Raw genomic sequence first — 72,089 nt, 5'->3', positions numbered from 1 at the left:
TTCTGAGAACCGGGCCAGACTCGATAGGCAGTGAGCACTACTGAGGAGTTGCATAAGTGGATGGACAGGGTGTACACAGCTAAGACAACACCCTAACAAATGCTGTCAGTCTAGTCAGGGATATAGGGAGGGCTGCTGAATGCCAGAGGCAGTGAAGGGGGGTGAGCACAGAAACGCTGAGTGCGTGTGCAGAAGAAGGGTGGTGGTTAGGAAAACCTTCCTACTCAACAAACTAAGCTGATGTCACATGCCTGTTACTAGTCACTCCCAAGAGCATGCCAGGTGTTTGAATCAGCTCCTGGTCTAGGTGTCATTGTGGATGGCAATACTCAAGAGGGCCATTTAGTATATACTGATTAGCAGATGATCAAGTGTATTTAAAGAAATAGAAAGATACCAGACTGAGAGTGCTATGCATTAAATGCAGCATTTATATATTCGACACCGGACTTTGCACAAACAGCAAACTCTGGAGAAAATCTTATCTTCTTGCCTATCTGCAAAGTATCTTACAGACAAAAGGGGCAAATTAACAGACACGGGCAAATTGGGAAAAATGCTCTCATGTTTCCCAGAGTCAATCAAGTCATTCAGCACAGGAAGGTTTGGGTTTCTCAAGAAATGGCTTCTAAGAAAGAATTGTCACTGTCTTGGCAATCTTGGGATCAGGCTGCACAGACTGTCAGCAGAAAAAGAAATAGGAAGAAATATAAAGGGCCATGAGTCAAGCACTGCCACCATCAGTCACTTAATCACCTCTGGACCATTGGCTTCTCAGGGAGGCTTGGAGCAAGCTGGGGAAAGGCACAGGCTTGTTTTAGAAAGAATAGATTCCTCTCATGTTGCCCTGGACGAAGCACGGTGGTCTGGGAGTCTGGAGTGCTCCCAATTAGGAGGGCTGTTTCCAGCTCCAGCACTGACCAGCTCTCTGACCTTGAGTCTCTCAAATTACGCACATGCCTAGTCTTTCTTGGGGAAACAACACAGAACAAAATTAATATCATGGAATTGAAAACATTGAGACTGTTTAGAACACATTGCCCTCAATTTGAAAGGAAAAGGTACCAAGGAAAATAAAGGAAATGAAAGTCTGCAGAGCTCTCTCCATCAACAACAAAGGTATGCTTAAGTGTTTGTATACTTTGGGCATTTAAATCATCAGAGTATGATGAGATGTATATTCTTACCTGCATCTTGATGAAAAAGGACCAGAGGCTCAGCTCATTTACAAATACGTCTTCCTGGTCAGACCATCAGAGTCCAAATTAGACCTCCTAGAACCTAAAAATCCACAGGATTGGCACATATTTTACACACTTGAAAGGCACAGTGCTGAGTACTGGTGTGGAAGGAGTCCTCAAAATAGAAAATCAGAGAGAAAAAAGGAACCATGAAGAGAGCACTGAATTTAGAATCAGAGACATGGGTGTGGGGGGAGTTGTTGCCTTTTTTTTTTTTTTTTCTTTTGGCCATGTGGTATGCTGTATCTTAGTTCCCCAACCAGATCAAACTTGTGCCCCCCTGCGCTGAAAAGGTGGAGTTTTAAACACTGCACCATGAAGGAAGTCCTAGAGACATGGTTCTGAACTCAGTTGTGAGTTACTGGTGGGTAATTCACAGACCTGCTCTAAAACTATATTCTCAAGGGAAAAAATAGAGAGGTAATAGTAGTCCTTTTTATATTGTGAGCATCCACATCCAAAACTAACTATAATGTTCTTTAAAGGTTAAAACTAATATGTGAATAGCAGTTATTTTAATATAAGAAATAAACATTGACATAATAATGAATCAATATTTGTTATGCTTCTCTTGTATTAATGATCATGCTAAATTTATAACATGTTTTTAGCTCTTATTTTCATCCTATCCAAGAGGACATGGAGAATCAAAATTGTAATTTTTTTTGGCTAAGATGTTAACACAAAACCCAGCAAACAACATATGCTAGTAAATATTTGTTGAATGTGTGACAAATGTCAGGGGAAAAAAAAAAAAAAACTTGCAGAGAGCAGAGAGAGGCCAAAATAATTTTTGAGAGGTGCTGTAAAGGCTGCCTGGAAGAAGGTCAGCATTCAATTACCAGGAGAGGACCAACAGGCAGAGAAGGGCTGATGACATCCAGGTCACACTGGTTTCTGAGGAAACTGCAATTCCTACCTGCACAGGGGTTGTTGTGGCGTTCTTGGCTTAGCTTGGAGGACACTGGAACCATCCCACATGTCTGAGCATGTTGATCCAGATTATACTGGATCTGTGAGCTTTAGCAAAAAATTTTTAATAGCAGGGAAATCATGAGAGGGCAGTTTCCAGCTGGGAGCAAAATGGGGATGGGTGTAACCTGGACTCTGCCCAAGTGAGCACCAGGCCTGCATAAGGAGGCCAAAGAAAATTAGAGAGAGAAGGTCACATGCTAATTTACAGGGAATATGCAAAGTCAAGAGGTCTACTCAATCTCGTCCTAATCAAACCTTTTCCCCTTTCGACAGCATGAACATAAATAGCTGTCTCAGAATAACTTCAGTTAATTCAGACCCTTTTCCCCTACTTTGTCGTCCAACCACCTGTCCTCATTTTTGTACTGATTCATTTATTTACAAAATGGGTAATTTAAACTTGCTGGGTTAAACTCTGGAAATAAAAAAAGATGAGAAACAAGTGCAAAAAGACAAATGAAAGAATCATGTACCTTCTTCTCAGTCCTCTGAAAGTGGCCGGTATCTCTCTGTTCAACTGAAGGCTTTGTATGTATTGTCAAATGTAACTCTCAGACCTGAGTGGATTAAGCTTCTGAATTCAGACTGGAATTTCCCAAAGCAGACAAATTTGAAAGCTAATATGTTCTTAAAGGACAAACTCATCTTAATCTAGAGTTGAATAAAATCAAATGTCTCTGCTTCTGTGCAATCTCTCTGTTCTACACTCAGTCCTCTGTTGCCCATAGCTCATAGATGCATGTGTTAATCTTAATGTTTTAGATAACAGAGCAAGTGCAAGGACCATGGAAACACTAGCTGATCTGGAGAAACCTTAGACACCCTATGGACTTCCCTGATAGCTCAGTTGGTAAAGAATCTGCCTGCAATGCAGGAGACCCTAGTTAGATTCCTGGATCAGGAAGATCTGCTGGAGAGGGATGGGCTACCCACTCCAGTATTCTTGGGCTTCCCCTGTAGCTCAGTTGGTAAAGAATGCACTTGTAATGTGGGAGACCTGGGTTTGATCTCTGGGTTGGGAAGATCCCCTGGAGAAGGGAAAGGCTACCCACTCCAATATTCCGGCCTGGAGAATTCCATGGACTACACATGGGATCGCAAAGAGATGAACATGACTGAGTCACCTTCATTTCACTTCACTAGACATCCTAAACTGGTTCTCCTGAATCATGGAGTGCTCTTCACTTCATTTACTCAATTACATGATAGACTATGAAGATTAAAGAGATGAACAGAATGACTACAGAGTTTGTGTCTTTAACTTATTATTTATTTAGCCAACTTGGGCAGAAACTCATAGATATAGGGATTAGCTGAGTTCTGTGGAGCTGTACTGCTGAAGAAGATTATAAAACTGTGTTTTGAGTGAGAAAATAGAGGAAGTTGCCAACAATAAATGAAAACCCAGTGAGTTTTATGATCATTTAGCAAAGAACCGTCAGTTTGTGTTTGCAGGCAGGTAAAACAATAACAGATACTGCGGGAATAAAGCTAACCTGTATTCAGAGCATTTTATTAAACAAAAAACAAGAGAAAAATAATACTGCAAGTTCTGTTAGTTACAGCCAAGTTGTGTGTATGGTGGCCGTTATTTTGCTATGTTTTATTTTAAGATGCCTTAATAAATGAACGAGAAATGTTTATGGCAGGGAAACAGTGGTGCTGCTAAGTTTTAAGGACGAGTGAAACTCTGAATGAGAAAGGTGGGAGAAACTTCCAGAAAGTACTCTATGATTCTGAATATATTCTGATGGCTTTTTTGTAAAAACTACTGAGTTAAGAATCAAAATCATAAATTTTATTTGTATGGGTGAACTGCAATGGCAGTGAATGAACTTCCTTATACTAATTTACCAATTCATTTCATTTAGCAAGTAGTACTGAGCTTTTTTTCCAGCTTGGCACCATACTAGCTATTACAGTTACAGCAATGAACACCATACAAACGAAGTCTCCTCCAGGGCCCCAACAGCCCTCCTTCACTTTGCTAATAGTATGATCTTTAATGGACATAAATCCTGTATATTTAAAGCATAATCCAAGTTCCTTCCTTGGATTTGAAGATCTTGGCTTGGTTTTCACTTATTGCCTTGAACCAGGAGCATTTTGTCCCTTTGCAGAGACTCACTTCCCCAGATGCTCCATGATTTACTTCTTAGCTACTTCTCTGGTGGTCCACCAGATGTTTCATAATTTTATTCCCCTTCCATAATTGCTCACTTTCTAAACTGAAGTTTATTTTTCATTTTGAACAAGTTCTATTGCTCCCTGATGAAAAGAAGGCTCCCAAACACCTTCTCTGTTTTCTCACTGCTGTTATCTTCTGCACCACCTTAAATATTTGATAAATGAATGATTTCTAGTTTCAGTAGGGTTTCTAACCACTCAAACTAGTAAATACCATTAGATGTAGGGAGTGGTATTAAAGAGACAGTGGTGTATTAAAGTGATGAGACTATAAAATATAAAATGGCAGGTTGGGCAATTTGGTTAAATGAAAGCTAAGAAGGTGGTCCTGAGAAGAGCTGTAGCAGAGAGCTGTGTGCCAACAATGATGGACAGAGGCTGAAGACGTATTGATATCTAAATAAATATCTGAGTAATACTTAATACTAATATAGTTAAATATAAATCAAATCACTCACTAATCAATCAATGAAACCACAAATACTTGGGTGTCTACTTTGGGTAGTGACAAAACTCAGACATAAGAATGTGGTGTAAACAGGATCTCTAGAAATTTTTCATCCAGAGCTCTCTGCTGGTCACACAGCCATAACAATGTTCAGGGCAAATTCTCAAGAAAAATGACCCCAAACTCCAAGGACACTGTTGTTCAAAGACTCTATGATAAAGCATAGCAAGTTTGAGAAGCCGAAAGAAGAGAGAAGAAGGTAATGAAAACTATAGCATAAAGATGATCCAGCAAAGCAGATCTCCCTGGGCAACAAGGAGATCAAACCAGTCAATCCTAAAGGGAATATTCATGGAAGTTTCATGCTGAAGCTGAAACTCCAATACTTTGGCCACCTGAAGTGAAGAGCCACCTCATTGGAAAAGACCCTGATGCTGGGAAAGATTGAGGGCAGGAGGAGAAGGGGGTGACAGAGGATGAGATGGTTGGATGGTTTCACCGACTCAATGGACATGAGTTTGAGCAAACTCAGGGAGACAGTGAAAGAAGGGAAGCCTGGCGTGCTGAATTTCATGGGGTCACAGAGTTGGACATGACATAGTGACTGAACAACAATGAACAATAGCAAAGCAGAAACATTTACCTACAGCAGGAAACTGCCCATCATATCCAGGACAGCAAGTGTGCTCAATCGCTAAGTCTTGTCTGACTCTTTTGCGACCCCATGGACTGTAGCCTCCAGGCTTCTCTGTCCATGGGATTATCCCAGCAAGAATACCAGAGTAGGTTCCCATTTCCTCCTCCATGGGTTATTCCCACATGAGAATGTCTCCTGCAGCTCCTATATTGGGCAGGCAGATTCTTTACCACTGAGCCATCTGGGAAACCCATATCCAGTACTGGCAGAGAGCAAAGAGCAGAAGCTCAACGTTTGGCCTTGCTACTTCCTAGCTCAACATCAATAAGAAAGACAGTGAATTGTTCTGAATCTCACTTTCGTCATCTGTAATGTGGAAACAGTAATCTTTGTCTTACCACATTGTTATGCTGATTAAATAAGATAAAAATGCATGTTGATTTCCTATCCCGGTGCTGAAAATCAGTTCCTATCCCATGTTCTGTTTTAGAACATGACATAGGAGTCTATTTTATTCTGTGAGTGAATAAGCTCAGACCTTGCCTGAAATATATTTGTTATTTGACTTGTCCTGTTGCATCTCTATGAAAATGTGGCAAGTCACATTATTGTGATTTTCTATAAAAGAACAGAGTCTATATTTTAACACACATTGGTTATAGTACAACCAATCTGGCACTGGTGAAAATCAAAGGTTTTTGTGGCCAGTGGTCTGTGTCATGTTAGATTACATTCATATGTGCATTACTTTCCTTCTCAGATCTAATACTGTAATTTATTAATCAAGTTGCAGTGAGCCGCGTACTAGAAGCCCTGTATTCAATAACATACTTTGTGTCTTACGAACATCTGACTGAAGGCTGGAATGTCTAAGCTCCTTCTCTAGTAACCGGGAGAGGCCACCTCCCCAAATCCGCTTCTGACAGCTCAGGCAGTTGATTAAATCGCACACATTTCCTCCTCCTTGCCGTCCGAGAAATGTTGAATTCTCAAACTGAAGAGATGTTGATTAAGATGATGTCGGACAATTAATTATGTGCCACGATAACCTCTGACCTGTGCAAGTTCTTTCTATTTTAATCAGTTGAGACTCCAAATTAGCAGATAATTACATTCTTGTGTTTTAATCAAGTCGTGGGCAGCAGGGAAATATGGTAAAGTACAGCTCATGTAGAGAATTCATTTTGTAGTAAAGTCTTTTTTAACTGAAGGTTTAAAAAGGATAATTATTTCAATTATTTTACTTCTGTTAACTTGAAATTCTCTTTAAACAGGAGTTTTTGTGAAGAACAGCTTGAGATAGGACATGTGTTTGGGTATAAAAAAGTGTTAGTACTCAGTCCTGTCTGACTCTTTGTGACCCCCATTGACTGTAGCACGCTAGGCTCCTCTGTCCATGGGATTCTCCATGCACTAATACTAGAGTGGGTAGCCATTCGCTTCTCCAGGGGACCTTTCTGACCCAGGGATCAAACCCTGGTCACCTGCATTGCAGGCAGTCTGAACCACTAGGGAAGCCCATGTTTGGGTATAAAAACTACCAATTGTGAACCAGAGGGGAGGAAGTGAATATTGTGTATGCCGCCTGAACAATGGAAATATATATGATCTTATATTTATAGAAAATGCAGATCTCCAAGGGAGTTGATACTACTCTTGAAGCACAAACTAAAAGAACAGAGTGAGTGACTTTAGAATTTTCTAATCAATAACCTGGCATGATATTGACACACAGACACACACAAAAAAGCCTAGCACAAATATGTTGTTCCAAGTATTATTAATAAGAGTATAAAAGTAATTAATAGTAAAATTTGGAGGGCAAAGCTCACTTAGAAAATGTTTATATAAATTATTATATATATGCTTTATTAAGTAGTATGCATTCATTTCAAAAAGGCAAATAATGTAATTTGTCAGAACACAAAAGTTTCAGTATTACCTAATCAAATTTATGCAAAGATAAGATAATGTCCCTATCAAGATAAATGACTGACAGGAAAAATGGATGAAGTCTTTGGGTATGAAATTATGGATATATTTTTCCTTTTTTATGCATTAGTAAAATAACTTATGCTTCTAATGGAATTCATTTTAGCATAATTTTAGAAACAATTGAATTTACAGTTTTTCAAGGAAGACTGACATGTGTCTTGGTCAAAATAGAAACCATAGTACCATGACAGCGTAAACTTCATTCACAAACTAAACCTGATGGATTGAATGGCAGTGAAGTTTCTAAAGCTTTGAATTGAGAAGAAATGTGCATGCCTGCCAAACTGGACAGAAAAGAATGCTGGAGTGTCCACTGTAAATAAGAAAGGAATCCTGGCTGAGTGTGATGGTGGTCAAAGGTAACATGATCTGGAGCCACACATGCCAACCTAGACTGTCAACTAACTAGGAGGCCAGATGTCTCAAAGTTCCTGTTACTCCAAGTGTTTGTCATCGACAACACCAAGGAGCCTGTTGGAAGTGCTGAATTTCAGGCTTTACACCAGGCATGTAAGTCAGAACTGGCATTTTCCTAAGACCTCCAGGTGATTTGTAGGCATATCAATGTTTAAGAGGATCTGCTCTAACTCAGCAGTCCGTCATCTGTAAAAGGGACTCACAGCATCAACTTCCCAGGGTGGTTTTCAGGAATAAATGAGCTAATGCAAGTTGAATGCATGTTACAATGCCTGAAATATATTACACCATGGTAACAACACACATTATATTATCTCATTTCTTCAATATGTTCTGATACCTCAGCTATTATGTAAGTATATTGGGATTTTATCAAAACCATACAGATTTGTGCATTATATACTCAGAAGAGAACAACTCAACTTCTTAAAACATTTATATTAACATCAGATTCCACATGGTGAACACTGATGAATCTCAGATCTGGAAGAACTTGAAGTCATTAAGCAAAGATGCAATCACGTTAGACTGAGGAAGGAAATCTGGGGACTTAAATATTCGCAATCATTTTGATAACAGCTGAAATAAAAGGTTCACCTACAGAAAATCCAACTCTCCAGAGTCCCGATTCCAGTAGATTCGAGTTCTTATTCAGATACGCAGGCTTCCCCCCACCGTCGACCCCTTCCAGCCATTTCCACTTCATCTTTTTGTTCATAGACAAAGCCTTTTAAACTGTAGAAATTTTGACAACTTTTAAGTCAGTGTCTTAACAGAGATGAATAACACAGGGCAAAAATAAGATAGGCCTGGTTATAACAGTGCTTATTTATACATGTACTTCTTAATTTCTCTTGCACTTATTTCATATATAGTATTTCTATTTTTAAAAATATATTAATGCTCCTCTAGGATGAGAAACATTTAAAAAATTTTTTTAAGATGAGCTATCTGATGGTGAAGAAGCTGAGGAAAATTGGGAAAACAGTCATAACTGAAATGCATAAAGGCACTTCACGGTTTGCTCAGTCTAGTCAGGGAGTACCAACTGGTAAATCAAAATATACAAACAAATATTTAAACCCTTTGTTTATTTTATTGATTCCTTTCATCTGTTTCTTCATCCTTGTAACAGTTCGTGCCTGCACTTATTCACTGCAAAAACTTAAGTGGACTTTGACAAAACCTTGCAGTCAAAATACTTGCGCACATTGTCACAGGTGTGTTTGTGTGTATTGGGACAGGGAGGCATGGTATCACATGTAAGCCAGCAGACAAGATGCTCTGTCATAAACAATTTTTCCTTTGAGCTTTACTTTGCTCTCTAACCTTCCATTAAAAAAAAAAGCCAAAGAATGATGCTTTTGAACTGAGGTGTTGGAGAAAACTCTTGAGAGTCCCTTGGACTGCAAGGAGATTCAACAAGTTCATCCTAAAGGAAATCAGTCCTATATATTCACTGGAAGGACTGATGCTGAAGTTGAAACTCCAATACTTTGGCCACCTCATGCAAAGAACTAACTCATTTGAAAAGACCCTGATGATGGGAAAGATTGAAGGCAGGAGGAGAAGGGGACATCAGAGGATGAGATGGTTGGATGGCATCACCAACTCAATGGACATGAGTTTGAGCAAGCTCTGGGAATTGGTGATGGACAGAGAAGCCTGGCATATTACTGTCCATGGGGTTGCAAAAATTTGGACACGACTGGGTGACTGAATTGAACTGAACTTTCCACAATGCAGTTGCACAGATAGTTTATGCCTTTCCTAAGACACATATGGTTTTAAAGGAAACATTCCCTTCTATAAAGACAGATTATTGTCTACTGAAATAGGAATGCAGGTTGCAGGGGGAGGGGACTGGATTAATCAATAGGTCCTATGCAATATCCTCAGTGATTTTTTAAAAGAAGTATGAAGAATGAAGTAGCTAAAAGTATCCTTCCAAGAGAAAGCTTCTGAAATATGGGCAACATTAAGATCATAAATTTTCAGTAAATTAATTGAAGCTTCAGGAAGATTCACCTGCTGAATGTACTCTCTTCTTACACACATCACACAAAGTCAGCTCTTTCCTCATCTGTGTGTGCGTCAGTCACTCAGTCATGTCTGACTCTTGGCAACCCCATGGACTGTATCACCCCAGGCTCCTCTGTCCATGGGATTCTCCACGCAAGAAAACTAGAGTGGGTTGACATTTCCTTCTCCAGCGGATCTTCCTGACCATGGGATCAAAGCTGGGTCTCCTGCATTGCAGGCAGATTCTTTACCATCTGAGCCTCCAGGGAAGCCCCAACACCCAGTACATGCCAAATTGCCAGTAATGTTTCTTTGTGACCCTGTAGGTTGTAGCCCGCCAGGACCCACTGTCCATGGGGGCTTCTCCAGGCAAGAATACTGGAGTGGGTTGTCATTTCCTTCTCCAGGGGGTCTTCCCCACCCAGGGACTAAAACCAGGTGGGTCTTCTGCATTGGCAAGCAGATTCTTTACCATCTGAGCCACCAGGGAAGCCCTTCCTCATCTGTGGTTATCTGATCATATTTCGTTTCCAGGTTGCTCTACGTGAGGGCCATTTTCCCCTCTGCATGAAAGTGGGATGCTGGCCTAATCCATTCAGAAGGGGCTGGAGGGGCTGCCAGGAGATGCATTGCTGTCCAGCAGTAACGTCCTGCCTGAATGCACACCATTAGGTATGTAGGCAGTCACATGGTTTGGTTGATAGAGTCGCCTGTGACCCATGTGACAGGGATTAATGGGCATCTATTCTCGGCACCATCCTTTACTGAACCTGAGGTCACCTTTGTTGTTTGCAGACACTCCCAGATTCCCCCCCACCAGCCCGCCCTTGACGACACCAGACTCTGCCTTTGGAGCCATCGATTCACCCTCACTGTCCTTCATTTGAAGTGAACAGTCAGAGAGAGGAGGGAGCAATGATGAATATGGAGCTGTTGATTTCTAAGAAGCAGGAAACCTCATGCTTGCCTTAAATATGACTCAAGGTCTTTATTGTGAAAGCTAGTGCTCTTGTAGTCCCCATGTAAATGCTGCTTTCTCTCTGGCCTCTGGTTTTCTCTTCCACAAAGAGAGGGAACTGAAATAATCACTTATGTGAATAAATGCTTTTCTAATCAAACTCAAGGGCCTCTTTGTGACATCTGTGTTACATCCCGGAAGGTGTTTTGATTCGATTGTGGCTTATTTCTGCTGTTGTTTCTCAGGTACTTTGGTTCTCTATGGTAAATTAAAGAGCTTATACCTTGTTTTCTAAAGATAACCCCAAGCCAGCAATACTCCGAGGGAATGATCAAGTTGTACATTAAGTGCTCAGGTCCTGCAGACTTATTGATGCCATCGTTTCTTGTTTGTGCTTCCATTTCAGGACTCAAAGTCCTTGTTAGAAATCCCATTCTTGCCTTTTGGTGACCTTATAATGTGGCATTAAATAATCGGAATTCTGTCAGCCAGGCCATTTTTTTTGTTACAAATAGAAGATCTGGTCAAAACTGTCATATATGAAGCAAAATGTAATGTATTTTTCTCATTATTGAGGAGTGACTAAGTAGGCTTAGTTTCAGGCATGATTGGTCCAGGTGCTCAAAAGATGTTCTGAGGATTTTATTCATTTTCTCTGTCTTGAATCATGCCCTTTCAAAATTCAAATTAAAGCCCTAACCCCCAATGTGACTGGATTTGGCTTTCAGGAGGTAATTGAGGTTAAACGAGGTCCTAAGGCTTGGGTCCTAATCTGATACAACTTCTGAGAAGAGGAAGAGAGGTCCCTCTCACTCAGCCCCCTCCCCTGCCTCGGGAAAGGCTATGTGAGGTCACATGGGAGGGTAGCCTCTGAACCAGGAAGAGAGTTCTCACTAGAACCTGACTGTTCCGGCGCCTTGACTTCAGGTCTCCAAGCATCCACAACTGTGAAAAAATTAATTTCTGTTGTTTAAGTCAAGCAGGATATGGTATTGTATTTTTTATGGCAGCCTGAACTGGTTAACAGAGCTTTTCATTATGTGTTTTTTCCTTGTGATAGTTTGAAGATCATTACAAATCATTAGCCACCACTCCTACTGATAACTGGAGTAGAGTTTCCATCCTCTTGAGCCTGAGCTTGCCTCAGTGACTTGTTTGGTCAGTGAGATGCAAAAGAAGTGCTGTTCTGGAAATTTCCAAGCTTGACCATAAGAAGAAGCCTTGTAGTTTTCTCCCCGTTTCTCCTGGAATACTCACTCTGGGGGAACCTAGCCACCATGTAACAAGGTAAACTAGCCTGGCTTAGGGAAAAACATATGGATTTAAAGATGTAGACAGTGGAAGGAATTAGGTTAGATTTTGTGAGCAAGTATCAGGTATTACGTGTTACTTAAATAATAACATTGATGGTAGGGTCTAACAGAGAGGGTGAATGTGTGTCAGAGATTAATTAGGCCTTTTAGATTACATAGGCCTTTGTAAAATAAATACACAGGTTTTACATACATATATATATACACACACTGAATTGACCACAATTTTCATTTGTAACATCTTACAGAAAAAGCTGAATAAATGTTTAGGCCAAACCAATGCTTTCTTAAAATCTATGGGATAAGAATTATTACTGTGGCCAGTTCGAAGACAGAGAAACTGAAGATTAAAAGCTAAATGGCCTGACTGAACTTATTCAGCTGTTAATGGCAAGAATTAAGACTTGGCTGACTCGAGTCCTAGCTCTCTGCCACCATGCAATTCTCGTCCTTGCTTTTCCCTGCTTCGTGGTTCTGTTGGTACACTATCACCCACCACGTTGGACTTGGTACAGGGTTTTGTCTGGTGCTTCTCAAGTGGGACTAATGGTAAAGAATCATCTGTTAATGCAGGAGACACAAGAGACAGGTGTTTGATCCCTGGGTCCAGGAAATTCCCTGGAGTATAAAATGGCACCCTATTCTAGTATTCTTGCTTGGAGAATCCCATGGACAGAGGAGCCTGGCAGGCTGCAGCCCATGGGGTCACAAATAGTTGGACATGACTGAGTAACTGAGCACACATGCCTTATGGTATCTACTATGATTTTGTTTATTGAATTGAACCTTTAAAACCATTTTTTTCCATCTGATCCCAGTGATTCTCAGAGGCAGATATTTCAGTCTTCACTGAGCAGAGAAGAAAGCTGAGTCTCAGGAAAGCACTGACTGGTGGACATCCTGTGTAAAGTCTGCACAGCTGTGTAGCCAGGCATCACTTGTCTCTTAGAGCTTTGGTTCTAAAACTCCTTCCTTTGGTTAATCTCAGAGCCTTCTCCTCTTTCATCACTACATGGAGTTGCTGAAGTCTCAGGAAGCCATGAATGAGCTAAAGCCATCCCTCCTACAGCTGCTCTGCAAGTTTGGATGGGAGTTCCCTCAAAGAGTGGAGTGTTTCATTTGTTCAATTCATCAAAGATCTGCCATCATTCATATCATGCACTGAGATACCCACACCTTGACCTTATTCTCCCAGAGTGGTCTCCAGTTAAATTGAGTTGGGAATTTTCAGCTGAAGGGGAATGGGAAAGATAGAAGACAGAAAGAAGGGGAATTGAATGTCTGCTTGCTTCATTGCTCAAGTCCAGATCAGACAGATATATCAGGATTTATTAATACCATCTTCCTGTGGTCTGAAAATCTGAGAGCTTATGAGCTGGAAAGTGGGTTGAGAGAGTATAGATTCATACAGAAAACACTTTTAAAGCCACACTAGAAAATCTCTATTTCTATAGTCATATCTTTCTTTGGGACTGGCTTGACCAAGCTTGTTTATAAATAGACCGGTCTCCCAATGGCACCTGGACATTACAAACAACAAATCTATGTCATAGAATGGACGTTTACCTTCCTGAGGAGACAGATCAGCATTGATGTAGGCAATGTGTGTACTGAAGTGGAAGTATGATATCTTTGGATTTAAAGATAAAATTCTGAAAGTTTTAAACTGTGAGAGTTGAGTAAATGGGCCAAGGATGGTGAACCTCAGTTTCCTTTCTATAAAACAGAGATGAAGACATGCTTCATAATGTCATTCATATATAAATTATCCCTAGCTATGCATGACTTTCATGTTGCTTGAGTGAATGATGGCTATTACAAATTGTTAATGTAAAATTATTCTTATTATAACCCTTAAGTGTGTTTGAAATTGTATTTTTCTACTCAAAATTATGTGAACAATAAGTTATTATGACAGTTCATTGACATTATACATAAAACAGACAGGTTTTCCTAGTTATGTCAAAGTCTAGAATATTTGCCAAAAGTTATCATTGGTATATTTACAAAAATGTATTTATGCATATTTATACATGTGTATCTATACATATAGTGTGTGCCTTTTTATACATATAGTATGTACAAATTTTTATGTTTCGTATATATAGTCCATCCATGTATCCAATAAATTATTCTTTATTCATATGTTAGATTCTGTTATTTCACGGAAATTCTAGGCCCAAAGAAATATAAAATCAAGTCCTAGATTTATGACTAACACTGTAAGTTTTAGATTTATATTCAATTCTAAATCCTGCCCCATTATTTACTAGTTTTGTGTCAAGGATACTTTTAATATGACTAAAAGACCACAGAATTTACAGTAGGACAGATGTGGAAATTTAAATTAATGACTTAAAATTTAATGTGGAATTTTAAGTTAATTCATTCTGGTTCTCAATTTCCTCATGTATAAAACTAAGAAAGAAAAAAGAAAAAAAAACTAGAACCACACACTTATTTTGATCAAATAATAAGGTCTATGAAATACTTAGCAGCTCTGACTTTATTAATAAAATATTCCAATAAATACTGACCATTATTTGAACTGTGGTGTTAGAGAAGAGTCTTGGGAGTCCCTTGGACTGTAAGGACATCAAGCCAGTCCATCCTAAAGGAAATCAGTCCTGGATATTCATTGGAAGGACTGAGCTGAAGCTGAAACTCCAATGCTTTGGCCACCTGATGCGAAGAACTGACTCATTGAAAAAGACCCTGATGCTGGGAAAGATTGAAGGCGGGAGGAGAAGGGGACAACAGAGGATGAGATGGTTGGATGGCATCACCGACTCAATGGAAATGAGTTTGGGTGAACTCTGGGAGTTGGTGATAGACAGGGAAGCCTGGCATGCTGCAGTCCATGGGGTCACAAACAGTTGGACATGACTGAGAGACTGAAATAAGCTGAACTGAGGCCCAAGGACAGTGAAATATATGTGACCTTTATCACAATTTAACTACAATATGTGATCGTACATAGATATAAATATGTATGATATATACAATATATATATGAGACATCTACATGGATTGATGAGCACTGTTCATGTTTAAATCTGAGAAAATTTCTTACTTTAACAAAAAATGTACATGATGCTTTTTTTTTCCCCCAAATATCAAGCACATCCAGAAATTTCTCCTCACCACCCCACATTTAATGGAGGATTGAGTTCAGCACCAACTTCTCTGAAATTGTAACTCCAAATTAAGAAAATTGACAGTGCTTCAGTGATGACAAGTGCTGCTTGACTTTTGACTTGAGCAGGAGTTTCCAGCAGGAAGTGTGGGGGAGGGGAGGGGGTTGTGGCAAACTGAGTGTCTCTGCTCTGTCTACACTGTCTGTGACACCTCAGGCCTTCCTACTGTGGCCTAGACAGCATCTGCTTCCATCTTATTAGGAATTTACCCAAGACAGGCCTACTCGCAGGCTGTTTGTGTTAACTCTCCAAGTTTTTAAGTCTTGGGAAATGATTTTATAAACTGTAGAGTTAATGCAAAGTTGCATTAACTTCTTTGCAATTTTGCAGCCTCTATGTGGAGTGATTTATTCTTTTTTTTTTTTTTTTTTTTTGACCTCTAAGATCATGGAAAATAAACTCTGGTCTCAGTACCTAGCAATTTGTTCAATACATTCTCATTGTCCATGGCCACGTCATGGCTGTCCAGTAGGTTAAGCTCAAACCAGGTCAAGGAAGGGATGTGAAAAAACTAATTGAACACACTTACAGAAAAGTCTTCATTGACCAGAAACTCTATTTAGAAACTTGAGTGTTTTTATTAGTTGTACCTACAAGCATGAGGGATTCAACCTTTCACCTGAAAGCAGAAAATAAATGCATTCTTTCTCATTGGTGTATATTGTAACTCTTTTACGAATTGTTCAAACCCCTTTATGATCTGTAGCCTATCTACTTCCCACAATTAAATCCCCTTGTCTGCATGTCCTCTATACTCTGACTAGAGTATATCCCCTATACTCTGACTCCAGTTCTTCAAACTTCCAAAACACACATGCTTTTCTTATCCTTGAACCAGAAAACATTCACTTCTCTTCTTGCAACATCTTGGTGGTTTAGTTCGCTAAGTCCTGTCTGACTCTTGAGACCCCATGGACTATAGCCTGCCAGACACCTCTGTCCATGGAATTCTCCAGGGAAGAATACTGGAGTGGGTTGCCATTTCCTTCTTCAGGGGATCTTCCTGATCCAGGGATTGAACCTGGATCTCCTTAATTGCAGGCAGATTCTTTGCCAACTGAGCTACGAGGAAAGCCCTAGGCTCTCTGTACACTTGAAAACCATCTTATGATTCTAAAGTCTCAGCCGCTTCTCCTCTGTGAAGCCTTATTGGCCTTCAGTCCCCTGAGCATAGCTGCTCAAAGACTTCATGTGATCCTTGGGTCTTACATAGTCAGTAACCAAAGCTTTTATTCACATTCCTTTGCAATCACTGTTTTAAACATATGTCTTCCCAATTAGCTGGTAAGCTCCTCTAAGGCAGAAGCTATATCTTATTGATCTCAGAATCTTCAGGGTAGTGCTTTGTCCAACATTTAATACATACTCTTCTTAACAGTAAAATAAAGTTTACATATGTTCATACATGTATCTCCCTTCTGTGACCCCTAATTAAGCATTTCATAACTGCCAAAATGAGAGTGTTTTATGATTTTGACAGAGCCAATTGGTTATGCAAAAATCAAGCTGCTGCTGCTGCTGCTAAGTCACTTTAGTCGTGTCCGACTCTGTGTGACCCCATAAATGGCAGCCCACCAGGCTGTGGCAAGATTCTCTGTGGGCAAGATTCTCCAGGCAAGAACACTGGAGTGGGTTGCCATTTCCTTCTCCAATGCATGTAAGTGATAAATGAAAGAGAAGTCGCTCAGTCGTGTCCGACTCTTAGCGACCCCATAGACTGCAGCCTACCAGGCTCCTCCATCCATGGGATTTTCCAGGCAAGAGTGGGGTGCCATTTCCTTCTCCAAAAAATCAAGCTAGCCCTCTTCTATCACTGGCTTCATCAGTGGCAATTAAGATGAAGTACTGAGACCTTGATAGAAATAAAAATTGAAGTTGATGATAAACACTATGAAGGGTAAGCAGATCATCTCTTTTCCATATTAAATAAGAGCTGCGTGTTTCAGGAAGCAAATTGCCATCGTGTTGAAAAATCAACCCCATTAGTGCTACTACTTAATAACCATGTCTGTGTTCATGACTAACTCTGAACTGTGCTGGTGCCTCAAATGTCACAGAACAGAACAGCTTTCTACATTTTTTCCCGATTGAGATGAGACTGCTACATTTGTCTAACCATATTTCACCCTTTACTTGATAAATAACGTTGGGAGTTATATGAAATTCTTCTCTTTTTGAAGATCCGTGAAAGAACTTGCAAAGAGCTATTTCCTGAGGGTGCTGGAGTGGTGAGAGGGAAGAACATATTCAATAAAATTGAGGCATGGGATCGATAGCTTTCTAATGTATTTGAGACTGAATGGGAGGAACAGGATACGAAGATTTGTTCATTTATGAAGCATACATCTTGTGGACATTTCCGGGCAGGCTTTGGGTTGAGTGATAGTTAACAAAATGAATAGGACACCATCCTTCTCCTTAGAAAGACCACAGTCTAGTGGACAAGGCAGACACAGCCCAAAACTGAAAAGGCAGCAGAGGAAGATGAAAGCAAGAACAGGGTGCTATAAAAACAAGAAGGTTAATTTGCCTAATTAAACAGCAAGTTGAGATTCAAACCCACGACTGTCTGATTGATTAGGGGGAAGAGTGAAAACTCATATTCATCAGGCTGCTTAAAAATTCTCATTTGATTCCAACTCATATCCTGTACTGTTTCTCATTATTTTTATAACAATTTCCTGTATTTTTTTTCCTTTTTGCACAAAGCATTATCAAATCCATTAAAAAGAGAACACAGAATCTTCCAAAATGCAATATACTACAATTAGGGAATCCAACTTTCTGAAGGAAAAATGATTCAAGACACAGATACTTCGGCAAGATATTCACTCTTCTCAGAGACAAATTTAACCACTGAACACAGACAAGTTTTTGTCAGGCTGTGGAATACAGATAGAGATAAAAACTTGACCATAGACAGACTGTCAGGGTTAGAGACAGCAGGGCTTGATCAGAGAAAGGCAATTAGTGCCAAAGTGAACTTGCAGCTGTCACTTTCTTAAAATGAGATTATACGATACGAAGAATGGAATCAGTCCCTGTACTGCTTTCCTTTTAACAAACTGAATCTTTAAATGCCTGCTGGCTTTCACTTTCAAACTCTGAAATTCCTAGGACTGAGAAAATTATGTTTCATTATCTCCCTTCCACAGTTTTTCCCTGTCCCTCCAATCTCCCCCCTAGAGTGGTACATTGGAATTGCTTTGTCAAGAACCTGTAGTTTTTGTTAGAGGTTGCACTTCAATTTCGTGGTATTCAGGGAAGGGGTAATTATTCACTTGGCTAGCAATACAACAGAAAGAGGAAAGCAGAGCCTTTGAATATTAAATATGTATGGATTATTACATATAAACCGGAGTTTAAAAATCAGCGGTGCTCAGAACCAAATAAGTTCCTGATGATGCTTGGGTTGTAGGGTCCTAAAGCTATGCTACCAGACAGTTTACAAAAGCAACTGAAATTAGAAGAGGTTAACATTTCAAATCCGAGAAGGCAATGGCACCCCACTCCAGTACTCTTGCCTGGAAAATCCCATGGACGGAGGAGCCTGGTGGGCTGCAGTCCATGGGGTCGGTCAGAGTCGGACACGACTGAGTGACTTCACTTTCACTTTTCACTTGCGTGCATTGGAGAAGGAAATGGCAACCCACTGCAGTGTTCTTGCCTGGAGAATCCCAGGGACGGCGGAGCCTGGTGGGCTGCCATCTATGGAGTCGCACAGAGTCGGACATGACTGGAGTGACTTAGCAGCAGCAGCAGCAACATTTCAAATGAAGGGGGGAAACAGGTGAAAAGGAGAAAGTCCCTGACCAGCACTTGTTCTTCACCCATTCATCCCTTCTCTGCTTTACTTGACCCTGACTACCCATAATCCCTGAGGTCACTTGACCCTGACTACCCATAATCCCTGAGGTCACTTGATCCTGACTACCCATAATCCCTGGTATGACACAGAGTCTCACCAATGCTCCCCTTTCCACACTCTTGCCGTCATTCAGACAAGACTTCTTCCACACCCTGCCAGCCGGACGACTTCTCCCCACCTTCAAATACAACCCAGAATCAGTACCTTGAGAATCCCTGTCTGCTCACCAGGACAGGGGCCCCTCCCTCCCCCCCGGCTGCCTCCATGCTCTGCTTCTGGGTATTTGGCCAGAATACAACCTCATCCTAGCTTCCTTCCTACATCCAGAAAGAACTTTAGGCAGAAGCTATACCTTTGTGTTCCAAGAAATTCAACCCAGATAGAACTTTCCAGGGGTCAAGGAGGCGACAAGAAGCAGATATGTCAGCCGTGAACAGTTGAGAAGAAAAGAATTGCTGCTTTTGGCTTTAATTTAGGAAAGGATGGGGCTTCCCACGTGGCATTAATGGTAAAGAATCCACCTGCCCATGCAGGAGACGCAGGTTTGATCCCTGGGTCGGGAAGATCACCTGGAGGAAGAAATGGTCACCCTCTCCAGTATTCCTGCCTGGGAGAATCCCACAGACAGAGGAGCCAGGCAGGCTACAGTCCATGAGGTCAAAAGAGTCGGACACGACTGAGCTTCTGAGCACTAGGGAAGAAAACACAACACAGCTTGGAAGCACAGGAAAGCCGTGTGTTCAGTCATTTGTTTAGCCGCACTGAGCCAGGAGAGCGTCTGTCACAGGAGCAGTTATATCTTCGGCACACTCTCCGGAAGGGATCGTTTTTTTCAACTTAAAAAATAGTAATATGTTGACCTGTTGATGAGAGGGTAGTGCAAAAATATTAAAAGCTTAACCCATCTTGTATCTCCAAGTATAATGGACTGATGTTAAAAACCTAACAGAATGTTTGAGTACAGTCATGGGAAAACAGTTTTTTTTTTTTTTTAAAACTAAACTACTTTTTCTTTCATCCCAGTCAATCTCTCTTTTTCTCCCACCCCCTTTCTTTAAAGCATTACCTTAGGATCCTTGATTCCTTCAGGACTTATCTGTGTCACAGTGGGCAATTCTTTAAGCTATCTATGCATTCATTCTTGACCTGCCAATGGGAAGCCAACGCCATCCACATTGGGCACCCTCTGCCCTCATCTGTATCCTGCTTCCATGAACCTCACCAACCAATTTTATTTGAATGGTGGTTCTACAGACCAAGAGTTTACGACATCAGAATAACAAGATCTAATCTAAGGGGAATCACAAATAGAATTTTTTTTATTATTATATAGAACATTAGAGAAAAACAAGTAACTACATTGAATGTATAAAACCACAGCTATCCATTAATTTCCTATAGCCATTTATGACGACAAATGAATTTTTAAAATTACAAGATATCCCCTTGGTAACAAAAGATTTTACTTCCACTGAATCCAACTGGTATTTTCAGAAAAAGGTGCTTTTTCTTCCAATATCTTTTACCTGAGGATTTGTCACCAGGGAACAAGGCTACATGGGGAGAGAAGAGGATTGTGGAGATTTGCAGTGAGATTGCACAATTTAGAGATTAATACATTTTTCTCTCCATCACAGAGTGTTAAGTTAGAGGGCCAAGAATAACAGAAGTCATACTATTTTCAAATCAATTACTGGTTACATTTTAACCTGATAAACTTTTACAGGCTTTTATCTTAAAGAGAAAAAATAAAAGGGGAAGAGTGATATATTTAAAATATTTACTCTTTTCTGATTATTTTATTAACATCAGAAAGACAAAAAATATGTCTACCAATAAGGGCTTGGCTAAGTAAGCACTGGTTTTCAATTGAATGAAAGATTACTCAGCTACCAGAATTACAATTTTGTGAATGCTTTCTGCTTAGAATCTCTACAAACATATGTTTGTCTATCTCTTATGAAAAGATTAAGGATAATTATACTATTGCATATTGTTTTGCTAATATGGTATTTTGATAAAGAAGCACAGAAGAAATCTGGTGTTGCAGAGGTCTACTGTCAAATACTCACTTCCATGTTATATTTGACATATTCATTCAAATGCATGAGACACAGGTTTGGAATCTGTAAAATGGGAATAATATTCTCCATTTTGATCAGGGTTTAGAGCAAGAAAGAAAAAAAATGCTCTAGATCTTTTAAGCAGGAAGCAATTTAACACAGGGAATTAGGGTTGAAAGAATAGGCCACAGGCTTCCTGGCCTAGAATTAGTGAGTTAAGCATTAGTTGCTCAGTTGTTGCAACCCCGTGGACTGAAGCTCACTAGGCTCCTCTGTCCATGGGGTTTTACAGGTAAGAATACTGGAATAGGTTGTCATTTCCTTTCCCGGGGGATCTTCCTGACTCAGGGATCCAACTCAGGTGTCCTGCATTTCAGGCTACCATCTGAGCCACCCAAACCAAAACTGAAGTGACCCACGAGGGGTCACTATCTCTGAGGCAATCACTGGACTCATGCCAACAGCTCAAGCTGAGCATCAAGAAGACACTGTTGTCACTGAAGTCTTTACAATGTTCCCCTATGCCAAGAAGGTGAATAATCAATACTAGTGAAGAGGCCACTCAAAAACCTCACATTTCTGTGTTTAAGCTTGGCATTAAAAAAAAAAAAAATTACATTGAAATATGGTCTTTGATTGGGTTTCCTATGTGGCATTAGTGGTAAAGAAATTGCCTGCCAGTGCAAGAGAAGTAAGAGACACAGGTTTGATCCCTGGGTCAGGAAGATCCCCTGGAGGAGGAAATGGAAATCCACTCCGGGATTCTTGCCTGGAGGATCCCATGGACAGAGAAGGCTGGCGGGCTACAGTCCGTGGGGTCGCAAAGCGTTGGACACGACTGAGAGACTGAGCAGGCTCGCATGCGTGATTTTTGATCTACTCTTTTCACCAAATATCACACAAGTGTATTTTGTTGATAAAATGTGTTTTATATCCAGAATCCATTTTGAAAGAAGTCAGTAATATGTCATTTAAAATTTTTTAACTTGTGTGGCTATAAAGAGACTGAAAAGAAGGTGAAGGCAACCAGTCCACAGTACTCAGAATACTAGCTTCTCTATCAGTAAACAAATGGAAAACAATGTAGCACATGGCTGCACAGAGTAGCATCTCAACAAATATTTGTTTTCATTGAGAAATGTAAATTAGTAACTACCATGAGTGGCAAAAAAATAAAATAAAAAAGGAGAAGCAAGGTACACATGATGCTCCCTCAAGGCAGAATACAAATTAGAAAGGTGAGTAAGTGGTATAAAATGAGAGTAAGTGGTGTAAGTTTTATTTAAAGAGAGTAACTAATCAGCTGTAATTAATATTTTTAATAACTAGAGAGATCAAACTTATAGGTCAACCCTGAATTGATTTATCTTGTCTTCCATTCAGTAAGCCATTCATTTATTCATTCGTTCATTGATAGACTTTTACAATCATAACAGTTTCTTTAGAAAACCTAATCATGATATCAAGAGTATAAATCTTTAGTTATGTGCTTCTTAGATGCTAGCCACAGCCAAGTTCATTATATATGCTCTTTGAAATACATCTAATAATGCAGCAAAGTAGCTTTATTATTTTCCTTGTACACAATGTATAATCAGAAGCTTAGAACAATCCATTTAGTTATTCTATTTAAATTACTCAGTTCTTACCATGTGTAAGACTATGAGCCAGAACCTGGGGACTTAAGAATAAAATGTGCAGAATACCTCCCCTTACAGGGCTTGCCTGGTGGCTCAGTGGTAAAGAATCTGCCTGACAAAGAAAGAGACACAGGAGATCCAGGTTCAATCCCTGAGTTAGGAAGATTCCCCTGGAGGAGAAATGACAACCCACTCTAGTGTTCGTCCCTGGGAAATCCCATGGACAGAGGAGCCTGGAAGGCTGTGGTCCACGGGGTCGCAGAAGAGCCAGACATGATTTAGCAAATAAACAACAGCAACATGCCGCCCTTATAACACTAACCCTCTAGTGGCAGATATTATTAAGTGAATCTACAAGCGACTGCCATAGACTGAGAGTTTAAGAGTTTGAATGGGGAGCTTCACCCAACAAACATTTTGGTGGAAAGTGAGGAGTATTTTCGCCAGTAAAATATATCCAATTTCCATCCTCTAGCCAGAAGCATTAGTGAACCCTTGATTAAAGATACTGTGATTTCATTAGTCAGATCAGCCTAAATAGGGCCTACGGCATTTCCCAATTAATAGATCAGCAGTAATCAGTGGCTAATTATTCCCTTGACTACAGTTGATTTCCTCTTTAGGTGGGGAATGAGCAGGAGGAGCCAGAACCTCAGTCACGTAGCACAGGAGTCTGAACCCAGTGGGACCAGAGTCCATGATGGTAAGTGTGACTGTGGGAAGGAAGGCAGGAGATGGGGTGGGGGGGGTGCCCAGAAGAGAAATAGAGTCAGAGATAAGGAATAAAGGACAGAATCATAGAATCAAAGTCAGACTGTATCTTAGAGATGAGAGTTCAACTTCCTCACTGGAGAAAACAGACCAAGAAATACAGATATACATACCGAGCACTACATCTGCCCTTGGACAATTTGGGATCCTCAGAGAACTGAGGTGAGGATATAAATCTGCCTTGACTTTTGAAGGGGTCATGTTCCAAGAAACCCATCACAAGTTGAAAACAGTGTAAAGAGAAAATGCATTTAACACAGCTAGCCTACAGAACAACAGCTAAACCTAGCCTACCTTAAATGTGCTCAGAACACTAACATTAGCCGACGGCAGGCAGTCATCTAACACAATGTCTGTTTTATAATAAAGAGCTGAACATCTCATGTAATGTATTGAATATTTCACTGAGGGTGAAGGACAGAATGGTGGTCTGGGTACAGGAAGGTTGTAAGTATATCAGTTGCTTACCCTGCTGGTCTAGTGACTGATGGGGACGCTGTTCAGAGTCAGGAGAGTGCATGGCCATTTGTTTAAATTCAAAACTTTAAATACAGTTTCTAATGAATGTGCATGGTTTTTACACCATCTTAAAGTCTCAAAATCATAAGTCAAACCGTCCTACAATGGGGGCCGTCTGAGTTTGATCCCAACTTTTCCACTCTCCAGCTGTGTCACCCCAGGCAGACTTATAAAGTTTCCTTTGTTACCATATTCCTTATCTATGAAATTAAAAACAAAGGTAAATACCTCACAGAGTTGTTGTAATTGAGACATGATTAAATAAATATGAAGCCCTTAGAATAAATTTCAAGTGTTTAACATTAATTAAATGTTAATTGTTTTAGTAAACATTATTATTATTACTATGATTTATCCTCCTATCACTACAGTAACTGCTTTGCTTATCTTTACTGTTTTCAAGTGTAAGGCACATTCATTCCCTCAATAATTATTTACCAAGCACCTTCTCTGTGGCAAACTGGAAGATGTCATTCATCCCTTTGGGGACCTTCTTGCCTACTGCAGAAATAGAAACAAAAATAAAATCCTGTTTCCTACACAAAGCACATGTTATAATACTTCCAAAATTATTTATAGAGAGGAAAATGTGTACAGAAATATGGCATCTAATTCAAGCCATGGGAGGGGAGGACTCAAAAGTCTGTTTAGAAAAACATGTTTAGTTTGCTCACGATTACAGAAACATTAAGTAGGGATGCTGGAATGTGAATGCACGAAGTCTACTGACAGGATCCCTTCTCACGATCACCACACTCAAGAGTCTCCCAGTCTGTGATGAATTGACTTTACCAGAAGCAAAAATTGAAGTACATACTGATAAACATGGGGATGGGGATCAGGAATCAACTCACCTTAATATGTCTCTTAGTTAAAGTCAGAATTTAATTCCCACCAAAGAAAATATTTTTACCAACCTTATGCTGCATCGTTCTGAATTAAATCATGATTCATGAAATAATTTATGAAGGCTCATAAAGGCAGGCTCATTTAAAATAACATCATTAACAAGTTGTTTGGCCATTGTTAAAGGAAAGTATAGAACTTGAAATTTCTTAATCAACCTTTGGGAAGGTAGCACCCTAAGATCATGCAAATCAATTGAATCAAAGTAAGTGAGAAAATTAGAGAGATCAGCTCAATGCCTCCCTGTCATTTAGATTTATACACAACATTCATTTATATAGAAACAGCTATATGCCAGCCGCTGTACTGCACTCTCAAAATTAGTCACCCTGATGAAGTGGTGAAGTAATATTGTCCTCACTGTACTGATTAAATAAATCTGTTCAGAGGAGTTAGTAATTTGTTTAGAGTCACAGGGACAGGAGATAGGTGATCCAGGATTAAGACTAGAATATATGATTCTCGATGTGATAACTGTTATTCTACTCCACTTAAAATTTTTCAGCACAAAATAATTTGAACATATATTGATAGAAAAAGGAACTAGTGTGAATCTAACTTGTGTGAGTACAACAGGCCTAATACACTGGCCTAGTTCACACAGCTTTCTGTCTTAGCCAGTTCTGAAAGTCAGTTTGCACTAGGGAAGAACAAATTTGACTCCATATTGGGTATGTTGCATTAACCTTTGCATTCTATTACTTTTACTTTGAGTTAAGAATATTGGCTATAGCCTGAAATATACAGGATAACCCTTCTCAAGGCCCTGACCTTTAAGGGTAGGACACTTTTCCATTCATACAGAGATAAAAGAAAAAGTTGCAGAACAGAGAATAGCCTTGTTGCCTTTTTGGAGATTTACAGGAACATCACGACCTGACCTATGTAGATGATTGCAAGATCAAAGGATTCCAATGCCAAGAAGTTGGCAACAACCAACAATTCTCCTCTTTCACCCTTGCCTTTAAAAATGTTTTGTTGAAATTCTTAAGAGAGTTTGAGACTTTGAGGGACATGAGCCATTCTCCTTGCATGACCCTTCAATAAATCTTTCCCTGCCTCACACTCTGATGACTGGGGGTATTATTTGGCTTCTCTGTGCATCAGGCACATGGATTTACTTTCAGTAACATAGTGGCCATTTCTTATTATCCATTTTTATAGTATCTCTTACATCTGCAACAGAAAGGTACTGGGCTATGAATAAATGTTATTTTGATTCCTGAACAGGTATTCATGGAATTTAGATTCAGCTAGCCAGTATTCACAGGCTTCCCTGGTGGCTCAGATGATAAAGCGTCTTCCTGCCTGCAATGTGGGAGATCCGGGTTAGGTCCCTGGGTTGGGAAGATCCCCTGGAAAAGGAAATGGCAACCCACTCCAGTACTCTTGCCTGGAAAATTCTATGGACGGAGGAGCCTGGTAGGCTACAGTCCATGGGGTCACAAAGAATCGGACACAACTGAGCAAATTCATGTCACTTCACTTCAGGCAATATTCACAGAGCATCTACTATATGCTGGCATTAACACACTAGTTAGTTTTCCATGCATGGGTTTCTTCTGGGTGTGTAACAATCTTGCAATAGTATTAATGGTATTGATTTATTGATACTTCAAATTTATCAATTTACTGACTGATTTACTATAGACAGATTGCCTAGTGTTTTAGACTCAAGAATCTCTTTATATCTCTCTGTCTCTCTATTTCTCCTCTTTTACTTAGTTTTATTTTTTATCCAAATTAATCTTTGAAGTCTGCCCCAAGGACTCACCTTAACATGAGGTGAAAACAGAAGAAATCATAGAGAGAGAGACACAAAGAGAAGAAAGTTGAATCCTGATGTTTTTGCCTGAGCTGCTACACTCACTTGTTTATTCCTGAACACTCTGAGTACCCATGGCCTTGGGATGCTATTTTTTTTCTATCTGGAAGAATACAGCAGGTGTTGCCTAAATCTAATGTCCCACCTCAGTTTGCATCCTGATTCTACCTGGAATTCCAGGAAACACATCAGTGATGTGGATAGTGGACGAGAGGCTGGACATGTTAGTAGCTGATGTATTGGCTATACCTTTAAAAGAAAAGTCAAGAAGGATCAGCCGGAGCCTGATTGCATCACCTCCAACCCTTCTTACCCTCTGTCACACACATGAATACCAGTACCACTAAATCCCGCCCCAGCCCAGTCTCCTGCTCCTACTAGATGCCTGGTCATATTTTACAGTCTCTGACATTTTAAAGTCATTTTTGGAACTTGCAATAATCAAGAGAACTCTGGGACTCTTGACTACAGTGTATTTTCTTCTCAGGCTCTTAGAACAAAACAGAATGATTTCTTTCATAGAAAGGTTAGTGAGAAAATAGAGAGGAATTATAGTTCTAGGCTCTGTTCTTAAATTTTACCATAAACCACTATTTAGCTCAAGAGAAGGATTTTTCTTGTTTATATAATTTGTTTATACATTTTTAGTGAACTGGGTGGGGAACGGGTCATGACTCCATCAACCAGTTTTTCATTCCTTATCTGTATTTATTTGTGTGTGCTATCTATGTGTAGCATCTTTACTAGGGTATCAGTTTCAAGGCAACAGGGACCATTTCTGTTCCACTCATCACTCAAAACAACAGAAAGCTAGACACTTGCTTTTGTAGTCATTAGAATGCATTTTTCAAAACATAATATTATTATTCAAATAGCAGTAAATAAATCAAGTCCTTTCTACCACTAAAATTCTGTATTGTTTTACTTGTACTTCTTTGGTAATAAGCATCCCCTCTTTTCCTTCATTTTATGTTTGTAATATTATCCTGATATACTAGGCTTTTTGTTGCCTATGTCACCAGATAACTCAGTGCAGAACTTTCTGCCCAGCCATATTTGATTAATTTGTTCTAGGAGGAGAGCCCAGGACTCATGCTTGATCATCCCTGTGACGACTGACTGTGCTGCTTCCTTTGAAAGAAGCCCTGGCAGAGAATATCATCAGAAAATGACTTTGAGAGTGTGACACAATGAAAGAAGGCCCTCAGAGGGCGGTGGCACTTGTAATGAGATGAAACAGTTGTCGACAAACTTACAAATCTTTTCAGGACGTTCTGACATCCTTTGTTTCATTCAGGTGATGCTGCCTGTCAGCGCCCTTGACAACTGCATAATAAAAGCAGAAAGTCCTCTGCTCAGGGGCAGAGGCAGAACTGGAGATGGAACTTGGAGGGATATCATCCGTGATGACAGCCTTCTGGGTGGTGGGGAGACTCGGAGCTGCAGTGATATCTCAGACAGTAGCCGGAGCCTTTCCCTTCTTGTCGGTTTCCAGCCTGACCTCAGGTCAAGCCGTGTGTCAGGATGGCCCTTATGGCTAAAGGACACAGTCAATCAAATGCTGTGAAACCCTTCTCAGTGGAACCAAAGATACCTGACTCAGAAAGAGTGGATGCAAAATAAAGCCAACCACCCAGATGACTACTCTAGGACTCAATAGCCTTGCATTGATGATTTCCTGGCAGTATCCATGGTTATTTGCAAACGACTTTCACATATGTTATCCTACTTTTTCCTCAAAACAACACTTATTTTCATTCTTTTACAAGCGGTTGACCAGTTTTCCCAGCACCACTTGTTAAAGAGGTTGTCTTTTTTCCATTGTATAATCTTGCCTCCTTTGTCAAAGATAAGGTGTCCATAGGTATGTGGATTTCTCTCTGGGCATTCTATTTTGTTCCATTGATCTATATTTCTGTATTTGTGCCAGTACCATACTGTCTTGATGACTGTGGCTTTGTAGTAGAACCTGAAGTCAGGCAGCTTGATTCCTCCAGTTCCATGCTTCTTTCTCAAGATTGCTTTGGCTATTTGAGGTTTTTTGTATTTCCATACAAATTGTGAAATTATTTGTTCTAGTTCTGTGAAGAATACCTTTGATAGCTTGATAGGGATTGCAATGAATCTATAGATTGCTTTGGGTCATATACTCATTTTCACAATATTGATTCTTCCAATCCATGAACACGGTATATTTTGCCATCTATTTGTTTCCTCTTTGATTTCTTTCATCACTGTTTTATAGCTTTCTAGAACACTTTCTAACACCATATACAAAAATTAACTCAAAATGGATTAAAGATCTAAATGTAAGACCAGAAACTATAAAACTCCTAGAGGAGAACATAGGCAAAACACTCTCTGGCATAAATCACAGCAAGATCCTCTATGATCCACCTCCAAGAATATTGGAAATAAAAGCAAAAATAAACAAATGGGACCTAATGAAACTTAAAAACTTTTGCACAACAAAGGAAATTATAAGCAAGGTGAAAAGATAGCCTTCAGAATGGGAGAAAATAATAGCAAATGAAGCAACAGACAAAGGATTCATCCCAAAAATATACAAGCAACTCCTGCAGCTCAATTCCAGAAAAATAAATGACCCAATCAAAAAATGGGCCAAAGACCTAAACAGACATTTCTCCAAAGAAGACATACAGATGGCTAACGAACACATGAAAAGATGCTCAACATCACTCATCAGAGAAATGCAAATGAAAACCACAATGAGGTACCATTACATGCCAGTCAGAATGGCTGCTAGCCAAAAGTCTACAAGAAATAAATGCTGGAGAGGGTGTGGAGGAAAGGGAACCCTCTTACACTGCTGGTGGGAATGCAATCTAGTACAGCCACTATGGAGAACAGTGTGGAGATTTCTTAAAAAACTGGAAATAGAACTGCCATATGACCCAGCAATCCCACTCCTGGGCATACACACCGAGGAAACCAGATCTGAAAAGACAACGTGTACCCCAATGTTCATTGCAGCACTGTTTATAATAGCCAGGACATGGAAGCAACCTAGATGCCCCTCAGCAGATGAACGGATAAGAAAGCTGTGGTACATATACACAATGGAATATTACTCAGCCATTAAAAAGAATTCATTTGAATCAGTTCTAATGAGATGGATGAAACTGGAGCCCATTATACAGAGTGAAGTAAGCCAGAAAGAAAACCACCAATACAGTACACTAACGCATATATACGGAATTTAGAAAGATGGTAATGATAACTCTATATGCAAGACAGAAAAAGAGACACAGATATATAGAATAGACTTTTGGACTCTATGGGAGGAGGCTAGGGTAGGATGATCTGAGAGAATATAAACATTGAAACATGTATATTATCTAGGGTGAAACAGATCACCAGTCCAGGTGGGATGCACGAGACAAGTGCTCGGGGCTGGTGCACTGGGATGACCCAGAGGGATGGGATGGGGAGGGAAATGGGAGGGGGATTCAGGATGGGGAACACATGTAAATCCATGGTTGATTCATGTCAATGTATGGCAAAAACCACTACAATATTGTAAAGTAATTAGCCTCCAACTAATAAAAATAAATGGAAAACAACAACAACAAAACTGAGAGATAAGACAACTAGGTAAATTAACATCATTTTATAAGTAAGTCCATCTAGATTGATATAAACTGAATAGCCTGCCCAAGGCTGAATAGTTAGCCATTGATTTCTGCTGACTTGAACATAGCTTTCTTGCTTCTAGGTTCATAATAATGTAGATTTTTCCAAAGTCAAAAGCACTGACTAAAGGTGTCAAGCTTCAAGTGCTGTCTGATATTACATCTGGCTCCTGGTGTCCTATTAGTGTTTTCAGATGTAAGTGCCCAGAATCCATTTAACGGTTAATTGGCTATACTCATACTTAGTCATCAAAGACAATATACAAAACACATGCTTGATGATTATGTGTACTTCCTATTTTTATTCAATCTTCACACTCGCCCTGTGAATTGGCAACTGGAATTCTGAAAAAAAAAACAGATGAGATCATATAGTAAGAAATGTTAGAAGAGGGCTGAACCCTTGCATTTTGACGTTGTTCAGGATGACCCTCTCCACACCAGTGTTTCCAAAACCTGAGTACACAAACATATTCTAAGGGCCTCAAAAGTTTTAATTTTCAATTGTTTTAAAAAATTTCAATGTTAAGAAAAATATTACTAAAAGAATATTCTGGATCACTTTAGTGATGACTTATATAAGTAAGTGCTACCACAAACTTTGGGGACCAACTTCTGAGTTCCTGTTTCCAGGCTTGTAGGAAATCAAGATCAATCAATGTGACTGCTTATTACATATTTTAAACTGGGAATTCATGAGTTGTTGAATCCCACTCTATCTGTCTGCTCCTCCAGATTCCATTCACATCAGTTCAGCTCCAATCAACACAAGTATGATTTGTAAGGGTAGAAGCAAGGTTTTAGGATAAGTATCGTGCAATCAAGAGATGGGTCAGACTTTTTCCTGTTTTCAGAGTCTGAGGGTAAAAAGGACATAAAATAGGACAAGAATTCAGGTGAGACTCTCAAATTCAGGGCAGCATGTCAAACCTGTCTCTTTTCATATGTCATATGTCATCTAAAGGATCTGACACTTTAAAATCAATGACATGGGTTCCATATATAAAAATGTTTACTGTCATTGACTGCAACACAGGCAAGCAGACAAAAGGCTACAAGAGTCTGTTTATATGAAATTCTAGAAAAAGCAAACTAATCTATAGTGACAGAAAGCAGGTACAGGGTGGTCTGGTTGTGAGAGGTCCCAGAGAGGAGTTAGAAGGGGAGAAAATAAAAAAATTTTAAAAAAGGAAATGTTGGGTGTAATGAGAGCATTCATAGTCTTGAATTTACACCTAAGTCAAAACTTATCTGATTGTACATTTTTAATATAACATGTGGTTTATTGTATGTAACTTATATATTAATAAGATTATTTTAAAAATAAATTATTGGCAATTGTAGGGTAAGGGAGCTAGAGAAGGCAAGGTTTGGCACTTTACAGGAACAGATCACCATTAATGAGACGAGAGGGGACAGCAGTCAGATTAGTGAGCTGCTGCACTAACCCAAGAAAAGAGTGAGTATATACAGGCATGCATGTGGAAGGCTACTATCTTAAGTGGGCCTGTTCTTCTCCAGGGTTGTTCAGAGTAGTTATCTCTTAAATGGCTGGCGCAAGGAATTCTGGAGATCGGCCAGAGGCTGAGACCGGCTGGGAGCTGGGTGTAATCAACCTTAATGTCCATTTTCTTTCTTCCAGTGAGAGAGTTCTTTGCTTTGCATAGAATGGTGGGGAGGACTCAGAGGGGAGTTTTAACTCCAAGCTATTCTGAGCCTTGTAACTTTCCTTCAGCAATGATTTTTAAAATTTGATCCATGTTATATTTAAACATTTTAAATTTCTAGTCAATTATATTTGCATTAAATGGATTAGAAAAAAATTAGAAAATTATATGTCTCTCAGTTGGTTCCTTGAATTCAGGGTATAATTATTGGGGATCTGTGTTCCAAAGGCTACCAAATCTTTCCTATCTGATGCTCAGTATATCTCTGCAGAGGTCTGTCAAACTAAATGTTTTGCTTTAAATTTTTTCAACTTGAGTGTAAAGTCTTTCTTTTCTTATATTTTTTCCCCAATTTAAATGATAAATATTTCTTATATTCATGTATATAGTTAAACCTTTCTTACAAGATGATACTTCAATTAAATTTATTCCTATCAAAAATATTTCTGGGACTTCCCTGGTGATTCAGTGGTTAAGAATGCGCCTTGCAATGCAGGGGACACAGGTTCAAGTCCTGGTCGGGTAACTAAGATCCCACATACTGCAGAGCAACAAAGCCTTCAACCACAACTAGAGAGCCCCTGCACGAAAACAAAAGATCCTGCATGATGCAGCAAAGATCTGTGGGCTGCAATCAAGACCCGATGCAACTAACCAACTAAATGAATATTGTAAAAAATTTCTACCTACTGTTTATATTTTAAATATTTGCATATCATATATTTATTTCTACATATTATATCATCTGTAGTCATATACCCATATTCTTACTTAAAATATTAGATGTTACCTTGATTGACAAGAAAATGTATTTATCAAAAAGTAGTAAAATTCTATCATAAAGAGTTTTTAAGAGATCTGAGTCATTCCAAATCATGCCTTCAAACTTTCAAAATTCAAAATAAAGTAATAGCTAATTATATATTTAATGAATAGTAAAACTCTGGAGATAACGTCAACATACAAAGTTGAAATAATATAGCAAATTAAGACACACAAACTTGATAGATTTTAATGCACCCATTAAAATGACAATTATGAAAGCTATAAAGCAAAATGAAATGCTTATAATAAAATATTGAGTGACAAAGGCAGAATGCAAAATCGTGTCTATGCTATAATTAGGTTTTGCACAACATATATTTATGGAGTTCTTAACTCTGTGTCAAGCATTGTCCTAGGCCCTGGAGTTCCAGGAATCAATAAAGCCCTGCTCATAGCTTTAAGGAGCTCAGCCTGGTTGAAGGGACTGACATGAAGTAAATGAAGACAATAACCTGTAAGATCTGCTATAATAATTATATAGTGAGTGCAGAAGTAGGTCAGAAGGAGTAATAAATTCCACAGAGTGAACTAGAAAAACTCCCCAGAGAAACAGACATCTGTGTATGTCCACTGGCATGAGAGCAAGAGTATCTGAGATAAAAATCCCCCTGGTATTTCTGAGAGACACAGAAAGGTCAAATAAACCATTTTCCTTAGCAGTGGAAACCAGCAGGCACATCCCAGACAGCCCAGTTCTCTCTTACATGCTCTGAGTCCCACTTATCCACAGCCCAAGCCTGCAAATCTGTACAAAGAAACCTCACAATGCCCTAGCCCATCATGAGATATCCTCTTACGATCTCCTGATGCCACCAAACTGCTGGATTTAAACGTTCACTTCTGATACTCTCTTGTAACTTACTATCCCAGTATCCCCAAACTCTTGCAATGCTATCAATGTTGGCCACTAATTATCATAGCCATCTCTCCTGATCTACTCAGGATAAATAGTTGGGAAAATAAACATATGCTCTAGAGATTTTAAGCAAAGGGGTCTGCCAATTACCACCCATGGGCTAAGTATGGCCTGATGAAAATTTTGGTACAACCAAAATTGGTCTTTGCCTCTACAAAGAGTTTCAAAAAAAAATTAAAATAAGAATAATATTTCCTGAAATGCAATAATTGCATAGAATCAATTTCTGTGTCCATAAATAAAGGTTTATTGGAACACACCTATGCTCACTCTATTTAAACTTTTCTTGAGATATAATCAACATGTAACACTATATGATGTGCAATGTGTTGATTTGATACATTTATATATTGCAATGTGACTACCTTAGCATTAGCAAATGACTCTATCACATTACATTTCCTTTTTTGATGAGAGCAAGTAAGATCTAGTATCTTAGCAACTTTGATATTAGATTATTAATACAATATTACCGATCATAGTCACGATGTTGTATATTAGGTTGGCAGAATTTATTTATCTGCTAGTTATAAACCTGTATTCTTAAAAAAACATTAAACAAAATATACAGTCTCTGGCTGCTTTTGTGTTCCAAGGGCAGAATTGAGCAGTTGTGACAGAGACAATTATTGAAAAACCTAAAATATCCTGCCTTTATAGGAAAATTTGCTGATCCTTTTGGTAATGTTTTATTTTAAATAAGCCCTTAAACAGCAATGCAATAGCAGTTTAGTAAAAAATATCAAATAACATATTTATGTTGCTTAATGAAATTGATGATGAATATGAAACTTGTACAAAATATTTGATGGTTTTTACCCACTAAAAACTGACCACATGAAAACCCCAAAAAAAGAAATAATAATAATAATCTATCTCAACATCTTCTTAAATTTTAAGTAATTTTAACAATTCTGTGCCTGAAGATGACAATTTTACCTATACTGTTTTTTATTCATCACAGCATGGAGCAGGGTTTTTTACTTTGGATTAAATGCCTACTGTTCTAAATGAACTTGTTTATTTTTCTATTTCAAGTTTTTTCATGCACTATGAAAAGCTGAAAAAAAAATCGTTAATGTGTTTGTTCCATTAGCTGAGAAAGATCTTTGCAGACAGTTAAATGATGGTTTTAAATTGGTATCATTAGATGCCTCAAATATGATATCTGTTATTTCCAATACTAGTTTTGTATTTTATTTTTTACATCTAATTCATGGAGTCAAAGTAAATCATCTGGAAGCTCATTATGTTAAGGGCGAACATTAATATGACATTAACATGGATGTTCTGCAAATTCAGTCCAAATTTTTAAAAGAGAATATACAAATCACATGTTTTGTGGTGAAAATATAAAAACAACTTTGGTGGAGCACTGTGTGATACAAGCAACATTCTTACCAAATTAAGAAATCAACAGATCAGATATAGACTTGAAATTGACTGTGCTGTAAAACCAAATACCCCTTGTATTACTGAATAACCCTGATGGCGTCCAACAGGCAGGCTCCAATCAGTCTACCAATGAAATTAAAGTCAGACTTGTCAAAATTTACAGATATATTTATAAATACATAAAAATAGGTGCTGCAAAAATGTATGCAAATGGATAGTCTTAATTTAAAAAAAAAAAAGAAAGAAAAAAATACTTGAGGATGACAACCTGTGTTCTCTCTCATCATTACCAAATATCAATCACATTTTTAAAATGATCAACCCTTTGGACGGCTTTGAGTACTTTGGGCAGAATTGGTATTATTTCTCCCTTAAATATTGCTGGAGGAGGTCATCAAGAGAGTGTGACTGTTGACCCCAAAGTAGGACCCTGGTGGTTGGAGGCGCCTCACTCCTTCCTACGCCCTGGAACTTGTACTCTGTCCACCGTTCCCGCGGTGGAAGCTGGTTCTAAGGGTGCAACTGTAAAAGATCTTCCGGATGGTGTATATGAGTAAACCCCGTTAAGGCTGCTGTGTACACTTTAAGGTTCTGGCCGGCAGGAACTGAGATCCTGTGGCTTTGCTAACAAAAACCAGCCTGTATGTAAGCGCCCTGCTTATTCAACCTGCCGCCTACCAGTCTTCAGAGATCTGCCTCTTTCTCTGTCTCTCCCTGATTTCAGTCTATGAGGCCAGCTTCAGATTTCACTAGGAAGCTCCGGACCTTGCAAACTACTAAATGGGGGGTAGAATTTGCCAGAAAAACCATCTGGGTCTTTCACCATTGGAGAGGTTTCAACTACAAACTCAGTGTCTTTAATAGATTTAACAATAGTCAAATTATTTAGTTCTTCCTCAGTGAGATTTGACAGTATCTGTCTTTCAAGAAATTTGTCCGTTTCATAAGTTGCCAACTTATGCATAATATTTACATAGTATTTCTCTATCAGAATGCTAAAGTCTGTAGAGTTTTTAATTATAGTTCTTTAATCCTGAGATCAGAAATATGGGTCTTATCTCTATACTTTTCTTGGTCAGCCTGGCTAATGGTTTATCAGTTGGATCTTCTCTGAAACTAACTGATTTCACTGATTTTCTGTTTGTTTTTTTTTTCCTCAATTTTATGGACTTTTGTTCTGATCTTTATTATATCCCTTATTCTGTTTATTTTTTTAATTCACACTTCATTTTGTTTCTTAAGGTATAAGCTTAAATGATTGATTTGAAGTTTCATTTCTTTCCTAATGTAAGAATTTAATGTTTTGAAACCTCTTGACACAGGACATTAGCTACATACTACAAATTTGATATGTTGCACTTTTACTTTTTAAATCCAAAATACATTCTAATTTCCTTAATCACTCCATCTTTGTTCCATCAGATTATTTAGAAGTGTAGTCTTCTGTTTTCAAAGATGTGGCATTTTCCCAGAAATCTTTCTGTTATTTATTTTTAGTAATCAGCTACTTTTGAACATACATTGGAGGATTCCAATTTAATTAAAATAACTGAAGCTTGCTTTATTTTCCAGAATATGTCCTACCTTGGTGAATATTTCAAGTGTACTTGAAAGTAATTTTATTCTGCTTTTATTGGGTGAAGTGTCCTATGAATGACAATTTGAATGATTTTTGTAAATAGTTCTTCAGATAGTCTATATCTTTACTGATTGTCTTGTGCACTTGTTTCATAGTGAAGGGAGGCAAAATTCCAACTTTAATTATGGATTTTCCTGTTTCCTCATGCAGTTCTATCCATTTTTGCTTCAAGTATTTTGAATTGTTGTTGGGTTATTTATGTATTTTAAGGGACATGATTCTTGTATAATTATGTATAATTATTATTTATCAATAACAATCCTTATTCTAATGCTACTGTTTTATACTGAAGCATTAGCCCAGCTTTTTTTTTTTTTTGTAAATTAATTTATTTATTTTAATTGGAGGCTAATTACTTTACAATATTGTAGTGGTTTTTACCATACACTGACATGAATCAGCCATGGGTGTACATGTGTTCCCCATCTTGAGCCCCCCTCCCACCTCCCTTCCCATCCCATCCCTCAGGGTCATCCCAGTGCACCAGCCCTGAGCACCCTGTCTCATGCATCGAACCTGGACTGGTGATCTGTTTCATATACGATAATATACATATTTCAATGTTATCTCTCAAATCATCCCACTCTTAGCTTTTCTTTTTTTGAGTAGTGTTTTGATGGCCCGTATGTATTTCCTCTACTCATTCTTAATGTATCTGTATCACTATACATAGAGAACATTTTTTTTGTAGATGTTATATGTTAAATTCTTAATTTTTATTCAGTCTAAGAATTCTTTATTTTAATTGTTGCTTTTATACCACTATGGTGGTGGTGGTGCTTTAGTCGCTAAGTCATGTCCGACTCTTGTGATCTCATGGATTGTAGCCTGACAGGTTCCTCTGTCTATGGGATTATCCAGGCAAGAATACTGGAGTGGATTGCCATTTCCTTCTCTGGAGGATCTTCTCAACCCAGGAATTGCACCCAGGTCTCCTGCATTGCATGGAGATTCCACTATATTTAATGCAGTTACTGATGTGAATGAATGAAACCTATCATCCTGTTTGCTGCTTACCATTTGTTCTGTGTACTTTACTTTTCATTTTTTATCTGATACTGGATTATATTTACTTTTAAAATTATGTATCACATAAGATTACATGTTGTCTGATATTTGTTAATTATTTATATCTCTTTTTAAAGAATATTTTTACTCTAGGTTTGTGTCACAGTCATTATTCGGAAGCTCTAGGAAACTAACAATACAGGCACAAAAAAATTATTGCTTTTTACATAAAAATTCAAACTTAACTGGACATCCTGTAGTTTTAGTTTTTAAACCTAACAACCTCGATTTAGGTAAATTACCTGATTTAATTATCTCCACAACTATGAGAACCAGGTTCTATTTGTTCTGTTTTACATTAAGAAACTGAACTTAAGGACATTTTAAAACTTGCATAATAAGTAATCTGTTGATGAAAACTGAGCTAGACATCAAATCTTGGAACTTTCTAATTCAAATGTTTTAGCTCTTAATATACTAGACTGTATCCCATAACATCAAAGGGTGACCTTTATGTTGCGATATAATATGATAGTACTATACCCAGGTGACTCAGTGGTAAAGAATCTGCCTGCCAATGCAGGAGCCACAGGTTTGATTCCTGGGTCTGGGAGATCCCCTGGAGAAGGAACTGGCAACCCACTCCTGTATTCTGGCTTGCAGAATCCCATGGACAGAGGAGCCTGGCAGGCTACTGCCCTTAGAGTCACAGAGAGTTGGATAAAAGTTGGCAACTAAACAACAGCAACAACAATGCACATGGTACTGTTCTGCTGAGCGTGTCTGGGTATTGGAAAGTAGGAGTGGCGAGGGTAGAGACAGCACACGTCAGAATAGCTGAAGGCATATGGAGCAGAAAGAACACAGCACAGGTTCCAGTTGGATTCAGGAGGGAGCCAGTGTCCCCAGTAAAACTCAGAATATAAACAGTCACTGCCCTCAGCGAGTAGAAAGAACGTATGCTACATAAACGAAGGGAAGAAAATGAACACCAGAGGTTCAGAGACTCTAAGGATAAGAAATGTGTGTAGATCAGAGCAGACAACACCTGCGGAAAGATGTATGTGTCACCCTTGTTTTTGTTTTCATCACTTCTTTGGTAAATGACTTTAGTGTCTGGATTTCCAGCAATGTCAAGTTTATTTCCCATCCAGAGCAGTGGAGATGCATATGGCTAGCCAGGCTCAGTCTAGCTTTCCTGCTGCCCTTCCGTTCCCCGCATAATGAGAGGGCTATGCTAGAATGCCCCTGATGTCCACTCCAGTGCAAATATGTGAGATGGTAAATAATTCAGAAAACAATCATAGGCATTGAGAAATAGCTACTCTAACTTAAAATGAACTTGCTGATAAAGCTGATGGCAGAAACACTCAAGTTTAGATGCAGTGGAAGTTTTCCTCTTGATTTAATGCTGTACTTTAAGACAATTTTTCCCACTGTTTTCAACTTCTAAAAAGAAGTTGACATTCAGCAGTTTTGGAGATACATATGCAGTAAGCAATCACATTGCTTTTAAATCTTTAACTGAAAAACAACTCCAGGAAATCCAAACTGATTTTACTCAAATTCTTATGAAGAGTGATTCAGGTATCAGGTTAAAACCAGCCTCTCTGGAGAACAACAAAACAGAGTGAGGTATTTTCAGAGAACAATGGGTAGGTAAAAACAAGAGTTCAGGAAAAACCTGAGAACCTATGTAAAGAGAGTGTTCTGACAAACATTCTCTTGTATAAGGCGAATCTCCTTGTATAAATATTAACAAAACGGGGCGGGGACCAGGATAGTTATCTTCTGAGCACAATCAGAACAAAATCCATGTTGATTTAACACAGACAACAGTTTTTGTTTTGTTTGTTTTTTCTTAGTTATATATTTCAATATGGCATGAGATTTCATGAAAGAGATAAACACCTTTCTCTTTTAGGAAGATGCATAAGCAGAAAAACGGCTGCTCACTTGTAGAACACCTAACAGAAGGGATCAGTAGAATTGTTGGACATCAGCTTCAGTGGCAGAGTCATTGCTCTGTGCTCAACAAGTCATTTTATTTTCTGAATTAGATACACAAAAGACCCCAGCTTCTAATCCTCTTTTGTATGGGTTAGACCCAGGCTAGCTATTAAGGGTAAGGTAAGGGGAAGGGAAGGTGTTCGCCACTTTCACGCCTGCCTGCTGAATTGTTGCACGAGATTTTCTGTCCTCTCTCTCTCTCACCATGTCCGCCCAACTGGCTGCAGGAGATTCTGAGTTGCCAAAGCTACAAGTGAGAATGAGCCTTGATCACTACTACCTAGAAGAAAGCTGCAAAGGAGATCTGCTCAACCATGTATGTCCATAACAGACTCTGTCTAAGCAAAATTAAACTTGTGTTATGCTGAAAAAAGCCAGTAAGATTTGGGTGTTATTCAATGAGGTACCATTACACGCCAGTCAGGATGGCTGCTATCTAAAAGTCTACAAGCAATAAATGCTGGAGAGGGTGTGGAGAAAAGGGGACCCTCTTACACTGTTGGTGGGAATGCAAACTAGTACAGCCACTATGGAAAACAGTGTGGAGATTTCTTAAAAAACTGGAAATAGAACTACCATATGACCCAGCAATACCACTTCTGGGCATACACACTGAGGAATCCAGATCTGAAAGAGACACGTGCACCCCAATGTTCATCGCAGCACTGTTTATAATAGCCAGGACATGGAAGCAACCTAGATGCCCATCAGCAGATGAATGGATAAGGAAGCTGTGGTACATATACACCATGGAATATTACTCAGCCGTTAAAAAGAATTCATTTGAATCAGTTCTAATGAGATGGATGAAACTGGAGCCCATTATACAGAGTGAGGTGAGCCAGAAAGATAAAGAACATTACAGTATACTAACACATATATACGGAATTTAGAAAGATGGTAACAATGGCCCTATATGCAGGGCAGAAGAAGAGATGCAGAAGTACAGAACAGACTTTTGAACTCTGTGGGAGAAGGGGAGGGTGGGATGTTTCGAAAGAACAGCATGTATATTATCTGTGGTGAAACAGACCACCAGTCCAGGTGGGAGGCATGAGTGAAGTGCTCGGGCCTGTTGGGCTGGGAAGATCCAGAGGAATCGGGTGGAGAGGGAGGTGGGATGGGAGACTGGGATGGGGAATTCGTGTAACTCTATGGCTGATTCACATCAATGTATGACAAAACCCACTGAAAAATAAAAAAAAAAATTAAAAATAAAAAATTTTAAAAAAATAAAAAATAAAATAAATTAAAAAAAAAAAAAAGATTTGGGTGTTATTTGTTATAGCAGCTTATGTTATTTTACTTGATAAATAGATTCCATAGTTCTGTCAAGACATAACAAATTTTAAAAATGTTTAGAGCCAATAACCAAAAAACAGAAAAAGCTAATAAAGAGCATTATGGAAATTAATCCTAGACCTATTCATTATCTATCTTCCTTGGTGGCTCAGTTGGTAAAGAATCTGCCTGCAATGCAGGAGACCAGGTTCAATCCCTGAGTTGGGAAGATACCCTAGAAAAGGAAATGGCAACCCACCTCAGTATTCTAGCCTGGAGAATCCTGTGGACAGAGGAACCTGGCAGGCTACAGTCGATGGTGTCACAAGAGTTGACATGACTTACTGAGTAAACCACATTCATCATCTAGGCTTTTATTCTCTTTTTCTTGAACTTGAGATTATCTCTGTTGACTTTCCAAAACTCTGTGTGTGTGTATGTGTGTGTACACGCACACATGTGCATAGTTGCTCAGTTGTGTCCGACTCTTTGGGACCACATGGACTGTAGCCTGCCAGGCTTCTCTGTCCATGAGATTCTCCAAGCAAGAATACTGGAGTGGGTTGCCGTGCCCTCCTCCAGGAGAGCTTCCCTACCCGGGGATCAAACTCACATCTCCTATGTCTCCTGCATTGGTAGATGGATTCTTCACCATTGAGTCTGAAATCTATAAAGCCTTCTACATGCAAGTACCCACATTCAATTGTTAATTTTGAGTTCTCCTTTCATCTCTTATTTGGAATTGACATTGATTTGCAGTAGTTGTCTTGTTTTTAATCTAATTGAGCATGGGCTAGAATTTTGGTTTTCATTCTTTAAGAAGCAGACAAAAGAATCAGTTTTCTTAACTTACAGTCTTACTGGTTTACTGTTATTGTGTAGTTTGCAAGTGATTGCATTTATTTTCTAAATTTAATTAAAAGATTCTCAAACCAATTTAAATAGTTTGACAACATTTCTCTCAAAATATTTTTCTAGTAATATCACTTTAATAATGGCTTTAAGTGTCATATACAAAATATACACCCCATTCATTCATTGTTCAGCAAACATTTATGAATCCAGTCATACGTGTCTTTGATTATTTGGGACAGAGCAGTAAAGGAGGCAAGAACCCTGTGATCTTGACATATATAGTGAAAGTAAGGAATTTCCTGTAGAATAATTTTTTATTTGTTTCCATAGGATTGATAGAGACAATGATAGAGAGGAAGAAGGAGAGGGAGGGAAAAAAAAAACCAAACTATGTTCTTCTTTGCTCATGAACACGAAGGACTGGTAATCTAGGTTGGACTGAGTGCCATTCTGTCAAAATTATGGAAGCAAGGCTGCAGCAATTCTCAGTTTACTTTCCCATCCTCATTTGCCTCGTGTGGACTCTCTGTTCTCTGGTGTCTATTTGGATCGAGTCTCTGGGAGGCTGGGGTGTTTCTGGTGCCTCCTGACGCGGCACACATTTTCTGCCAACGGCGACATTCTCCTGTAACTCTGTTCAGAGAGTCTGTCCGGCAGGTGCCCTCCTGACGCCAGTCCTCTCTGGGATCCAGCCTCAGGATCCGTCTCCTTGATCCTCCAGCCCTAGAGAGTAGCCACGGGCTCTGGCTCGGTACCCCCAGTGCCTCGGCGTCTTCTGGGGGAGGTTTTGGTTGTCGCTGCTGTTTTCTCCTCCTTCCTCTTACCCAGAGGTCTGAGCAAAGACAGAAGATGGCGCAATGTGTGCTGGTGTCAGAATCTGTGAGCTGGCTTCTAAGCCCTTCTGAGCGTGGAGGTGGGTGACTAGAGGTGGGTAAGTGACAGTGTCACCGAGACACGGAAGATGGTACCAAGAAATTCTATATGCCCGGAGTGAAGCGTTCCTAAATGAGGGTGGAGGCACAGTCACTTTCACCATTTGATGAATGGTCTAGGGGAGCATTTTAATTGCATCAACTCCTCTGATTCACATTAGACGTTTGTGAATTATAAAGCAAATGATTAGTAACCCATTCGACAGATAAAAGCTGACATTCTTGGAAGTTGATACTAAATCTGCTTGTTACCCTGGGCAGAGTCAGAACCAAAACAAAGCTTGGAGGGGGTTCTTTTCTTTTCCAATTGCACCCATCTTTCAATTCAAAATTAACTTTAGCATTTAATAAAAATATTCTCAATTTAATGAACAAAACTATAAAAATATACAGTTTGAGGAACTTTTTAAACTTTTTTTTAACAATTTTTGCCTAGTTGGTGGTGGTGGAGAAAATTAAAGATGACAACCTTTCCAATATGTGAAAATCAATATCAAATTATTTTTGACTTGATATGCATATAGAAGAGTCTGCAAATTATATAAGTGAGTCAGTGTGTGTATTTATGTGTGTGTTTGTGAATATTTTTTTCAATTAGGAACAGTTTTAAGCATTTATGAACAAATGTGTTTGGGAAGGAATGCATTAATTCACCTCTGTATAATTTTTAACCAGACCTAGAAATTATCAAGATTTTGGAACGTTTGCTGCTTAAATTTCTTATCTTACTTTATTTTTTTACATGCTGTTGTATTATAAAGAAGGACTTCCCTGGTGGCTTAGAGAGTAAAGAATCCACCTACAAGGCAGCAGACTGGGGTTCGATTCCTGGGTTGTGAAGATACTCTGGAGAAGGGAATGGCTACCCACTCCTGTACTCTTGTCTGGGAAATCTCACGGACAGAGGAACCGGGCAGGTTACAGTCCTGGGATCATGAAGAGTCCAACATGACTGAGCACACATGCATGCATGTATTATAAAGAAAGGAACAGATATTGTGTGATTTTACTCATTTGTGTTTTATCACAAATCTCTAAGATTTCTAACATTGAGTATCTAATGTCCGGGCTATATTCAAATTTTCCTAATAGTGGAAAATGTGTTTTTTACGCATTTAGCATTCAAAAAGTTCTATTCACTACATTTTAAAAAATAAATATTGCCTCTTTTATTACCAGCCTCTCTCACAAGTTTTCATATACTTATTTTAATCAATGAATTGCTTTTAGAAAAAACCAGTTTGACTACTGGACTGTGCCATATTCTATATTGATATGTGTATTATTTCAAACTGATGTTTAACTTAACCTCTGTGCTGTTTTTGGGTTTTTTTTGGTAAAAAAGAAAATTTGTACTACTTGTTGATTTGATTTGAATTTACCTTTCTTGGCAAGAATACATTGTATTGTATGCTATATTCAAACAGAATTCATAAAATATTTTGCCATCCCACCTTATTATTCATTAGGGGTCTCAGAATCTCAGAGAGTGACTGACAGATAAATGAATTGAGTAGATACACTCTTTTTTTTTAATGAATATTTCATCTAGTGGTTTCATTCATTGATATTTGTTGCCTGGAAGGAAAATGGCAATAAGGTGATTTTTCTAAGTCTATAATTCTCTCTGTTTTATATTACCTGTAATCATTGTATTACCCTCATTAACTGTATAACCCTCATCAACTGGAGCTATTTCATTGAAATGCGTTAATCAAAGGAAAGTAGGATAAATGTTTAATGTTTTCCCTTTAATTCCCAATTTTCTGACTATGGTGAGTCTTTTATGTCTTCAATGGTAAGTATATAGATCAAGACTTGACTTGCTACTATGTTGTTAAGAATTCTTGTGTATATATTCATGAAGGATACTGGTCTATAAATGTCTCTGTGTGTGTGTCTGTTATTTTCCAAGTTTTGGTAAAAGACTTAGATGCAAAACAAGATGCAAAACAAGATGCTAAGTGTTATCTTCTCTATCATTTTTTAAGAGAATTTGTGGACACTTTCTTTTAATTTTATTTGAAAGTAGCTACTAGTGAAACCATGGACCTGGAGGTTTTTGTTTGAGATGGTTTTTAATTTTAAAAAATCAATTTTCAAAATTTAGCATTCTTAAATTTCCTTGTTACTGAAGCTCTTTGTCACTTATTCCTGATCCTGTCATTATTACTTAATTTCTTCCATTTTTTTTTTTTTTTTACTTTGTACATTTTTATCTAGACTCCCACAGAGGAATCTTAGGTCATTGTTTTTATACAGTTTGTTTCTCATAATATTCCCATTAAAAATCATATTTCCCACTGAGTAGTGATTTATCCATGTTCTACAAATGCTGATTATTTAGTTTTATCATCACTACATTTTAAACACTTTAAATTTTTCATTGCTATTTTCTCTTTGATCCATGGTTTATTTATTTAAAAATAAAAAAGCATGTTAAATTGCCAAATATTTGAGGTGGGGAGGGAGATTTCTGTATTTTCCTTTTAAACTTTTGTGATTGTTTTAATATTGTTTTACAAGGTAAAAAAAATTACTAGTTATCCTTTTAGCTATGACTCTTTGCACTTTCAGTGGTTTTCCAAGGAAACACAATATCAGAGCTAGTATTTAAGCACTATGCATAAAATATGAGAACCAGGCAATTAAAAGATTGATTTTCACCCTCTCTCTCCTTTATACTCAAGTTGTGTGTGAATTACACTGATGTACAATAGAAATTCACAAACAATGTCATTCTTTTGTTTTCAACTTTTCATGTATTTTTAAAGACAAAAAATAACACATATATATTCACCTGTACACCTGTATGCTCTTTCTAAGACTCTGGATCCCTTCTGATACTCTGAGATCTCTCTGGTATCATCTCTCATCAGCCAGAAAAACTTTTAGTATTTCAAATAGTTTAGGTAGGTATGTTATTATCAAACACCGTAGTTTTTCACTTATCAGTAATGTCTTTATCTTACCTTTAGTATTAAAGAATATTGAATATTGACATCATATTTTTTTTCATTGAGAGAATTTTTTTCATTTGACATTTAGACTAGTTCTTTCAATCTCTTCTAGTCTCCTTGGGTTGAGAAGTTGGAACACTTTCATATCACTGTTCTTCCTTATAAGAAGATCTGCTTCTCTCTTATTCTTTGAAAATTTATTTCTGGTTTCTAACAATATGACTATGTTATTCTAGCTTTGAATGTAACTTCCTTAGGGTACACTAAACTGTTTGACTCTTTCAGTTTATACATTTTGCTAATTTGAGGAAATTTGAGAGCGCTAGTTCTTCAAAGATATTTTCTTTTACCCATTTCTCTTAACTCCTTTCTGTGCCTCCAATTGCATGTCTGTTAGACTTTTCATATTGTTCTACACATAACTGAGGCTTTAAAAATTATATATTCATTCCTAATTCTTCCAATCTAGATATCTGATCTATCTTCAAATTTACTGTTTCTTCTTACATTTTCAATCTGTTGGTAACCACATGAAATTATGTATGTTTTTCTTCTTCTATTTTTAGAATTTCAGATATTGTCTTTTTATTTTAAAATCCCATTTAGTTTTATAGTTTTCATTTTTAGCTAATATTTATTCACTATGATCATATTTTTATTATTCTTGAGCATAGTTGCAATGGTTGCTTTAAAATCATCATTTTCAAGTCATTTCAGGGTTGATCTTTATTGCTTATCTTGTCACTTATGTCAGTGTCAAGTGCATTTTATTGTTGTTTGTTTTTTAAATATTGCTAATAATTTGGATAATTTTAAATTGTATCCTGGATTTGTGAATGATACATCCATTTTAGATATTTCCTTTAGTTTCATTTCAACAGTATTACTTTTTGGTTTTGGTTTCATTTGTTTCTTTCTTTAGCAGTCAGCTAATTAGACTAAACTCAAATTCCAGTTTCTCTGCTACTACAGTGAGCAGTGGCTGGGAGTATTTAACTTTAGCTGGGATGCTTGGAGTCTGTCAAACACATGAGTAGTGAAAAATTCAGCAAAAGATTTGGGCAAAGGCTGTGTACAGAATTCAAAGCATTATCCCCCTAACTCTCCTTTCTTCCATATTTTCACACATTTCTGGCCGTCTAGCTGTCTAGAACCTGTCTAGAACTCTGGAGTTTATAAAAAGAAAGATTTCAGATTTCTTTCCAAATTCTAGATAGCCCTCATGCCCTCGATATAGACTACTGTCAATCCAAAGTTATAAAAACCACCTGTCCATCTTTCCAAGTTAAAAGCCTCCTCTAGTTTCTGCTTACTTTGCATCACTCCCATGTGAGCTATTATTTGTTCATTTAGTTATTAACTGTAATAATTAATCTACTAGAGGATACTTCATCATTTGTTGTTGTTCAATTACTAAGTCGTGTCTGACTCTTTGCAACCCCATGGACTGTGCTCTCCAGGATTCCTGGTCCGCCACTGTCTCCTGGAGTTTGCTCAAACTCATGTCCATCCAGTTGGTGATGCCATCTTGTCCTCTGTTGCCCGCTTCTCCTCCTGCCTCCAATCTTTCCCAGCATCAGGGTCTTTTCCAATGAGTCAGCTCTTTGCATTAAGTGACCAAAATATTGGGGTTTCAGCTTTAACATCAGTCCTTCCAATGAATATTCAGGACTGATCTTTAGGATTGACTGGTTTGATCTCCTTTGATCTTCTCTAGCACCATAGTTCAAAAGCATCAATTCTCCGGTTCTCAATCTTCTTTACCGTCCAACTCTTACACCCATACATGACTATTGGAAAACCTCAGTCTCTGTGTACTTTTAATTTGCATTTTCTTAATATTAGAAAAAAACAGTTTTCTACATTCAATGGGTAATTTACTTATTCTTCCATGAACTGTTTCTATATTGTTCATTTTTCTATCTGGTGGAATTTACTTATTCTTCCATGAACTGTTTCTATATTGTTCATTTTTCTATCTGGTGGTTGGTCTTCTTTTTTATTTTAGGAGCTATTTATTTATTAGTGAGGCTGCCCTAAATGTACGAAACTTATTTTTTCTTTTGACTTATTTCAGGATTTTGAGTGTCAGGCATTTCACAAATATAAATTAAATGAATGAATGCATCAGTACATAAGTTGATCCAAAGTATAATATAAATTTTAGAGTCAACAGAGAGATCTTAGTTTCACAGAACAGTTACTGAACCTTTGGAGTTCAGTAGACAACTTTAATCCTTACAACAAAATTCAACACAATTTACTGTTGAATTGGAGTTGTGGTTTTCTAGTCAAATATAACAGAATTACCATGTCCTAGAATTGATGAGATGGTGGTAAATTTAATTGAAGGTTTGGCTTTGTACTTGGCCATGGATACACTGCTTAGCAGTTTTCTTATATGTGTTTACATCTCATTTTTTGATGTCTATGAGTGGAGGTCTTAGAGGAAAATGAGTAGTTAATGTCCATAATAACAAGTCCACAGTATGAAACAAAATATACTTTTAGTAATAATTTACCGATCAAGACTTTGCCCTTTCTTCTAGATTTGTTTTCTTAATTATGCTTTTATCATTTCTAATGAGCTGTCAATTACATATGCAAATTAAGTGGAGCAGAAATTAAAGAATTTCTATATTAATATCATAACAACTGTGTTATGATTTTTATGAGATGGATGTGGTTCATGCAAACTATTAACAAGGGTCTCAAACCTGGGGTTGTTCTTCACTTTCGTCAACTGTATATATCAGTTTTCAAGGGAAATTTATCTATAGAATTATAAATCTTAAATGGAAATTTGGAAACTGCCCAATTTTGTCCTTTGTACATTAGGTGGCTAAACATCCTAAAATATGGTGTTCTGGTTACTGTTCATAATTGAGTATTGAATATTTGTCCTCCCCATTCCTAATATGTTAAATCATAGTGCTATGGGCTTCTTTGACTATAACTGTTCCTCTTCATCCTTTACTCTATGACTAGTTTTCCAAACTGATGAAGTTACTTGCCACCATCTCTCTCCCAAGCTAGTCCTGACCGAAGCTAATAAGCCCACATTTTAGATGGCTTTCTCAACTCCCTCTAGATCTGCTGGGAGGATCTTTCTAATTCAGCCTGTTTAATTCATTTTGTCAGTAAAGAAATGGGAATGATCTTGTGAATGGAGTGCATGGAGACCAAACAGCTAATGTCGGACTTGATTCCAGCTGTCTTTCTTTGTTATTCAGGACACTTATATACTACAGATTTGCCACTTAAGTTTTATTAGACTTGATTACACAAAAGGGTTTCCATGGTTGCTCAGATAGTAAAGAATCTGCCTGCAGGGCAGGAGACCCGTGTTCCATCCCTGTGTCAGGAAGGTCCTCTGGAGAAGGGAATGGCTATCCATTCCAGTACTCTTGCCTGGAGGCTTCCATGGACAGAGGAGCCTGGCTTGCTACAGTTTATGGGGTCACAAAGAGTCAGACATGACTGAGTGGCTAATACTTTCACTTCACTTTTCACAAAAAAATTTATACTCTATCTTCTAAGCTTATTTACATCTTCAAGGAAGATAAATGGGAAAAAAAAGACTCAGAAAAATAGCTAATAAGTTGTTGAATATATTTCTTAAAGCAGTACTTTCTACCTATGTGCTAAGAGAAACATTAAATTTAATTTTTCTCAACTATATCACAAAACTTGACAAATGTGTAAACTTAATCTTCTTTGTGTCTAAAGGTAGGCAATTTTAATGTTGTGCAAAGTAAAATCAGATGACTTGTAGAGCTTACCTTGTTTTTAAGTGCTATGTAGTAGAGACAGTGACAGCTTGCTGTTAGAGGTAAGAGGTTTAGTGTAATGTCTACCCAGAGCCAGAGAATGATTTGTGTTATAAAAGGGAGCACTACCAAGGCAGTAAACAGGCCTGCTGAAAGATCAAAGCAACACTACAGAGTTAAGTATCCAACAGTGCTTGTTTAACTGTGCATGAGAGGGCTATAGATACCCAGAGACGTTTTTATACTCAGGTAGTAATTATATTTTAACAACTTTTTTGAGATAAGTTTGGCATATAAAAATTGTATATATTCAAAGTATACAACTTCGTGTTTTGATATATGCATACATTGTAGAAGAAGCACCACAGCCTAGCTAAATAAAACATACTCATCAACTCTGCATTGTTGCCAGTTTTGGGTGCATGTGTGTGCATGTGCATGTGTGTGTGTGTGGTGAGCAAATTCAAGATCTATCCTCTTAAACACAGCCCCAGGATACAATACAGGGATGTCAAGTTTTGTGATCACAGTGTATGTTAGCTGTCCAGAACTCATTCATCTCATATTATTTAACTGAAACTTTGTAACCTGTGACCAACATCACTTCTGTTCCTTCTCCCCATCACTCTCCCTGGAAACCACCTTTCTACTCTTGGCTACCATGAGTTTGACTATTTTAGATTTCTCATGTTAGTGAGATCGTGCAGTATTTGTCTTTCTTTGCGTGGTTTGTCTTACTTGATGTCCTCCAGTTTCATCTATGTTTTGCAAATGACAGCATGGCCTTCCTTTTTAAGGATGACTTTCATACATATTCAACATATATACATACATAAATATACACATGTATGCATATATGCATCATGTACACACATATCATATATATATGAATTTTCTATCCATTCATCTGCTAATGGATCTGTTGATGGACAATCAAACTTTTTCCCATATTTTGGCCATTGTAAATTGGCCATTTCCTTTTTGGACCATTGTAAATAATGCCACAGTTAACATGGGGTGCTGATATATCTTGAAGATATGTATTTTAAGTTCCATTGGATATATGCCCAGAAGTAGGATTGTTGGATCATATGGCAGTTCTGTTTTTAAATTTTTGAGTAGCCTTCATACTGTTTGGCACTTTTGTAAAAATTACATTGAATTTGTAGAATAATTTATTAAGTTGAGGAACTTCTTTTCTAACCTGGTTAGATTTTGATTCTAAGAACATAGCAAATTGAATATTTTTAGGAGTTGATAGGATTGGCTAAAAAAAAGATATAATGAATCTGGTGTGCTATATAATGATTTTATAATGTCTGTAATATCCAATGAAATTGTCTAACATAATGTTGGATTTGTTAATTTGGAGTTCGACAGTTTAGGGTTAAGTATAGAAATATAAAACTTTTTTTATAATAATTACTACTAGTTTGCTAGTCTTGCCTGGAGAGAAACTTGACAAAAAAGGTTTGCCTACTTTTAAGGTTAAAATTCACAGAACCTTTAAATTCCATCCATTCTAGAGAAATCTAAATAGATTTCAATAGACTGTTACTTTATCTCTACACAGGAGTCAAAATGTAAACAAAATAATCCCTGTAAGTAATCAAACTCAGGAAGTGAAAAAATCATAATTGCATAAGTTCATTTTCTAATTTTGTCTGCCTTGGTAAGAAGCCATGTTGAGTGGAAGAACATGAATGTGAGTAAGACTTTCCTTGGCCTTTCCTGGTGGCTCAGATGGAACAGAATCTGCTTGAAATGCAGGAGACCTGGGTTTGATCCATGGGTTGGGAAGATCCTCTGGAGGAGGGCATGGCAACCCACTCTAGTATTCTTGCCTGAAGAATTCCAGGGACAGAGGAACCTGGCGGTGTACTGTCCATGGGGTCACAAAGAGTCAGACACGGCTGAAGTGACTAATACATGCACACACAAGGCTTTCCTTCAGTAGTGATGATGGCAAAAGATCTGAGCGCAGGAAAAGCACATCCACATCCAGAATACAGATATCCAGCGTATCTGTTCCTGTGATGGATCACTAAGAGACAGAAGGGGGGCCAGTGTCATCAACCTGTCTCCAAGCGCTGGGTTGGTTAATCCACTCATAGTAATTTATCACGGGCTCAACTCTAGCTCCTGCTATCGGTGGTTTGGGCATGCATTAGCAGCTAAATTGTAGAGTCCATGTACAGCATTCTTGTGTCTCTGTGGTCACTTTGCACACAGGCCCTACATCAAGTGCCAGGGAACCTGGGGAAAGACTGGGGTTTACAGATGGTGTCACCACCCCCACCTGCTCGTTCAGATCTCTGTGTGGAGCTGAGCTTCGGGGAATGTTATGTTCCCCGTCTCTATTATGAGAGGTGTGTAAGCAGTAGATGCACAGCATACCACCTTACCACCAATGTTCTAATCACATTCTATACAAGTTTGCAATCACCCAGGACATCCTTCACTACGTGCAAAGTAGTAACTTGATGCTGCTAGAAGTCCTGCTACTCACTGAGAAGACTTCATTCATCACCTTTTCTGGGCCACCCCTGCATGTGAAGCGCAGCAGATTATATTTTACATATGTGGAAATATACATTGGAAAAGAATTCCTCCTCAATATTCTCAGATTTTGTTTTTGTTCATTTGTCTACTTGTTAAAATTTTATTTCCGTTCCAAGGCTATAAACAAGGATATCTTTTGTGATCTATATAGTTCTCTTATGCTTTTCACATGATTGTGCTTTTTCTTGGTAATTTTGCTGTTTTAAATGGGCCCCAAGTGTAGTGCTTAAGTACTGTCTACTCTTCCTAAGCAAAAGTAGACTGTTATGTACCTTACAGGAGGAAAAAACAAACAAAAAAACCCACATTTTTTAATAAGCCTCATTCAGACATGAGCTATGGTGATGCTGGCCCTGAGTCCAATTTCAGTAAATCAACAGTAGATATTAAAAAGTGTCTTTAAACAGAAACATGTATATTATAGAACAGTGTTATTATGTGTTAGTCTTTTGATCAAAACATGTGTCCAGAGTTTCACAGGAAACTAACTGTATTTTTCCTAGGAGCACTGGTTGAGTATTAGATGATTCAATGTCTGGGGCAGCTATATAGGACATAGCTATTGCAAAAAATGAGAACTGACTCTGTGTGCCTGTGTGTGTTACACATATTTCTTCATCTTCTTCAATTCTTCTTAAAATGTAACTGACACTATTATAATCAAGAGTAGGTCTCTGTTTCCTACTTTAAGACTGGAAGGGGGCTTGTAACTTGTCTGATCAGGAGACAGTGGTAGAAATGATGCTCTTCATTGTCTGGGGTTATGTCAGCCAAAGGATACAATTTCTGTCTTTCTTTGGAAATACCCCTGTAGTGCCTTGACTTGTCACATGAGAAGTCCATGCAGGAGGACTCATGAGGAAGTGAGAAATGCATAAGGATCCCCTTGCGTTTCAGTCCCAGATTTTGAGGCAATAACCATCATCAACTACTAGATGCTGAGTGACCCAGTCACCTAATGAGCCCAACCTCAGACTGAAACAACATAGAAACTGGTGGACAACAGCCTAGCTGAAGTCTCTTCCCTGCCAGCACCATAAGAGATAACAGTAATGACAAAAGTTGTTTTAAGCTGCTCTGCTTTGAGGTAATTTGCTAAAGACATCATCCTTAGAGCAGACTCGATGCAGTTGAGCTCAAATGAATATAATTGCCTGTCTCTAAAGGAACAGCTCCTGAGGATGCCACAGGTGTGGGCTGGAGGGTAGCAGAGCAATAGCAAGTCTAAGGACTGTGGGAATGTGGGTCCTCTGCTCCTGCGACTTACTCTATGATTTCCAGATCTGCTGGGGCCTGACCTCAAATAAATCCTTTCTGTTTATGGATGAAATGCTCATCTGTGTATCCACTTTTATGATGTTTAAATTGAGATGAACACCCAGTTCATGCTAGGAAGCTCAGCAAGCATACTCTCTTGGTGCCCCGTGGTCAGGCACTCCATTTCCACCAGAGCCTCGGGAGCTCCTTCTCAAAGGAAGGCAAGTGTCTGCACAGTGGAACAGTTTCTACTCCCAAATGATAGGCATCTAGGCTGTGATGACTATGTTAGAAGAACCGGAGGCCTCATGGAGCACCGTATCTGATAAACCATTTAATAGTACCATCGAGGCTACTGGATCATGAGGCCCATGGGTCAGGGCAGAAGCATCAAACAAGGAACCTGTAGACAGCACTCTAAACTGTCAGACTTGTGGGTGATCCTATGGGAACCAGTGTGGTGTTTCTTTAAAAAACTATAACTAGGATTACCATGAAACGAGCAAATCCCCTTCTAGGTATAAACACAAAAGAGTTGACAGCAGAATCTTAAAGAGATGTTCGTACACCTACGTCCATAGTCACTCTATTCACCATAGCCAAAAAGTGGAAGCAACCCAAGTGTCCATTGATGGATGGTTGGATTAAAAAATACGATATATACATGTAATAATATATTATTCAGTCTTAATACAGAAGGACATTTTGACATGTGCTACAGTATGGATGACCATGAGGATATTATGCTTTTTGAAATAAGCCAGTCACAGAAAGACAAATATTGTACTATTTCACTTACACGAGCTACTTAGAGTAGTCAGATTAGCAGAAACGGAAAGCAAAATGATGGTTGTAAGACCCTGGGAGAAAGGAGGAATGTGGAGTTTGTTTGTTTGTTTGTTTTTGAATGAGTATAGACTTTTAGTTTTGCAAGATGAAAAGTAAAAGAAATCTGGAGATGCATTACATCATAATATAATTGTACTTAATGCTACTTTACACCTAAAAATGGTTGAGAGATAAGTTGTATGTGCATTTTACCTCAAATTAAACTAAATTTTTTTAAATGATCAGTGACTGCCAAGGATGGAGTCACTGATGGAGAGTGATGAACAGAGGATGAAGAAAGGGAGAGAAGGATGAACAGGGATGAACATGGGAGATTTTTAGGGCAATGAAGCTCTCTGAATGATGTAACTGTGGATAGTTGCATTTGTCAAAACTTACAGAACATTATAATACAAAGAATAATCCTAATGTAAACTGTGGATTTTAGGAAAAAATAATGTATCACATTAATCAGTTTTAAGAACTGCATCACATTAACTCAAGATATTAATAATGTGCTCAGTTATTCAGGCATGGGTGGCTCTTTTGTGACCTCATAGGCTGTAAGCCACAGGGTTCCTCTGTCCATGGGACTTTCTAGGTAAGAGTCCTGAAGTGAGTTGCCATTTACTTCTCTGGGGGATCTTCCTGGCCCAGGGATCAAGCCTGTGTCTCCTGCGTCTCTTGCACTAGCAGTGAGTTTTTACCACTGAGCCACCAGGGAATCCTGAAGTCAATAACAGAGGCAACTATATGAGGGAGATGGGAAGTATATGGGAACTTTCTGCACTTCATTCTCAATTTTTCTAGCACAAACTTAAATAAACTAACTTTTAAAAACTGTCAGGCTTAAGAATTATTCTCTAAATGTATCAGAGCAGCATGCACATGTATTACAAGTTGTCTCTAAAATCCAAAGCTTCCCAAAGAAGATTATAATTTTTTTTATCCCATGGTGAATGGCACTAGGGAACATACTTCAGCAGGTATTTCTGAATCTGATCCAGACTGCTAGGTCCCTAGAAACTTCATTAATGTATAAATATCACTGAAATATTTCTGGCATAATGTTTCCTATTAAGGCACCTAGAGTTTTCCTATGTTCTCCCGTCCAACAAAAAAAATGTCCTTTATGTTATGTAACGGTATGATATACTAGGAGAAATTAATATGAGAAAAATTTGCATATTATGCTAAAAAGAGTATGCTAAGCTGACATAATTCTAAAACAACAGTACAGGGGTATTGCTGTCTTTGCCAGTTGAAACTGGACTACTCCCAACTGCATATATTAATTGGGAATGAGAAACCAATTATTTGATCAGTCAATTAGTGGCTGCATATCAGCTGCCAGAGCTGTTTGATTTGTTTTCACAAAAAGGCCCAGTCTGGAACACATACTGCAATTCAAGCTAACACCTGATGCAGTTTGCGTGAGCCTCCATCATCTTCAGAATCAGTCTTGGCTTTTAACTCAACATGTTCAGGAATCAAGATCGAGATGCTGCCAGTGGTGAAGGGCTTCCATTCCTGCCGCACATTGAGGAGCCAGGGATATGACCACGAAAAGGGTTCCTGGGTTCTCTGACCCACTGCATGACTAACTCAGGTCACGTTCCATGGATTGCCTAAACAGCGTAAGCTCTCACTCTTAACATACAGACACTTTGGGTTCCAGTTGACTCATGCTAAGAACCCTAGAAGATCTGGATCAACCCCTTTCTGTATTATACAATAATCTTGTTAAATGGCTTTGGGTACTTTTGGGAAAAGCACAGAGGAAGACTCACGGTACACATTTCAGGTAGGATTACATACAGCTGCCATGAACACACATCTTCAAATGTATCTACTGATTCCAATGTAATATCTTCTTAATTGAAGGGTCCCTGGTCCAGTGACAGTTATCTGTCAGAATTACATGTCAGGCTACACAGTCTCACTTTAGTTTCTCAAATCAGGTTTCTGCTCATCAGACACGTGGTTTCTATGGGCTGTGAGTCTATGCTACTCCTTTGGATTCAGGATCAGTTGGTCATCATCACAGATTCCTGTGTCAAAACACTGACACTTAGGAATATCAGGAGCAACACTCCATCCTTGAAGTCTTGTATAGTAACAGGAAGACCTTCTGTTGGGTGTTCATGTGCCACCAGCACCAGCATCTGTACCCTGATTCTATGAGATCCTGCAAGTCTCTCTGAAATCAAAGAGCCCCACCCCTTTGCAGAATTTCCCTCTATCACTTTCAGGTTTCAAGATGCCGATGATTTCCTCTACGCTAAAATCTTTAAATAGCTCAGAGAAATGAATTTCCTGTGGGCCTTCCCAGGGCTATGTTCAGGATGTGACTGAGTTGATCACAGACTAGAATCCCATTCAGCATTCATTTCAATATTCACTTCAGAAAATTTCTTCCTCTACAGCATGCCAGGAAAATTCTGGCATGAGAACCTTTTCGATTATAGACCACCACTTAAACTAGGCTAACACATTGGATTCTAAATTTTGGTTGAGCAGAATTATATCAATAAAAATGTTATCTTATATAATCTTATATTTGGTCCCTTTTGATATTTTATAATTAGGCTCTATTCTTATGCATGTTTCCCAATTTGTGAGGATAAAAGTTCAGAAGATTGTATAATTCCTTTATGTATATTTTATCTCCACCTAGTATAAATTTGCAATTGTTTCCTTGGAGACACTGAAATTTTACTTTCATTTTGGGTTTGCAAGGAAAAAAATAGACTGTGTCAAGGGAGAGTCTTAAGGAGGGTAGGCATTCTTTTATGAAACAGCTTTCAGACAAATTCTCTACAAAGTTTTTAATAAAAGGGATGTCTAGTTTACTCAGATCAGGAAGAAAGACTTCATTCCTCTACAAAGGGTACTGAGAATGATTCCATCTGAACAATTTCACTTGAACTACATGGGGTACTGGAGAAGGAAATGGCAACCCACTCCAGTATTCTTGCCTGGAAAATCCCACAGACAGAGGAGCCTGGCAGGCTACAGTCCATGGGGTCGCAAGAGTCAGACACGACTTAGCGACTAAACCACCACCACCACCGCCACCTGGGGACCCTTGTTTCCTGCTAGAATGCTGCTTGACAAGGTGGCTAATACTGAAGATGGAGGCCTGTCTATATATCTGTTAAATGCACAGGCTCCTTACAGGCAAGATGGGGTTCTGAAAACCTGTGACACAAATAAAGTCATAATTACACAACTATTTCCAGACATGGGGCAAGATGAAATTCTGTTTGGGGGTCAAATCTTTGGTTGAGGACAGACCCCTGACTTGAACCAGGGGTGGAAATGGTGAGAATTCATGAGACTCGGGACACACTTTTATGAAAGTTATAACAAGACTTGGAGATGGAGTAAACATGCATATTGGAAAAGATGAATATAGGGAAATAAGTGGTAAAAGCAAGGCTGAGAGAACAGTTTTAATTTAGACTGATAATTTTGAGCTAGCATTGGCCATCGAAGTGGAGAGAACAAGCAGGCAACAAGATAGAGAAATCTAGAGTTGAGAGCAAAGTCTGACTTGGAGACATAATTCACAATTAGTATTATTAATAAATAATGATAAATGCCAAATCACCAATATTGTGCTTAGTTGATGATAAGAATTCAATAAATAGGAAATTCTTATCTCTATGGTATTCCAAGAAAGACCAAAATAGTCTGCACCCAGATACCCCCTACTATTAATAGTCAGGGACATAGATCAAAATGGAGAAGATTTTATAGAGAGTAAAACCCACAAGTGTAAAATATAGTCAATAAAATAAATATTGCAGTAGATGTAATTTTGAAAATGAGGCAAACCACAGGGAGCTCTAATTCTCCTGGATGAAGCTGGGTTTATGTATCAGCTGGAGAATTCTCTATAGCCTTGGACAATACCTCACTGAGCATATAATTGCCAGAAAGGTGGGAAGAAATTAAGCACCGTGAGTAATATCCTTTGTAATGTCTCAGCGAAAGGTTAAGGAAATTTCATTTGCTGTGAGGAGATGGAAATAAATTAGTTGAAGTCACCATGGAAAATCAGGCGGGCAGGAACAGATAGTGATAAGATCCAGAGGAATAAATATGAGATTTTTTAAAATAGACATTTTAATTCACAGAATAATAAATGTGAGAACAATTTTAAAGATGAAAACTTAATGCAGAAAGCATACAAATTTTCCTGCTTAAGTTAGAAAGGGCTGGATATCTCTATAAGACAAGCCAGTTGTTATGATTTCTGTTATTATTTATTTACACATTTTAATGGACAGGAAGCAAATAAATTAAGGCTTGAACATGGAAATCGCTAAGATTCTCAGAAGACTCAGAGCAAAGGAGAAAAAAAAAATGTTGAAAATTAGATGGTCAGAAGTCCTTTTCAGAATTTGACTCTCTTACTAGTTATAGTTGTTGAAACATTAACTTTGCATTTCTTCTTTTAAGGAAATTAGGTTCTAATTAACTATTTGCATATTATTATATTATGGGGCTTCCCCGGTAGCTCAGAGGATAAAGCATCTGCCTGCAATGCAGGAGACCCGGGTTCGATCCCTGGGTTGGGAAGATCACCTGGAGAAGGAAATGGCAACCTACTCCAGTATTCTTGCCTGGAGAATCCCATGGACAGAGGAGCCTGGCGGGCTACAGTCCACAGGGTCGCAAAGAGTTGGACACACCTGAGCAACTTCACTCACATATTAATTGAAGGGGCTTCCCTGGTGGCTCAACAGCAAAGGATCTGCCTGCAGTACAGGAGACGTGGGTTCCATCCCTGGAGTGAGATGCTGCTCACTGGGAGAAGCTCTGCAAAGGAAAGTCCGATCTGCAGCAGAAGAGTGAAAAACAGCGGTACTCTGGGAGGCAATCACAGACACGAACTCACTCTGAAGCTAGGGAGCTACTGCCTGAACTCAAAGGCACAGAGTTTAAAATTCACAATTGCTAGAGACCTTTCAGAACAGAGATCACCTACTTTCAGAGTGCACCTAACCCCATCACCACAGCATATGGCAAAGCTATTTATAAATAGAGTGGTTTAGTTGCTAAGTCGTGTCCGACTCTTGCGACCCTGTGAACTGTAGCCCTCCAGGCTCCTCCGTCCATGGGGTTCTCTAGGCAAGAATACTGAAGTAGGTTGCCTTTTCCTTGTCCTTCTCCAGGAAATCTTCCTGACCCAAGAATCAAACCTGGGTCTCCTGCATTGCAGGCAGATTCTTTAATGACTCAACTATGAGGGAAGCCCTATTTATAAATGGATGCACTCAACTCTCTTCTTCCCCTACTCCCAACGATAAACTAAATTATACATTTTATTCTCTCTACTCTCTTTGGTGCAAAGCAACAGGAAGACAAGAATATTGTATGGTATGTACTACAGAGCAGTCACTGCCATTTACCCTTGACACTTATCAACTTTTCCATGATCTTAACAGCTATAATCCAAAACCACTGCAGATGGTGACTGCAGTCATGAAATTAAAAGATGCTTACTCCTTAGAAGGAAAGTTATAACCAACCTAGACAGCATATTAAAAAGCAGAGATATTACTTTACCAACAAAGGTCCGTCCAGTCAAGACTATGGTTTTTCCAGTGGTCTTGTATGGATATGTGAGTTGGACTGTGAAGAAGGCTGAGCACTGAAGAACTGATGCTTTTGAACTGTGGTGTTGGAGAAGACTCTTGAGAGTCCCTTGGACTGCAAGGAGATCCAGCCAGTCCATCCTAAAGGAGATCAGTCCTGGGTGTTCATTGGAAGGACTGATGCTGAAGCTGAAACTCCAGTACTTTGGCCACCTCATGCAAAGAGTTGATTTATCGGAAAAGACCCTGATGCTGGGAGGGATTGGGGGCAGGAGGAGAAGGGGACGACAGAGGATGAGATGGTTGGATGGCATCACCGACTCAATGGACATGAGTTTGAGTAAACTCTGGGAATTGATGATAGACAGGGAGGCCTGGCATGCTGCAGTTCATGGGGTTACAAAGAGTCAGACACGACTGAGCGACTGAACTGAACTGAACAGCTTTAAGGTAAGCTCTGTGATTAATCCCATTACACAGATGAGGAAATTGGCACCACATATACCAAATACTAGCAGCACTGAGAGAATACTTCAACAACTGGCTACAGATTCTGTGGGTTTTGCATTCTTTAAATACTTCCTTGAAAGTGTGAATATATTCATGAAGGGTCAATCAGTGAATGAACAATTAACAGAGTGAAACTGTTACTGGATTCCCTGAACATACATGTGCTCCCTTCAAAGCAGGGTCATACAAACATACTGCTATATTAAGAAATCTGATTTCAAGCTCCAACAGTGCCCTCAATGTTTTATCTATTGCCAGGCCATTTTCAAACTACTCAGAAACACTGTCTACTCAACCACTGAATAGAGATGAACATTCTGTTTGTTCTACTTCACAGGGCATTTTTGTGGGTACGAGAAGATGATGCATTGGAAGTCCTTAGAAAACCATGAGACATCACACAGATATAGAGTGGACTCCTAAGCAATGTAAAGCCTCACAGGTAGTAAAAATTTTCCCCTGTGATTATCAAGATGTTGATGAAAAACAGATACCTGAAGGATATAGTCTAGGGTTATTAACTCAGCAGTAGGGACTGGCCAGAGCCATCGAAATTTAGAAATATAGAGCCAGAGAGCCTTCAGAGATCATTTAGTCCGACCCCTTATTTTTTATATTGAGACTGACTTAAAGTCATCTTACCTATGAGACACAGAACCATCAATAAAATGTACCCCTGTTTGTCTTACCCTTCCTTATCTGTTGTTGTTCAGTAGCTAGTAATGTCCTACTCTTTGCAACCCCACGGACTGCAGCACAACAGGCTACTCTGTCCTTCAGTATCTCCTGGAGTTTGCCCAAGTTCCTGTCCATTGGATTGGTGATGCCATTTACCTTACTATAAGTGAATGAATTCAGGACCTGTTTAGATCTTCGGGAGCAGGAATGCCATTCCATCTAAAGATTAGAATGTCTGGTTGCTATAAGAGGCTCTTTGCATTACCTGAATAATTCAGTTTAGTTCAGTCGCTCAGTCGTGTTTGACTATTTGCGACTCCATGGACTGCGGCATGCCAGTCTTCCCTGCCCATCACCAACTCCTGGGGTTTGCTCAAACTCACGTCCATCAAGGCAGTGATGCCATCCAACCATCTCATCCTCTGTCATCCCCTTCTCTTCCTGCCTTCAATCTTTCCCAGCATCAGGATCTTTTACAATAAGTCAGTTCTTTGCATCAGGTGGCCAAAGTATTGGAGCTTCAGCTTCAGCATCAGTCCTTCCAATGAATATCCAGGACTGATTTCCTTGAGGATTGACTGTTTTGATCTCCTCGCAGTACAAGGGACTCTCAAGAGTCTTCTCCAACACCACAGTTCAAAATCATCGATTCTTCGGTACTCAGCCTTCTTTATGGTCCAACTCTCACATCCATATATGACTACTGGAAAAGCCATAGCTTCGACTAGATGGACATTTATTGGAAAGTAATGTCTCTGCTTTTTAATATGCTGTCTAAGTTCGGCATAGTTTTTCTTCCAAGGAGCATCTTTTAATTTCTTTTCATTTTAATGTGTGGTTTTATTTCCAATGAGTAAATTGTCACTTTTACCTGATCAGGCTGGAGTACATCTCTTTCTTTCTGAGTGAGTTGAGAGCAGCTGCTCCAGGTTGGTGATTAACTCTGGCAAGGTTTGGTCTCCCAAATATGTTTCCATAATCTAGCAGCTGGCTGAACCTGGCCAGTGTTCTGAACCCATCTGATGTTGTTGATCTAAGTAGAACATGGCAGCATTTTAGGTTGTTGTTGAATTAATGGATGAAGGAGTAGGGAATGGATGCCATGTAGCTTAGCCACACCACAACAGTGCTGCTTGGACAACCATCCCCAAGCTTAGCACAAAGCACAGATCACCACACTCACGATTCTGCAGGCCAGTCAGAGTACCCTACACCTGGCTGAGGTGGGTCAGGTGGGATTCCTCTGCCCTGTGGTTATTCAGTCTTCTGGATCAAGAAAGCTAGGGCCAGTCCTTCTGTGCTATGGCAGAACCTCAGAAGCTCTAATCTAATATACGAGTGACTCCTAAGTCTCTGTTTATATCACCTTGTTAATATCCCATTTAAAGCGAGTCACATAGCTGAGACCCAATCGAGAGAGGAGGAAGTGTGTTCCACCTGCCATGAAGTCGCTGTATGCACCATATCTGACCTTAGCAGGGAGGTAGGTATGAGTGGGCTGAACGGTGCTCCCCTCAAATCCATATGGTGAAGCTCGATGCCTCAATGAGGCTGCATTTGGAGACAGGGCCATTAAGAGGGTAACTAAGGTTGAATAAGGTCATAAGGGTGAGCCCTAATCCAATAAGATTGAGGTCCTTAGGAAAAGCAGAAGAGACACCTGGAGCATGCCCTTACTGGGGAGGACATCATGTGAGGATGCTGTGAAAAGGCAGGTGTCTGCCGGCCAAGGAGGGTCATCCCACCAGAAGCCACTCCTGCTAGCACCTGATCACGGTCCTCCAGTCCCCAAATGTGTGAGAAGATAAATTTATGTCCAGTCACCCAGTCTGTGGTCTTTCCTTGTGGCAGCCCTAGAAGTTTAATGTAGAGGGTCACAGCCTACTCTCATGGACAAGGGAATGGACAGAGGGAATATATGTTTGGTGATAATCCATTTTACCATTGGTACACAGTTTATATTCCAAACCAATTTTCAGTATGGTGGAAGAAAATTTTAGAGAATGTTGCCACGTGCTTGAGAACTCACAGTCAGTAGGTGACAGAATGGAGTCTTGAAACAAGGACTTCTTGAGTCAAGCCTTTTATTTCTTTTTATTGTATAACTTTTTTCCTTCCTTAGGATCCCAGCTGGTAACATAGATGCAGCTGTAGAACATTATGTGACTGGGGAATGAACAGCCATATATCTTAGAGTGTTGCTGGGATGATGATGAAGCAGGACAAGCTGAATTAAGGGAGGCTAACGTGTGTCTAAGGAGAAGTTGACAAACCTCTAGGTTAAGCTTCCATTCTGTTACTTAGGAGCAGGATAAGAATAGTATATACCCTGGAGGTATGTGTGAAAATAAACGAGGTAATGTATGTATAAAGAAATAAGTACCAAAAAAGTGTCTTTGTAATGCTAAAACAATGACAGATTTTCTCCCATGGATGATGTTTGCATGACTCCTCTTCTTTATTTTTGGACTTCTTAATAAACGGGGGAAACTAGTCAAATTTTGCTCATCTCAGAATCACTGTGTGCATACATGTGTGTAAAAGTGCGTATGTTGGTGACCTTAACTATCTCTGCTATGATCAGAGAAAAATTAAACCTGTGGTTTAACTCTCAGGGGCAAGTTAATTTTGGAAGTTTTCGTGTGAAGTTCCCCTCAGGATCTACCTTGCTGAAGTGCCGTGTCTATTACTATAGGTATAGTTGAAATTCCCTGCTAATCCTGTGTCCACATGCCAACAGGAGTGCACGCCGACCCACTCTGTGAACACAGACCACAGCATGTATATCACCAGCCACACTAGAACACACACCAGGCATGCACACAACCACACGCACACGCACTTTCTCTTATTTATTCACATAATGTGCATCACACTTTACCTCTCATTTCATTCATTGCATTCTTGGAGAAACTCTGTGACTCTCATTATCAGCTTGTTTTTACCATGTGCAACGGTTAATTTTTTATGAGTGGGTTATGCCCAGATCTTTGGTAAGACATTAACTCTAAATGCATAAATGAAGGTGTTTTGGGATGTGGTGTTCATTTGAATTGGTGGAAAGAGTAGAGCAGATGGCCCTCCCCAGTGCTGGCAGGCATCTCCCAATCTGCTGAGGGTATGAACAGAGCAAAAAGGTGGAGGGAAGAAGGATTCTCTCTTTATTTGACTTGGCATCAAACTTCCTCTGTTCAAAGCTGCCCTGGGTCTCAGACCTGCAGATTAAGGCTGGAATCTACACCATCGGCTTTCTAGTTCTCAAGACTGCAAACTACACCTCCGACTTTCCTGGGTCTCCAGTTTGCAAAGAGTAGATGGCGTAACTTCTCGGCCTCCATGACTTGGTGTGGTAGTACCTGTATTAGAGCTCTTTATAGATATATCCTGTTGGTCCTGTTTCTCTAGAAACTTCTGACTAATATCCTGCATTGATTCACTTTCATATGTTTTCATACTTGAACTTGTCTTTTTTAGCCACTGGTTTAAGGGTAGACACTTGAGGCATCAACAAAGTATATTTTTGCTGTCATTCCCTTCGTACCAATTAAACTGCACTATACACCACTAGTGGGCTTTCCTGGTGGCTCAGCGGCAAAGATTCTGCATGCAAGGCAGGAGCCGCAGGAGATACGGGTTTGACCCCTGGGTCAGGAAGATCCCCTGTAGAAGGGAACGGCAACCCACTCCAGTATTCTTGCCTGGGAAATCCCATGGACAGAGGAGCCTGGCAGACTACAGTCCATGGGGTCACAAAGAGCCAGACACAACTGAAGCGACTTAGCATGCATGCGTGCACCACTAGCATGTAATAGACAGTCAGTGGCTTTTAATTAAACTTTTAATTTAAAAAAATTTAAATAACGAATAAGTATATTTCTAATTTACATATAGATTATTGCATTTTATTAAGAATTTGTAATATAAGTTTGTAATGTCTGGATCTCATATCTATGTAATACAAATTCTGAAATCTTCTGATTATAAAAGTAATTGGCATTTGTTTTATGGATTGAAAATAATGCTAATGAATGTAAAAATATTTAAAAATCAAATTGAAAATCACATTTACAGTGTGTGATTATTAACAAAGTCAGTCTCTGTTAATATTTAATGACTTTCCTTCTAGTATATAATTTATAATTTTACATTATACAGAACTGAGACACACTACATATTTTATCCTTCTATTTTCAATTAATATTATATCTTGAATATTTTCCCATCATTAAAAATTATGTCAAATATATTTATGCCTGCATAAACAATAATAAAGTGATTTAGGTGTGTTAAATGTAATCATGCCATGATAGAATTAAAGTGAATATATTAGCAAAATCTTTTCCCCCATATGGGTACTTCCTTCAAGCCAAAGCTGTTTATTGCCAAAATGACTGTGTGCTTAGTTAGTAAGCTGAAGTCAGTTATCCATAGAGGCTAATATCTTTATCACAAAGATTAATGGAATGGTATACTTAATACCCCACATACAATACTGAACAGCTGATATATGCTGGATGATATAAATATCATTGTGTACAAGTTAAGCTACTATATAATATTCACATAATATATTAATAGGTTCTCTGGATGAGAATAAAGAGGTTAGCATGAGGCAAAGTTTCTGTATCTTGGGTGTAAGGAATCTGTTTGAAGGACCAGACAGACACGTATGAAACGGTCACAGAACCATCTCAGGGAGTGAGACTAGGAATGTGCTGTGTAGACAGACAGTAGGTAGAATGTGGAAGGGGAGAGTCTACTGGCTGGGTGCAATCAGAAAAGGCTTCCTGGAGAGGCTGTCTCAACTCTGGTTCCTGAGTAACGGAGAACAGTGGAGGGCTGACATGCCCTCGGTGCCTATTATAACCAGCCCTCATCTCCAGGCGCTGCCAGCGTTCACAACCGGCAGTGACCTTCCCGTTTGATCCCTGTCTGACTCCAGATCTATGCTCTTCAAATGGGATAACTAGAAAGAAAGAGAGGACATTGAGGCAGAGAATGGAGTCATCAAATGCCCAGAGAAACGTGAGATCTGGGAGTGAAGACGAACCGGGCCCGAGTCAAGTATGTCAGAGGTGGGATGGAGTGGGGCGCTCTGTCATGGGTTGAAAGCGTGGCTGTGATGAGGTTAAATAGACACAGTGGGGTCATACAGTTGTTGTTCAGTTGCTAAGTCGAGTCCAACTGTTAGCCTGCCAGGCTCCTCTGTCCACGTGTTTTCCCAGACAAGGCTACTGGAGCGGTTGCCATTTCCATTTCCAGGAGATCTTCCTGACCCAGTGATTGAACCTCTGTCTCAAACATTGGCAGGAAGCATATTCTTTACTGCTGAGCCACCAGGAAAGCCTGAGGTCATACAGTGGGAGACGGTTAAGAACAAAAGATATCACCCACTAGGACACCCTGGGACGCTGATTCCCAGGTAGTCCCATGATCTCCCTGACTTCAATTTTGTAGTAAGTTGACTGAAAACTGCCTGGAGAGAGAAATATATTAGAAAAAGCTCTATTATTTTGGAAATATCCCGGTAAGTGTGTGTTCCTGTATACATGTGTGCACGTGTGAGTGTGTGTGTGTGTGAAATCATGACATCCCAACTTCTCTGATATAGTGAAAGCATAGCTGGTTTTTAATGATAGTGAACTGAAGGCCTTTTATGCATGTTAATATTTGTAGTTAAAATGAATCATTTTCATGTTCTGTAATGGTGATCAGACTGGTGCTTGCCCTCATGAAAATATACAAAGCAGTGGTCAGTGTAATCAGGGAGTTTCATAGTCTCCCACTAGGAAATGATATTTATGACTTGAGATATTTAGGATAAACTGTGCAAATAGGAAAGGAAGGAAAATTCAGGCAGAGGAGTCTTTATAATTTGACACATCAAGGTTCATTTTTGAAAAAAAATAAATAAATAAACCCAGCCACTGAAGGGTGGGTGAAGTATGGAGAAGAAGAGGGAACACTGTGTCACTACTGAAGGGTCAGCAAGGGTGGATCCCACAGGGTTCGGGTTCTGTACCCCAAGAAAAATGAGGAGCCAGTGCATTTTCAGCAGAGTCCGGATCTGGCCAGATTTGAGTTAAAGGAAAGGGTTAGGATGACGACAATGAATAGAAATGAAATGCCACATGAAAGTTAGTAATTCCACAACTGGGCAAAGTTGAGCAAGTCAGGGAATGCTAGCCATAAGCAGTGGTAAGGACACTGTTAACATCGTAAACATGTTTAAAAAAGAGCTGGGTTTTGCACAAGGGTACAGGAGAAAGGAGAAAGAATGCAGCTTCTACATCACTCTCTACAGGGAGACACAGTGTTTTAAATTAATGAGTGCAGTGCAGAGGGATAGAGGAGAGTCAAAAGTAACCAGATTAAGATCATAGGTACCAGAGTCCACCAGCCTTGTTCACATTCAGGTCCTGGCACTTACCAGTGGTGGGATGTGCAGCTAGTCACCCAAATGCTATCTATGATCCTTACCTTTTACTTTCATAAAATGTGAATAATTATTAACTCCCATTGTATATCATTTGGAGAAGGATTACATATGATATAGGTCAAACAATTAAGACAGAGCACATAATCACCCAAGAATGTTAGATGTGGTTGCTTTCACAGAATTTCCAGCCCAGTTGTTGTTGCAATGTCATTGTTAGAATCATCTTAATCATCATTGTTTTAAGAACTTTAGTAGATATATTCTGTGGTAGAGTCAAGGATTAACTTGACCCATTTTCTTGACTGATTTAGTAATAGATCAGGATAAGGGCTTTCCAGGTGGTGCTAGTGGTAAAGAACTCACCTGCCAATGCAGGAGACTTAAGAGACAAGAATTTGATCCCTGGGTGGGAAAGACGCCTTGGAGGAAGGGATAGCAACTCACTTCAGCTTTCTTGCCTGGAGAATCCTGTGGTGCCGAGGTCCAGCCCCGGCAGGACCAGGAGTACCCAAGGGATGAGTGGCGTCGGCGAGGAAGAAGACAGACAGACAGAAACATACAGATGTTGCATAGAAGAAGTAGCTTTTTCTTTATTTTTAGGATAGCTCAGTTTTTATAGAATGAATGTTACCTCCCACTTAAGTCACCACCTATTACATCAGATATTGGTTTGTGCTTCTGTCAATATTTTTCCCCCATGTTTTTCCCCTAAGCATTCATCTAGAACGTTTCCGATTACAGGGCTTAAATTTAAATGTCCTGTACATAATCTTCTTGCCTCAATGGCCTAACATTCTCACTCTAACAAAAACAATGTTTCACAAGTCTCAGGTATAGTGTAAATTCTTTGGACAATAAAACAATATATGGGAAGGGTCACAGTAACATGTTTGATATTTCTGAGAATAGTACCATGAGAAAAACCTGATATTTTTCTTTACCTGAAACCACAAAATCTCAATTTAAAATGATTAACTATTAAACAGCAAAAACACCTTTAAAGCAGCAAAACACCTCTATTAATAGTAAGATAATGGCAGTAAACCTGGTTAATATAAATCTTCTATTAAAATCCTATATATCCCATTTTCTAATTTTACAAAAATACCCATAATATCCCATGTTGTTTAAAGAAAGGGAAACAATGAACAAATATCAGCAAGGAAATAGCAATAGTGAATACCCTTTCAACCAAGGAGCAAGTAAACTAAAGCAATGTATCAACTTCTAAATCTAAATACCTCTACTCTTTTCTATTCTAGAACATTATAATCTTTTAAACAAGCGGCCAAACTATACCTGTGGCCTTTTCTTTTGTGACTTGATGTTTATGGTCGTGTCCTGAGCCAGAGCAATCTTAAGCATTTCCAGAAAGGCTTGGACTTTTCCAGCGAGGCCTTATTACTATATATTATAATTTCCAAAAATTAATAGAAAGCCCAACAACAGTAAGACAGAAGGAAGAAAGGGACATACCAGGCTCCTGGGACAACCTCGAGGGGAAGAGCTGCCTTGCAGGTTCCTTTCTCATCCCATGACTTTGTCACGGACTGGGTGCATCCCGGCGGCTCCCAACACAATGGACAGAGAAGCCTGGGGGGCTACAGTCCATAGGGTCATACAGAGTCAGACATGACTGAAGTGACTTAGCATGCACCCAGGATAAGGGAAGATTTCAAGGAAGATAAGAGATTTGAGGCTGAGTCAACCAGAAATTCTACAGAGAACCTAGTAGTTCAGACATGAATCTGCTACAGCTAACAGTTCCTGACCTTTAGAAATATTGTGCAATTAATTTTCAAACAATTATATCAGATGGATGCTACTATGATCCCTTTTTATTGGTGTGGATGTTAAGGTGTAGAGGGGTTAAGTAAATTACCAAGGTGTATTCAGTTGGTAAGCACAGAAGCAGGAATTTGAACCCCAAGAGCCTGGATCCAGAATGAGTATGCTTTATGACAAGGTGACCCTGCCTCTGTTACATTAAAAGGGCAGTGGTGAAGTGACTTGAATAATACTGCTATTGGATGAATTTCTGATTTCTGTGTGGGTGCTACGGGTGGATTCACACACGAAAAGTACTATTTCCTGTAACAAATTATTAGAGAAACTCATGGAAAGGGATATGCCACAAAAGCCATATTATCACTTTTTTCTCTTTATTTGTTTGAGGTTTCAGCATGAAAGATGCATCCTTGATTCCACATATGGTGAAGTTCCATGTATAAAACTCTTCAATCACCAGGGCATGCAAAGGAAAACTGTTTTCACAGGCGGATCGTGTCTGCAATCAGCCTTGAACTTCCTGTGCCCAATGAAAGAAATAATTTTCTTTGGTAAGGCAACATTTGATACAGATGGATGGGCAAATTACTCTGCAGTGCCTGAACCCTCTCCGGCAAAATAAGGAAGACTTGAGTCAATCTGATTTGTGGGGAAAATTGCTATTGCTCAAACTAGCCAACCATCATCAACGTTCTGTATGAAGCTGATGAGTTCAGAGGTCTCTGGGATGAGTCGAGACTGTGGAATCAGAGGTTACATCTTGTGGGTGTCCTTCAAGACCAATTCAACTTTCATTTCCCTGACTACCAGGAGCAGAACAAATGGCTGGTGGAACACGTGGTGTACACTTCCTGCCTTTCAGACCCCGTCACAGCCGAGAATTAGACTTGAACCCTCGTGCCTCCACAGCAACACCAATGTGTGGATGCTGAGGAGAATCATTTAAAATTTTTTCTACCCAAAGTCCCTGAGTTCAGATGATGAATTGCTGCACATACAACTTGTGCATCAGAGCTGGCTGCAGCTCTACTGCAGTTGCTCCCAACTTCCTGCCTGTTCATCCTCCATCTCCCACTGAGCCAGCTTGCTGCCATGTCTATCGATACTGTAATCTGCAACAGAGAGTCACACAGTGTCCAGCTCACCAATCTCCCTTTTGCCCACTCCCATGCCAATGCTGCTGTAAGTCAACTGATCCTTTCAGGGAGAAACCACAGCCTGCTCTGTCCCGCCAGGTCCAGCTGCACCTACACCTCTCTCCTCTTCAGTGGTAGGTGTCTCTACTTTCTTTTCATCCTTTCTTGCAGATGCAGTGAGGAGAAGGGCCAAGATGGGAGGTGCTGTAGCCTAGAAGGGTTGCTTTTTAAGGTCTGTTACCTATTTACCACCTATGTTAAACAAGTCTCCCCAGGGCCCTTTGGGATATGGCCCATGGCACACAGAGGGTTAAATGAGATGGACTGGGGTTAGGGTTGGGTGGATGAAGGTCTGGCCACACTCCCTGCTCATGAATTCCTCCCCGCTCTTATTGTGGCCTCTGGGCCTGGACTCTGGCTCACGCTCAGTGCTCTCTCCTCTGGTGGGCTGGCTGCCTCTCCTGTCACTCTGCTTCTCACTGATCTTTCCCACCCTATGGTGTCAATCAGAGCTTTTCAACTATGACCGTCTTTGCCAAGATTCATTTTCTTTCTTGTGCTTCTCCTAGAAACCATGTAAATAAAGGGATGCGGCCAGACCTATTGGATTGGAGTGAGGAGAAGTGCCATCCAAAGAAAATGACCATTAGTAGGAGTATCAGTTTCTTTTTCAATATGAGAGGAATGGTCTGACCTCCCTTTTAACTGTCCAAGAACCACGGTTTACATGAAATACCTAACATGTCCATACAACATAGAAAATCAACCACAGTGGTTTCACCCCAGAGAAAGCGAGCAGAGATAATAGCATCAATTCAGTCTACATGTCAGCATGTCTGAATCTTAACTCCAAACCCTATAGCCCTGAACACATCTTATTTTGTCGGTTTTACATTATTATTTATTTGAACTTTGACTTCTCTACCCACCAACTAGACTGTAAGAGTCTTGCATTCAGTGGCAATATGTGCATTTATATTTGAATTATCACCCATATTATAGAGGTCCCTCAGGGAACTTTATCTCTACCATACACCTCCCTATATAATATTAAATGTGTAGTTATTTTATCATTTGACAAAACAAATTATGAAAAGGTCATAAGATGTTTTACGACTCAACACTGACAGATATGCAAACTGAGGCACAGAGCCCATCCTACCTCAAAGTCAAAGTCACCACAAGTAGAAAATCCTGTCCACAAAACATGCAACAAGTGACCACACAGATTCCTTCATCAGGGAAAGATATCTGTCGTCCATGAATCCATTTATTTGCCCTTCTATCCATCTATTCATCCATTCGGAGAAGGAAATGGCAACCCACGCCAGTATTCTTGCCTGGAGAATCCCAGGGACAGAGGAGCCTGGTAGGCTGCCGTCTGTGGGGTCG

Source organism: Muntiacus reevesi, chromosome 12, assembly GCF_963930625.1.
Source record: "Muntiacus reevesi chromosome 12, mMunRee1.1, whole genome shotgun sequence".
Classification (NCBI taxonomy): domain Eukaryota; kingdom Metazoa; phylum Chordata; class Mammalia; order Artiodactyla; family Cervidae; genus Muntiacus; species Muntiacus reevesi.
Note: the sequence above shows the minus strand (reverse complement) of the source record.